Below are 72,089 nucleotides of genomic sequence, written 5' to 3' on the forward strand. Positions count from 1 at the left end.
TCCTCCTCACTTTGATGAGAATAATTATGCTTACTGGAAAGTAAGGATGAAAGCCTTCCTGAAATCCATTGATGAGAGAGTGTGGAACTTCGTTGAATACGGATGGGAGAAGCCCACTACTCCTGTTAGTGAGTGGCAAACCTCTCAGAAAGAAGCAGCTTCGTTTAATAGCAAGGCTATGAATGTGATTTTTAATACTGTTTCTATGGAGGAATTTAAGAGAATCTCGAATGTTGAGATCGCTCATACTGCTTGGAATATCCTCCAAACTGTGCGTGAAGGTACAAAGGCTGTCAAAATAAATAAATTGCAGCAATTGACTTCTAAATTTGAAAGCATTAGGATGTCTGATAATGAATCTTTTGATGAATTCTATGCTAAACTGAATGATATTGTTAATTCTGCTTTTAACTTGGGTGAAATCTATGATCAACCTAAAATTGTTAGGAAGATTCTTAGATCTTTGACTGAAGACTTTAGACCCAAGGTGACTGCCATTACTGAAAGCAAGGATGTGGACTCCATCCCTGTTGATGAGCTTGTAGGATCTCTTCAATCCTATGAGTTGGATCTACCCAAAACTACCAAATTCAAATCAATGGCTCTTAAGTCAGTTGATGATGTTGATAGTGGTGGATTTGATGATGAGCTCTCTGCTACAGAGATTTCCTATCTTGCCAAGAACTTTAAAAACTTTCTCAGGAATAACAATAGAAAGGCAAGAGGCACAAACACTGCTGAACCTAAAAATTTTAGGAAGCATGATCCCACTAAGGTTAATAACAATGATAAACCTAGAGAAAGAGTAGGTCAATCTTCCAATAATTCTTTGGGCTCTCAATGTTTTGGATATCAAGGGTATGGACATTTGAAATCTGAATGTCCAACCTATTTGAAGTCTATGGATAAGGCTATAGTTGTAACCCTTAGTGATGGTGAAGTTTCTGATCATGATTCTGATTGTGATGAGGATGGAAACTTCATTACTTTCACTGCTACTGCTGTAGTTGATGAGAGCATATCTGTTGAAGAGAACCCTTCTGATGGGGAACTCTCTGAAGATGCAGATCTTCAAGAGGCCTATAACAAATTTTGCAAAGTTGCTGCAAAGGATGCTATGAATGTTGAACTTGGCCTAAAGAAAATTGAATCTCTTGAGCTTGAAAAAAAAAAATTTGCTTGTTAAATTGTTTGATGCTAATGATCTTTTAAACAATGTGAAAACTGAAAACATGTTGTTGCTTGATAAAGTTAAATCTTTGGAACTTGATTTATCTGTTGCTAGATCTGCTAGTTCTAAACTTGATCAAATGCTGAGTGTTCAAAAGTCATCTTCTGACAAAACTGGTTTAGGTTATGTTGATAGCATCTGTGTGTTCGCTCCCCATTCTACTAAGTTTGTTCCTTCATCTTCTTCTTCTGAACCTTCAGTGAGTGAGATAGTGAGTGAAATTGTCAAACCCCCTATGAGTGAGGTTGCTAAACCCTTAGAAGGTTCATCATCTAGGAAGATTAGGGTTGATCTGAAAGAATCTAAGCCTAAGAAGCCTACCCTATCTAATGACAAGACACATGATAAACCTGCATGAGTTTGTCATTTTTGTGGAAAGACTGGACACATACGTCCAAATTGCTACAAGCTGCAAGCTGCAAAGAGAGCAAACAAACCAAAAGTACCTGTGCCTCAAGCACTTGATCCTATGGTACTTATTGGTGATTTGGTAAAGGTTTTAAACTTTTATTCCAATCCTGAGTTGGTAATCATTCTCAAGTGAATAAGAACTCCAATGCTCGTAGTGCATCTAAAAAGTTTTGGATGCAAAAGACTCGACCTAACTGAGTCTTTCTGATATGGTCCTTGTGCTTCATTGCTCTACCCTTTGTGACCATTGTTCTCTGGTTTTGTTTTTTTTTGTCTCTAGGATTTGCATAGCATAACATTCATGCATTTCATTCTAGGTGTTTTTATTTTTAATAAAATAAAATAATAAAAAAAGGGGGAAAAAGGAAGCACATTTTGTTTTTGCACTATTCTTCTTGGTTTTTGAGAATAAGGTTGGTCAATTTATTTTCACATAACATGTCTATTGTACCTTGTTTAGCTTTGATGAGCTTATTTATTGCACTTTACTAGTTGAAGATTTGTAGTGCATGTTGTGTGGAAAAGATGTGTATGGTTTTTAATTACTATGTCTTAATCTTGAATTCACTTGTTTTTAAATATTGGACTTGAACTTTTAGAGAAAGACATAAATAACCATCTCACCACTGTTCACTAGCCAATCATGAACACTTTAGTGCATATCATAAGATTTTGTGCTCGAGAAAGTGTAGCACATGCACAAAAAGAACATAAGGTGAAGCCTCAGTAAAAGTGCTTAATTCTTAAAATCTAATTAGTGTGTACTATTAGGCTTGATGCCAAACTCACATAAACTTAAAATTAGTATGTATATTATGAGGCATAAATACAAGAAACTTACATGATTGCAAGCTTATGATCTAGGAGATGTGAGAGTTATATGATGTAACTCTTTAGGTGATAGTCTCTTTTAAATTCTTTGTGATGAATTTTGTAGATTTTGTGATTGATTGCTATTCACATATCACCTCACATGTATCTCATGTCTTTGCTAGTCACACACACTACACGAGTTACTCTTTGCTAAACATTGTACATGTTATTGTGTGTGTTTATGGTCTGACCAACCAAGTTTTTGCAATCACTTTGAATTATGTGCAAACTAAATTTGTTACTTGAAAATTTGTGAAGAATGCAAAATTTTGTTTTTGAGAATATTGGGCTTAAAATTCTTGTTTGGAAAATCATATCATCTCATACTCATGCATTTTTTATCTTAATTTTTAATGTTTTGAGCTAAATCAACTTGTTTTTCAAAAATTGTGTTTTTCCTGAAAAATTTGGTGAGCCTCTGCCTGATTCGATCGGTCCATTCTGTTTTTCGACCGATCGAAATTTTTAAAATTTTAAAATTTTTGAGAGAGGGAGTCTCTGTCTGTTTCGACCGGTCGAGGTTGATTTTCGACCGATCGAAACTCGTGTATCAAGTTTTTTAAAAGGCAGAATTGGACTTTTTCAAAGTCACTATTTAAACTTTTTCTTTTCTTTCTCTCTCTCCGCGTTGGCTCTTGGCTCCACCATCAATTTTTTGTCGTTTTCCTTCAAGATTTTTGCAAGGTTTTTGTCCTTAGAAGCCGGTAAGACCTTTTTGCCCTTCTTTTTCAAGTTTATTTCTTGATTTCATGCATTTTTCATGCATTCTCATGGGTATTTTCGACATCTTCAAAATTTTTGGGGTTTTTGATGATTCAAGCCAATTCTTGTGTAATTGATCAATGGGTTTTTATGACATGATGTTATATTGATGTTCCCTATAATTTAATTTGATCAATTTTGTGGTTTTTGAAAAATTGGAAATTCTAGGGTTTGAATTTGATCCGAATTGGGGATTTTGTTAAATTGGCTTAAATTGATAAAATTGGCTTCTCCAATTGATGTAATTGGTCATTATTGTTGTTATTATATCATGTGTAATGATCAATTCATCAATTTTTAAAAAATTGATCAAGTGGTTTCTTTATTTTGGGTTTTTTGTGTTAAAAACCTTAATGTGCAAGCCAATTTTGTAATTTGAATCTTTTTGACTGAATTCACTGCATTAGCACATGCATCATGACATTTAAACTTGTTCATGCATCATATAGATTTTAATTCTATTTTTTGTTTTTGTGCTAACTTGCAGTCTGCCTTTGGTTTTGGTTTGTGGTTTTTGTTCTTTCGCTCTGTGTTTTGATCCTTATCTTAGCACCATGCCTAGGAAAACTAGAGCTCATAGGACCACTTCCATTTCCTCTGAGTCTTCACCTAGAGTTGAGCTGTTTAAGAATGATAAGTGTAGAGAAGCCTATGACACCTTGAACTGTAGGCGTAAGATCTGGTCTGAGCGAGCTGTTGTGTTAGATGCGCTTGATCCAGCCATTAAGGCCAATTTTGAGTCTAGGGGTTGGTTGCCTCTCGTAGAGATAGATCATCCACCTCCGACCGCCCTAATTAGAGAGTTCTACTCGAATCTCTCTTGCCACGTCTATGATTCCAACACCCTTGTTAGGAGTTGGATACGAGGTGTAGAGTTCACCATTACCCCTTGGGTAGTGGCTGAGGCTCCTGGGGTGCCGGTTGTTCGTGATGCTGACTATCCCTATGATAAGTCACCCTCTTTAGATGTTGTCATGTCTTACATCACTGGGTCATCTATCCAGTGGAGTTCTGATCCTCGGATCACGTCCGCTGAGCTTACCGAGACTGCCTATCTCTTCTTTAGGATTGCGTGTCATTCCTTGTGGCCTATATCTCACTTCCACACCATCCCTTTAAAGCGATGTGTGTTTTTGTACGCCTTTGCTTCTGGAGCGTCCATCAGTTTTCCTCACTTGTTCCTTCGTTGATTTGATCTTTATTATTGTGATAACCTAGACTTGTTTAATTGGACTAAGTAACAACTTGGCTAATTACCTAGGTTTAATCAATTGTTTAAGGGGTCTAAAAACTGTCATACCCGATCCATACCCTACCCATGGCCATCCCCAGCATGAACATGTTTCTAAATACATGAAATCAAGAAAATGATATGAGAATGCATAGACATGTGAGAATATCAATATTATCAAGAAAATAACTACAGTTGACATACATGGACAATCTTTGAGAGGGTTTTTTTTTTTTTTTTTTTTTTTTTTTTTGGAGAAACGAAAACCTCTGAGAGTTAATAAGCAAATTTTGTTTGGTTACGTGACAAACAAGCTATTTATTACCCACTGACTTTTTTTTTCAACCTTAAATATTATATTTGAAAATATTAAAAGATGTTAATCACTTAAATTAGACAATTAACTTACGCTCTGTTTGTTTCAATAATGATATTTTTTAGAAAATGAGTCATTTTTCAAAAATCATTTTCTATAAAACTATCTCATTTTTCAATGTTTGGTAGCAACTTTAAATAAGTTGAAAAACAATTTCTTAACTTCCCTTATTTAGCTTGCTGTGACATAGAATTGTTTTCCAAAAAAATTTAATGGAAAACAATGTCTAAAAATAAGTCATGCTTTTTATATTGACCAAAGATAGTTTTCTTTTAACTCATCTTTTTTTTATACTACCAAACACTGGAAAACATGGAAAACTATTTTTACACAAAATTTTCCATTGAAACAAACAGAGCGTTAATTATCATTTTTTGAGAACTTGGATTTTGTTTAAAATTTTATAAATATGAAAGACGCCAATTCAGGTATCCTTCTACCCATTTTTTTTTTTTTTGTTTATAAAAAAAAATTGTAAAAATGAGTATTAAACAGGATCCAAGGCCCTTCCCATGCCATGGGTAATCAAATACCAAGCAATAATATCTAATATAAATAGCATCCGAAATTAAGAAAATTAAGAATATATATTATTATTAATAATCTCTAAAATACCAAAACATGATAGGTCTAAGTATCATACAGCCAACAAAATGTACTCTAATCTAACCCTTTTTTTTTCTATTTTTAATTCTTTTAAAAGAAGAAAATGTATATCTTAACATGCTTAATAAATTAAACGAAATAAATCCTAATTGCTAAGGGGTTTGAATATACTGATGGGTATGAAAAATTGATGGTCACAACACAAGTGGATTCTTGATCCTTCCATACAATTCTATGATCGTCTTTGAATTGTCATTGTCTTGTCTCCTCTAAATAAATCTCTAGATTCTAAAACTATCTTGTCAAACCGGCTGATCCTAGAATTTTCGGGACATCAATATTCTCACCAACCCATTCGGCCTCGACCACTAGTATTGTGCCACCACTTCTTCCCCTTTTGGTACACTCTGAGTATGTTTGACATAAGCTTATAAATCTTTTATGTACAGTTTTTTAAAACTTCATTTTTTCTCACATTTCCAAAAAAAAAATTTAAAATACAAGCATACATTAGCACATTTTCAACAAAAAATTTTCAATTTCACCAACAAAAAAGGCATTTGGGAATTTTCAAAGCATAGATTTTATAAATTTAGCATAGATTAGGCTAGATTTCTAGCAGGGTGCTACACAACATTTTTACAGTGAATTATAAATAATTAAATATAAATTGTTACTAGTTTTAATTTGAATTTAATATTAAAATTATTTCTTTATCTATCAATAACAGTTAATAACAACTTGCCATTTATTTTTATTTTTAATTTTTAACAAATAAGGTATTCAGACCTCTTTAAGTAAATAATTAATCTCTCGGGTAAATGCAATCCCCCCATTCTACTTTTACCCAACTTGTCTCTTATAATTTGTTGTGAAAGTATTTAAAAATTGTAATGGATATAACATTTCTTATTTTTAACTAGTTTAAGAAAATAAATTAATTAAAAAATTAAATTGCACCTGATTGTTCTAAAAAGAAATAAAAAATAATAAGACACTATTTTTTTTGAAACTATTATTAGATACTAGTATATATTAGGAGAGGAGGGAGGGGGGAAGTGGGTAGTGTTCATTGTGAATTGCTATTAGCTTTATTCTTTTATTCTTTTTTTTTTTTTTTAAATGAGAGAGAGAGAGAGAGGGTTTCATATGAGTATTTTTTTTTGCCTATCTGGTAAAATTTTCCACACTTTCCTTGATCTGAGGAAATAAATTGAACAATGTTTGTGAGTGTATTTAGATTTCTTGTGTAAAATTAAACAGAATGGAATGAGAGTTATTATTGTCATGATAATGAATGTGTAGGCTTTAAATTGTATGTTTAGAAAACCAATGAGTCTTTTTTTTTTGGTTAGAATGTGTACGAATTGTCGTAAATATAAAACTTAATAATTTTCCCCCTACATTAAGAGCCCCACTATGGAGGTTTGAATCCTAAATGTCTCATTTAGGAGATATCAGGTGATACCACTCGACCACTAATGTCATTGGCATAAATCTTAATAGGCAACTATCAATATTAAATTATGGGGACATTATAAATATGTGCCTTAAATTGTATAAGTTTTTAGGACTGTTATTAATTGACTAGAAGGTAATAGACGATGAAGACGCAATAATCTTCATTTTCTTCTTTGCGTCTGATCTGGTTTCCTAGGTAAGAATACCACTACCATCTCTTAGATCTAGCCCTCTCTTTCCTGCTGAAACTAGATGTGCGCCTAGTGCTTTCGTTCCCTTCTTCTCTTTTCTATCTTTTCTTCCAAACACACTAGTAGGCTGCTCAGTCAGCAATCTCAATTGCTTTTTGTGATTCATTTCAATTGAAATTCCCCATCTTTGGTGGGCTTCCGATGGACCTAAAAAGGTAACAAACCTGATCTTTCAATTTCATAATTTAATGCTAATAAGTTATTTTTATAATGAATAATAGTATAGTAATCAATATATATATATATATATATATATAAAACCGAAACTTTTAAAGCTCTCACAATTTTCCACATCAGCACAATATTTATAAAAAAAAAAACCCATAAACCCAAAAAAATAAATATAAATTCTAAAACCAAAAATAAAAACATAAACGCAAAATACTTTTCTAAAACCCTATAAACTGCTCTGCCATTCCCCCACACGCAACCTTTTCCTTCCTCTGCCTTCTCCTTCCTCCAAAACGCAGACTGCCGTTCCCCCACACGCAAAACGCAGCTCAACGGCTCCACCTTCAGTCCAAAACGCAGGCCACCATCAGCCCTTCTCTCCCACAACTCAACGGTTCCACCTTCTCCGGCACCACCCTCCTCCAGCTCTACATTTGTCAGTGCTACCCATCTCTCACCCTCAGTTCTTCTCTCTCACAACACTGTCGACACTTGGGTTTCTACCACCAGGTTTGTTGTTGGGTTCTACCCCTATCGAATTTTTATTTTTATTTTTGGTATCTAATTTGAGTTTGGGGTGAGTTTGTAGAGAAAATCTAATTTGAGTTTGGGGTGAGTTTGTAGAGAAATTCGAGTTTGGTTTTGAGAATATATGCTTATACATGACTGTATTTTTGTTGAAATCAAAGAAGCCCCAACACCCCGAGGCAGAACAACCCCACTTGAGGGTGTGGCTGAAGAGAATAGAATCCCAACCCTTCAACCTCGAAGTGTTTGACAAAATTCCTGAGCCAAACTGAAAAAAGGGCTTTGGCTTGGAGGCATGACGCTTCCTTTCCTCTTTCTCTTTTGTCTTAATTTAAGTTTTTTTTTTTTAGAGCTTCCACGTCTTCTTCTTCTTCCTCTGGATTGGATTTCTGGTATTGGTCTTCACTACTCATTTGATCTGTAGAGTTGATTTTGCTTTTGATTCTGTTTGATCTGTATGTATATTTGTGTTCTGTTTGTGTGTATATGTGTACATAATATGTATGTATTTAAGCTTCGCTGAAATTAATGCTACGTGTTTCATATTATTCTGTCGGTTTTGTATTCTGTGACTAGGTTTCTGTGTTTGTGTGGTTGGCTTCAATGTTTTGCTTAATGAAATGATTTCATTGATTTGGGACATGAAATTTTATGAACTCTGTTTTTAGTTTTTAATTGCCTTGATTTAAAGCTTTGAGAACTTCTTATTTGTTCACTTGATTGTGGTTTACTTTTATGCCAAAATGAGTTGTGCTTAGAAAAAATGTATTTTCTTTTGGGGAAAACAGAGATTCTAATGTAAAGTTCACATTGTTTGTAAATCACTGTAAGCTGACATATGTTTTGTGAAAGTCCCCTATTTTGGATTGGTAAAAATTAGATGTGAAGAATAAAGGGGTTTTTGCTGAATTTGTTTATATTTGTTTGTGTTGTTAGGAAGTGGAAGGATATTGTGGATGAATCAACCTGGAGAACACACATCCTCTACTTTAATGGGTAACACTGATTGTACTATTTGGAATGAATTTAATTTCAGTTTCTCTTTTGAGTAAGTAACTGAGTGCAGATTACATTATAGAAAGTAAGTTAAAATTGGTAATTGTTGTTGTTGGCAGCTGATGGAGACTCACCTCAGCAGAAAGTTACTCAAAATGGTTATAAGTTGCTATAAGTTGATTTTTTTTGGGTTATCTTTGAATTACAGCAAGTACTGTTAGTGAGAATTTGTATTGCAACTCCCAACTAAAACTGTGAGTTATAATTTTGTTAATAGAGAACTATAAGCGTTTAGAATTTTGGTTAAGAGTAATGATTTTTACTGATAAGTTCTTTGGAATTTTGGTTTTCTTTTTAAAATTTTCTTATTGAATAGATGTAAGCCTCAAAAGTTTGATTCCCTTGCTCTTTCTTATTTCACTTTTATGCTATTGGTTAAAAGATTTGTGAAGCTTTCTTTAATTTACAACCTCTCTCTTTTAGTTTATTTGATTGCAACTCAGAAAAGGGAAGAAAGAGAGAGAGAGAGAGCGAGTGGCAGCAGCCCAAGGAAAGAGAAAGAAAGAGATACGAAGAGTATGTTGGGATAGGAGCGTTGAAGAAGAAGAATGAAGAAAAATTGAGAGAGGGAAGGGAAAATGCAAGAAGCATAACAGAAAGTCAAAAACATAAAATTTAGTGCTATATACAAAGACAAAAGAACACCTCAATCAGAATGAGAAAGGGTTTGTTCCTTATTTCACTTATTTTTTTATTCATTTAGTATTTTGGATTTTTCAAATTTAAATTTTGAATGTTTTTTTTTTTCCTTTATGATTTAATTTTGGAATTTCGTACTTTCAAATATTTATTTAACTAGCTTTTTCTTTTAATGTGAGGTTGATTAATTAAATATGTATTTAACTATCCCGTGCATCGCACGGGTTAGCGACTAGTTATAGTTATAAATTGGAACATTTGTTTATTTATTAATTTATTCGATTCTTTTTATATTTGTATTCGAATTTAAATCTAGATTCTAATATATATATATATATATATATATATATATATATATATATATATATATGAATTTTGAATAATTGTTCTATTATTATTATTATTATTATTAGCTATTCGAAACTATTATTTATTATTATAATTATAATGAATAATTTTTATGGACTCATCATAATCACAATAATGCGTATTAACCCTTAAAAGCTTGATGTGACTTGATCTTGCAATCCGATCATTTGATTTATCCACATGAGATGTCATTTTTTATAATTTAGGACTTTTAAATATGTTTTCAATCAAGTATTTAAAACCCAACAAGAAAAATTGTAATTTTTGTCTTACATAATAAAATGATTGCTTTACTCTTAAAGCACGGTTAAATGAAGGTTACAAAATGAGGTGCCTAAAATAACATACCATCCATATGTTGGTATGATCAAGACAAGTGTCTTTTCTCCATGGTATGCATGAAGACCATTTATGGAGGGTTTCATGAAGGTAAGGTCCTTTCCCCATAGTAGTGTGCATCAATACCAATTCACATTTCCCTTTCTCCTTGTATGATTTTGGGTAGCCTAGAGGTTCACTCATAAAGCGCGTGAAGATTGCCTATGGGCTATGGATGAGCCCTCTCGTGTAACGCCAACATAAAAATGATAATGTGCCTGAAGTCTAAAGACCACCTAGAACGAAAACGCAAACCAAACATTCTTGCTAAAATGATGCACATGCTATGCATGCACATCCTTCATGCCCTTGCCTAAACCCACACAAAAAATTTTTGATTTTCTACTTTTCATCACAAAAGTTTCTAAACTTTTTTCACAAACAAAATACAATCATGTTGGTGAATGTGAGCATAATTAATGTGCCCCTATGTGTGAATCTACCGATGGACTACATCATTCACAACTAAATGATGGGATCCAAATGATGGCTATGTCAAAACCAAAACTTGAGTGCACTAAGCTACATCACCAATTGATGCGAACCTCAATAGACATGCTTTGAGACCCAACAAAAATATTGGAATATGTTGCGAACCTCAATCGACATGCTTTGAGATCCAACAAAAATATTGGAATACTTGCCCAAGAAAGCTAAAATTCAGATATTGATAGAAAACCCTGACCCACCATTTATAAGTGAAACGCGAACCAAAGGTATAAGTAACACCTTAACCCAATGATTATAATTGAATCACGAACCAAAGGTATAAAGTTTGAACGCCACAAGGAAGAATCCCTAATAAGTTCACAGTTCTTGAAGAACCAAAAGAAGAGCAAAGCCTCACCTTTTCTGATTTTTATTCAATAATATATATCTCAAAAACCTTTACAGACTTAGATGACTATTTATGGGCTCCATAAAACTTGACAGACAAGAAAATATATTCTAAAATAACTCTTAATTGATACATAACCATATCAGGAATAAAGTTTGACCTAAAATGCACCTAAAAACAAGGAAATAAATCACTTAAACCTAAAATAACGTTTTTTACTTAAAAATACCAAAAATAATAAATTACAATAATTAAATAGTAAATTGTGTCCTACATCACCAATATTTCAAGTGTACCTTTTTATTAGCACTTTTTCTACTCACATATTTTCAAAATGTTTCATAACCCACAGTTGTTTTGTTTTCTTTGAAGCCAAAACCGTTGATATCATTCTAGAATCAAGTTTAGTATTTTATTACATTGTATTACTTAACTCTCGGAATGGATAACCAAAACGATGTCAAACTTTTTGTGCAGCATTATGGAGTGTCCATGAGCGGTTTAATGTATTTGGGGCCTAAAACAAAAATTAAAATTAAGGCATTTTATATATTAAAAAATGATTTTAAAAAATTAAATATTACTTAAATTCTATTATGTTGTTTTAGATGCAAAATTACTACTAATTAACATGAACCACGTAAAATTTTTTTTTTGAAAGTATATAAATAAAAATTTGACAAAACTTTTCACATATGTTAATGTAACAGATTGATAGTGGTAAGTAAAAAAATAATGTTAGTGGTGGATTTAGATAAAAACTAGTAAAAGTTTGTTAACTTAACTAGTGAAAAATGTTGTGAATTTTTTTTTTTTTTTTTATTGCTTTTTTTTTTTTTTTAGAAGTATTACATTCATAATATTTTCACAACAAATCATAGGTGTTAATTGTTACTGGTTCTAATTTAAACTTATTACTGAAATTAATTTTTTGTCATCAATAATACCCGTAACAACCTATTGTTAGGGTTTTTTTTTTTTTTTTTACACCTAATTTTATTTGGTACCACCTATTTATTTTCAAACACCACTAATAAGTTATTGGGTTTTCCCAAATATTTTTTGCTCTATTATTATGTTAATCACAAATGTTTCATATCTCATTATCTAAATTGGGTTATGATATAAAATATTACCAAAAAAAAAAAAAAAAACCCCCGAAAACTCATATTTTATCCAATTTTATTATCATATTCTATTTAAAGCCCAAAAATACTTATGTTTGGCAATATTTGAGAAGTCCATGATTCAAGTCCATGGCAAAACAATTTTATCAATGGAATTCAAATCCATGATCAAAGCCCATGATCTAAACCCATGGCAATATATTTATCCAAAATCCATTTTTCATTGGCAATATCAAAACCCAATTTTCATTAGCAACATTAAACCCCAATTCTCATTGGCAATATCAAAAGCCCAACTTATGTTGGCACTATTTAAAACTCAATTCTCATTGGCAATATCAAAATCCCAACTCACGTTGGCACTATTTAAATCCCAATTCTCATTGACAATATTAAAGTCTAATTCTCATTGGTAATATCAAAAACCCAACTTGCGTTGACACTATTAAAAGCCCAAGCTAACTACTTGGTACTATTCTATCAAAAGCCCAAGGTTATTAATACTTGGCAAAATACTATATCATAATTATTTCACTTAAAAGTCCGATAATGAACAATACTTTAAATTCTTAAACATATTCTTATAAGCTCATGGAATTTATGAATTATCTATTCTCAAAACTCATGGCAATCATCTTGTAAAAGCTCATGGAAAGTTATGATTGTTAGACTCATGCCATATATTTATTTCATGTTATAAACCCATGAAATACATGGACATCATTTGCATCGCGACATCCATAATATATGCCTTTGACACTCATGGTAAACATTCAAACCCACAAGATCATCATTTAAGTTATGATGCGATTATTAGAAACCATGAACATTATTGCAACATGGAATTCATCAAAGTAAATATTATTTACAAAAGTATTTTGAAACTTGTCCTATTGTTTCAAACATTACAACTAATTGCCCAAAGGCCCATTGCAAATATTTATGAAAAACCCCAAAATATTTACTAATAAAAGTCCATGAGGAATGAAAGCTCATGGCAACATGTCACACAACCCAGCCCATGTGAGCAATCCTAAGCAAAAAAAACCAGCAAAAGGCAAAGGAAAGTGGGCAAACAGCCCTTGTTCATTCTTAACCAAAAAGAGCAACTAGGTACTCATATAAGGGAACCAAACCTTTGAGAATGGACTAAAGGCTATCCCATTAGTTTTCTACCACTCTCTGCTTGATGTGAACAGTGCCCAAGGGTTGTCATATCAGCTGAAATCAAAAGGATGAAGGGACTCCATCATCTTTCCTCAAGCCTGCACCTCCAGCGAAAGGGGAGCTGAAACCAAACTTTAACAAATTGATACTATAAATGTTAAAAACATTCAAGACGTGATTCATGTGCCAAGCTCATAAATCCTAAAGGGGAAAAATTGGGAACATGTGGTTCAGAAGGTATAAAGGAACCTCCAGCAGAACCCCCTGAAGTGGATTTAGAGTTTGACACCTGGCTTAGGGCGTTGAATCTTACTTCTTGGAGGACCAAATTTTAGTTTACACCATTAGGATTCGTTCTTGATACACGCCATAATCATATTGATTTAGCTCAGCCTCAGAAATCTGGCATTAAATGCAAAGCACTCTAAAATCCCATCATTACCCAAAGAAGCAAGGCAGGCTCTAAAGTGAATCTCTTACTTCTGACCAAAAATTTTCAAGAAGCTTAACCTTGATTCATCACCACTGAGTAGTCATTTTTTTGGATTCTTGTCAATCAATGCTTCACTCAAACTCCATTATAAAAACATACACACCTCAGCTCACAAGAGTGGAGGAGGCCTCTTTAAAAGTTTCTGTTATTGACTACACTCTGTAGAAATTCAATCCCTATTTGCTTTCTTTAAGCTTCTCCAAGCTCTCTTAAGCTCACTCACAACCTGTCTCAGCCTATAGTCACCATAACACCAACATTCACCACTTTGCTTACACCTTCCTACTCCATAAACGTCCCATAACTGACCAAGACAGTCACTCCCTGAAACCTAGCTACCATCCTCTGAGACTTTGGATTCGTTGGCCATTTTTGTTGGTGATTCAGCTCTCCTTAAGCTTACCACTCATCATTTTCAGCCTACACTCATCTAATCCCAGATATTCTTCTCACCCCTCTACACAACCACAGCTCAAAAATGTCCTCCAACTAGACAAAAACAACCCATTACTTTCAAAAAGCTTCAATCTCAATATTAATTTTATCCCACTCACTCAAAACAATCCACATTCACTTCGTTCACGCCTTATAAACACATACCAACAAAAATCTTAGCTTAATACTTGCTGCGCTGAGCTGGAGATCTTTCTCTCCCTTCATTCCATCCTTTTTTTCCTCTTTTATTTGTAATTATGGAGCCTTTAATCCTTATTTAGTATTATTATGATGAAGACCATAATGTTCTACAAACTATCTCTTCCCGTAGAACCTTTAATTTTTACTTTTTATTTTACGGTTAAAGGATATAATGTATATGTAACAATTGAACTTTTCTCTCACATTAATGTAATGATGGCTGAAAGTATAATGAACTCCCCTAACCAAGACATGCAAGGACCCCCAGGAGTTAACACATTCCTAAACTTATTTAATCATTGACCATTGGACTGTTTAAATCTGTTTTTTCTAGACTAAGTGTAATTTTATCCTTACCACCGAAAGACTGATTTGAACTATGATGTTGTAAAAAGACTAATAATATAACAAACTAATAACACTAACGTGTTTATTGAGCTTTATTGTTGTCTTCTTGTCAGGGTTCAGCCTTTATCTTTTGCTTGGGCAGACTTACACCACACCGATAGCCTTTGGGCTTTATTTCAAGGGCCTATCATCGAATTTCAGCTTGGCTACCCCATATTCTATTTGGGAATATCAAAATTTTCCCCTCAACACCTATCATTTAGAATTTATTCTGAAAGTGTTGTAGACGTAACATTTTTTTTTCTTGTTTTTCATTTGATAAAAAAATATTATTTTATTTATTGGCTAATATTTGGACTTAATTAATACTATTATAATATTTTAAAAACCCTAATGGTTAAAATTTGAGGGCCTTTTTTCTACTTGGGGCTTTAGGTGGCCACATCAGTTGCTTCACATATAGAGCCAGCACTAGGGGTGCCTAACATCTTCCTCACATGTAATCGAACTCATAAATCTATGTTTTTGGTTTGAGATATAGCGTGATCTACTTTAGGTTAGATGACTCTAGGATCCTTAGAAGTTATAACTGAACTTTAGGTAAAACCAACAGAATTTAGGTGACCAATACTCTATGAATTCTTAATGATTGGTGGTGACTCCATACAATTTACACACTCCCCACACATGGTCATAGCCTTGTAAGAACAACTAGTGCAAGTTGTAGACATTGTATTTTGTAGTTGCCATTTAACCTTACATTAAGGGCAAAAACATAATTTTATAACATTAGAGCAAAATTGTCATTTTGACTATTGGATAAAAAATTGCTTTAAAAAACAAAAAAAAAAAACAAAAACAAAAACAAAAACAAAAACCACAAGTCTCAAATGATATTTTACACCTCGAGTGAACAAATTGGACCCCCCAAATTGCAAGATCAAGACATATTAAGTTTCAATCAATAATACGCATCTTAAAATTAAGGATAGTCATGTGTGATTATGAGTGATTAATTATGATTGGTTCTTAAAGAATTAATTATAATTAATCACTAGTGCTATACCCGAGCGATACACGGCTTAATAGAAAAGTATATGTAAATTAAACAATTAATTTCAATAATATAATTAAATTACTTATCTTAAAAAATTAAATTAAAAGTTTTGAACTTATAAAGGAGATTTTAACTCTCTGATAGTAGTAACTCTACACACAATTAAGGATAAATTTAATACATTGAGATGATGATTATATGAGAATAAAAATGATTACTTTAAGAAAGAAAAAAGGTTAGAATGGAATAACTAATCATATAATGAATATACGACAATTTTCATTAAAGAAAAAATTATTTAAAATTATTTAAGTAGAGTTAATAGAGAAAAAAATTATTTAAATGAAACTGAATGGTTGTCCTTAAGAGTGAGAATTATACCTAAATTTACCTTATTTTTCCAAGAGGGTAATTGGAAGTTAAGAACCAAAATAATAATAATAATAATAATAATAATAATAATAACCAACAAAAAAAAAAAAAAAAAAAAAAGAGTTTGACAACATACATAACATTTAGAAAAAGAAAAGGAAAATAAGCACAATTGAAACTAACTTGGGATTCATGCTGAAAGTCAATAGAGGCTTTGGCCTGAGATTTATTCCTTGTACTACCCTTAATCTCCTCTTGGCTTATGTTAAACAAAATAGCATCATAAACACATAAGCTCTTGTTGTGTCTTATTGCATGATGGCACATCTTGTAAAGTTGCTTGATTGCATCCTATGAAGTTTTTTATTTTTTATTAGCTTATATATATAGTAGATAAATATACATTATAGATTACCCATTTATGCTAATTAGGAATTACTATTATATTATAACTCATTCACAATGAAGATTGGTTTTATCTCAATAATCAACTAGATGTAAATATATAACTCTCCAACTCATGCACATGTCTAACTCTTCCTAACTATGCACGTTGTTGTTGTTGTTGTTGTTGTTGTTGTTGTTTTTTTTTTTTTTTTTTTTTTTTTTTTTTTTTTAACTTTAAAATTTTGTGAGATAGCATTAGCATGCATCTAAAAAATTGTTGTTATTTTTATTTAAAAATTAGTGATAAAGCAATAGTTGATAATAACAAATAAGAAGTTGTTTTTATCTATAAATCTGTGTAAGTGTGAAGCTAAAATCTAAATCTAAAAAATACGTAGCATGTGAAGAGGAAATCCAAATAAATAAATAAAGTAACCATGTGTGAAGAGGGAATCCAGAGATTTAAAAAAAAAAAAAGTGACGTTACTGTTTATTTTTACATGTAGTAATATAATTTAAGTAAAAAAATATATTAATAATAAAAGGATTAGAATTCTAAATTCGTATGATAGTTTTAAATTTTCATTTCTATAATACCATCAACTTTGTAACATTTGACTTGTTTTGTCTGTAGCTTAATAAGATTGCCATCATTTTTAATAATAAAATAAGTATATATCTATTAGTAACCTTATATATAGCGTTTAGGTTATAGAGCTATAGAAGTCTAATGTTATATGAAGTATTGGTTAAAAAAATAGTAAAAAATAGATTAATAAATTAAGTAAAAAAATATTTTAAAAAAATTAATAATAAAAGGATTAGAATTTGAATTGTAATCTAATTAAGATTTTTATCAACTTAGAAATTATAGGAAAAGAAGATAAGAAAAAAAAATCTATTTTTTAAAAAATATAAAAAATTTTCTATAATTTGGTGAAGCCATTTGACACAATCACGATTTCTAAGCTCAACTTTTATTATAAAGTATATGATGTGCCATAATTCTATTAGTTTGATCTTGAGACAAGAATTGGACATTAGCATGCACTAGATTACTATAATAGATGATTAGTTTTTTAGATAATTAATTAATTATTTTAGGAAATAATTTAATCAATTAAAAATTAAAATTCCTAATTATCCCTTAGCATAATTTGATATTAATGTGGTTGAAAACAAGTTTAAAACTCGTAATTATCACAACACTTATCAAAAAATTTAAAAAAAAAATCATGAAAAGCTGAAAGTTGGAAGCACTAAAGTGTCTGTTTGAGAACAACTTATTTAGCTTTTTGCTGAAAACTTTTTGTTGAAAGTGTGTCAAAGTATACTTGTATTTTGAAAAAAATGAGAAAATGTAAAAAGAAGTAAAATTTTAAAAAGTTGTACATAAAAATTAAAAATTAAAATTGATGTCAAACAGACTCTTAAGTCAAAATGACCAAAATTGCCAATCCACACTATGACTAAAAATCACGTACGAGTGCCTATCATCACTCAATGTTAGCTTTTTTTTTTTGAGAAACATCACTTAATGTTAGCTGGTTGCCTCTTTGTGTTTTTTATTCGAATTTTCGGTTCCTGCTTCATTTTTTCTATTATGCATCAATATTCTATACTTTTGGGCTTAACTAGTCGCTAACCCGTGCGATGCACGGGAAAACTATTTTATATAAAGATGAAACATTAAATTACTTAATGAAAAATAGAAATCAAACTTAAGTTTAAAATAAAATGAAGAATTAAATCTTAAGAATTAATCAATATTTCCAATAAATTGAAAAAAAAAAAAAAACTTTAAAAAGTGTTTTTTGGTAAGCCTGGCAATAGAACAGGTTGATAACGAAAACAACAATAAATGAAATTTTCCGATAGTTAGAAGCACCAACAACAAACAGGCAAAAAAATTTCAAAATTTCAATTTCATACTCTAATTGAAAAGAATTATAAGAATTGTCGTAGCAGCATAATTATTTTGACTCTAATCATCTCTCTGCAATAAATTTTTCCACAATACAATTAAGGACCAAAATGGGTTATGTATGAACTCCATATCCTATTCCAAACCCAAAGACTCATCTAAACTACAATGCAATCAAATATAGAATACAAAACAGACACAAGTACCCTCTAATATAATTATTTACATAAAAAGAATTGGGTCGAAAAAAAAATCAGCACAATCTATTAAACAATAAAATTTCAATATAATCTTTGGAAAATATCTCTCCCATTGTCATCTTCATTGTTGTACATGATATGACATGGCTTCAAACTGTTGGCAGGAGGAGTCAGATGTTCCAAAAGAAACTCATTTGTTGACTATGGTAAAACTCATTCGATTGTGAACTATAGTAATTCTCATTTTGCATGCAGCAAGTACTGTCAACAAACCACAAATTTACTCTATCTTAGCAAATAGAAAAAGAGGCTAAAGCAAGGAAAAAAGAAGAATGATTCATGTAAAGCTTTACGTAGGCATTTGAATTGATGTAAGTGCTATATAATGTCTCAATTGTAACCTTAATAGAGGACAACTCATTCAGCCCTGGAAAAACTTTTTCAAAATAAAAAGAGAGCAAAGAACGAAGCATTGAAATTATCAGTTTGAATACCAAGCTACTGTATTATTTGGAAAAAGAAAATAAGAAAAAAGACTATTCAATGCATTGAATTAAATACCTTAGAAACAAAGTTCTACCAAGCACCTATCTAAATTTGAATGCTTGAAAGTTGAAAGTAACGTTGACAAATTGCACTTTGACCATAAGGCTTTCATTATAAAAAAAATTTGAAAAGAACAACAATCCATCCTTCCATTATTTCTATATCAATTGAAAATCTGGCAATTGAAATCAAATCTATTGATTAAGTACATTGGCTATTTAGCAGAACCATAAAGTGGCTACAAACTAATGCAAGAGTAAGCAAGGCATTTTCTCAAACACATGGTGTGCACAAAATATTTCAATGCCTTAGTTATAAATGTTTGTTATTATAAAAATTAAAAATTAAAAACAGAAAACAATAGCATGATTGTGAAGAAAAGAATTACCAATAGCAAATCACCAAAAAGATACAATTGTTTAGTATTTTAATAACTCATATCTGTGTCCATTACTCATAGCTTTCTTTTCCCTGCAACCCATACCAACAATTTGCATTAAATAATCACAACAGAAAATCTTCTATCATTAGTAAAATTTTCTCATAATTTCTATCTTAAATAGCTCTACCTTTTCACTTTGCTATTGCTGGAATTTGCAGACAGCTTCTAAACTATATAGATTTGGTCTTTCGCTGTGCATAACAGAAAGCAGAAAATAATCCATGGGTTACTGAAGGAGGAAATTGGAAAAGAAGCTGGGGTCTGCAACCAAACAAAGAATCAAATAAAACCCCTCAAAAATCAAGATGCTACTATTAAAGAAGATTCGGTCAAACTAAAATACAAAATAAATAGAGACTAAACATGAAACCAAAGCTTGAGATAACCTAGAAACTTTAATTAAATCCCCAAAAAAATAAAATAATAATAATAATAAGGGTCTCATGTTAATACAAATAGAGCATAAAGTGAGAATTCTTATGGTGGAGGACATCAAATACCGAAACTACACAATTAAAAATTTGCTAAAAACCCCTTTTTAAGGGCGTTGAACCAAAGGCCAACCATTCAACCATAACAACCCAAAAAACCAAAAGTAGATCAAACCGACAGAATTCCTCAATTTCACTCCCCTTTACAAATAACAGAACAGATAAGAGGGAAAACAAAACTTGAAAATTAAAGTGACATGATTAAGTTTAAAAGAACTAAAATTCACCTGCGATGAAAAAGGGATAAGTATAACAATGTAGAGTATGACAGAATTTTTAAAAGAAAAAATTCTTTAAATTTTAGTTCATACCCCTTTTAAATTTCAAAAGTGGTGTTTCCCTAACTGCCCAACACTATCATTACATCCCACGGGGAATTCCATTAAGTTAAAGACATATTTTTGCAATCCTTCCAAGAAAATCAAAGTGCTACTCATCAGCAGAACAATTAACAACAATAAGAATCCAAGTTTCAACCAACATAAATTTTAGGAAACTTGGATCAAATTCCAATAAGTGTATTATTCTAACAAAAAGTCACATATCCAAGTCCAAGAATTTATTATAGCCATCAGTAGCAACCCAAAGATAAGAAAAGAGACACCTATTAAATTGGGCTATAAAAAAAACATTTGATGATTGCTACAAAAATCATGAGCTAAAGCTGAAAGTTCAATCCAAAAGTCCTAAACTTTAGGAAACTTGCATCAAATACCAATAAGTGTATTATTCTAACAAAAAGTCACATATCCAAGTCCAAAAATTTATTATAGCCGTCAGTAGCAACCCAAAGATAAGAAAAGAGACACCTATTAAATTGGGCTATAAAAAAAACATTTGATGATTGCTACAAAAATCATGAGCTAAAGCTGAAAGTTCAATCCAAAAATCCTCCATAAAACAGGAATAGAGTATGGAAAAAACAAATAGATGAAGTCTGACTTATCTCTAATTCAAACAATACGGTAACAATGCCATACAAACATATTTTGCAGCAACTTTAAATGAGAATGAATTTCATTGTTACAACATGGTAAGAAAAAAAAAGATTTCAATTTCATTGAGACATTCTGTCAAACACTTAGGGTGATGGGGAGGATTTTAACAAAACAGACATAAAATTTTTACCAAACCTTTAATTTTCATTGATTCTAATTTCTCTGGGTCATTTTGTCAAACACTTAGGGTTGGCTTATTTTCACAAAGGATACCAATTCTTACATCATTCTCTCAGCCATTATACCAGCAAAAACATGAGAAAGAGAGAATTACAGAGAGAAAAAGCAAGAAAGCTGGTGAATTTTTCAAACAAAATTGGATTTTGAATAACATATGGAAGACTTTGTATGTTTTGAATAAAAGGAAGATCGATTTGTTCCAGAAGACGATTTGCGATGTCGTTGGGTTCTTTGGATTATGCCCGTTTAGAGAGGAAAAGGGGTATGAACTAAAATTCCTAAATTGACAACAAACCATAATTGAAGAGAATATTAGAAAAAGAAATTAATACCTTTGCTGTGATGAAATTAGAGTATTCCACTTCATCTCTACAAAGAAATTGAATGATTTAAATCCAAAGAGATGAATTAAAATATATATATATATATATATATATAAAAGAAAATATTTAATCAGTCACATCAGAATCCTATTTTCTAAGCCCTAATTTCTGAATTTAAATCTAGAACCAAAGCCAACTGAAATTGTAAAATTTGAAAACGTATAACAAATCTAATTTACCTTTTAGATTTGTTTTTTTTTTTTTAAAAAAAATCAGAGAAAGAATGGGAACCCATTGGTGGAGGAATTTTTTTATCAGAGAAAGAGTAGGAACCCATTAGCAGCGGTGTTTATGGGCGGAGGAGAATTACTTTTTGAGAGGAAGTAGGCCACAACCCGAAAATCAAAGAGAATGGTGAAGGACCCTCAAAATCAAATTGCTATCTCTGTCTCGGCGTTTCGCGGTTCTGTGTTTTTCTTTCTGGATGCGGCGGTTCTGTTTTTTTTGTAGAATAGAATCTGTCTGTGGTAGCAGAGCCACAGGTAGAAGAGGAGTGGGGGGAACGACAGAGAGAGATACATTTGCGTTTGAGGGAGAGACAGAGACTGAGAAATAGGTTTTATGGGGTTTGTTTTGGGAGAAATAGTTATTGGGTCAGAAAAGGGTTTTAACAAACAAAAATATGTTTTAAGAAAAGGGTCAGGAAAACAGATTTTTTTTTTAATAATTTTATTTTTTTAAATAATGCTGATGTGGAAAAATGTGGAAGCTCCAAAAGTTTCGGTTTTATATATATACGAGAGTTCTACTGATCCATGTTTCCTACGGATGTCTCATAATGAGGTATGTACAAACTTTTTTTTTGATTGGAAGTAAACTTAATGATGAATGCTGACTATTTTGAAGTATAAAATGTTATACATAACAGTCGGAAGCAAAACTGATTTAGTGATTGTGAAAATTTTGCAGATATTTGACATATTCACCAATAACTTATAAATCATTCCTTGGAAGTTGACTGTATGAGCAGCATGTGTGCTTAGTCCTTTGTTGTAACAATATTTAAAGAGAAGGCCAATAATATTTGATTGAAAAAGTTCCATCTTTTTTCAATAATTTTGACAGAGATTCATAGACCCAATAGTGAAACCCTTTTTGGAAAACCTTCAAGAAGGTTTCGTGATGGTCAACTATCATATATTTTATACATAAGTAGGCTAGAAAAATTTTTAAAAAAAATTAGAGGAAAGTAGCAAACCTTGGTGGTGGCGTCGATAAAAGGCAAAGATTGAGGGGGTGGACTATAGCGCGTGATTGAGAGAGAATGAGTAGCGATCAATCTGACAATCTGTATGAATTTCAAGCAATATATTTATTCAGCAATCTAGCCATAGGAATCCAATTTTCAGCCAACATTCAAGAAACATTAATAGAAGAAACCATTATGTTCAAAACTCTAATCATTAAAAAATCAAACCTACTTATCAATATCCCTTAAACTTTCAAATTGATAAGCTTAGAGACCATTATGATTCAATTAATCTCCTTTCTACTATATAAACCTATCTCACCATCAATACCAATCTCAATTTCTAACATATGAATCATAAAAAATTCAAACCCATAGCTCAATTTCCACTAAAAATATTCAAATTGATTAAAGCTTTTCTTTCATGAGACAACTGATGACAACCAAAACAACAATAAATGAAATTTTCTGGTGGTTAGAATCATCAACAACAAACAGGCAAAAAACTTTCAAAGTTTCAATTTCATACTCTTATTCAAAAGAATTATAAGAATTGCAGCAGCAACATTATTGCTTTGACTCTAATTATCTCTCTGCAATAGATTCTTCCACAATCTAAGAAGCTTTAATCTATATTTTATGCAAAGAAGTGACTCTTTGCACAAACTATTGGGGACCAGCAGTTTTAGTTGACTGCTAGTGCCATGTCAAACTAAAGTAGAATGATCAATAATTGCAGAAATTTTGGTTCTAGAAAGCAATAAATTTCCTACAATTTTATTTTGATAAGTGAGTTAAACATGTGGAGCTAAAGCCAAAATGAAGATCTGTCCAGTTGTTTAGTCTCTAATAACTCATGATCTTTGAAAGAATTTATTTTTATTTTTTGGAAGAGGAGGGGAGCATTCTACATGGTATTCATGTTAAACAAAACATCAATCTATAAGAAAAATAATTTTAAGAATTGTTTACAGGAAAATAAAATTTATGCAAACAGCCTAAACATTTAGAAAATATAAAGATCAAACGTTACAGCCCAACTTACTTGTCACCAATAAATTTTGCCTGAGTGAAGTAGCCAAGAGAGAGCACCTCCATAAGATTATGTTGCTTATCAAGACCCTATTGCCCAGCGAAATGCATAAGCCTGTGGTTGTCTAGAGTATTTCCCCTGTGTACATTTAAGACAATGTTAGTGGAATCTCCAATAGATTAAGGTTGCTTCATAGCTTCCTCACCTATATAAAGTTATCCATATATTTAAAACTGTTTTTATGCTTACGTGAGTCCTGAAAGGTTATATTCCAATCCATGGCCCCTAAAAACCTGAAAATTTGCAAAGCAGTCATAATTATTTATTGCATACAATGACCAGCCAAATCAAACTTAATGCAAACTTGTTCCTGTAATACTCTTTCCTATCGATGCCTTCTTTTGGGGCAGAAGGATTAAGTTGAAATGGATGCCATCTAATCTACAAATGTAGTTGATAAAAGATAAGAGTGGGAATACAAACATGCGTGCACACACACACACAAACACAGAGAGAGAGAGAGAGAGAGAGAGAGAGAGCAAACCTTAAAGTCATAGTGATCCTTAGATGCAGCTATAGCTTTGTCAAGATTTTTTTTGCCCACAAAGCACCATGGACACACAGTGTCTAAACTGATAACTATTTTTATAAGCTTTTTCTGAGTGTTGTTTCCAATTGACTCGGGCGCAGACATGATGCCTTTGTAGCTGCAAGTTTTCTGAAATATATTGATTCAGTTTTGAATGCAGTGAAGTACAGTGGTTTTTCTTCTTCACATGTTATAACTCAAGATAACATTTTCTACCAAAGAACTATTAACTTAACAGATTACAAACACATGTACTCTTGACTTGAAAAGCTGTATTATTCAAAATTAATATAATTTTCTGCAATGACATTTGTGGCTTCATTAGAATAATCATTATTGATCTCCATCACATGAAATAGTATCTACACAGGGACAGAGCAGAAGCACTGCCACTCAAGTAAGCAATGCCACCCCCATGTCGCCTAAGCTGTCAACAGAAAAACCTATCTGTCTTAGCCTAATTACATCCATCAAGTAATACAAACCAACATGCAAAACCTAGAAATATCCCTAAAAAATCACAAACTTGGTCATCCATAAAAAATAAAAACAAATCTGGGTATCCATAAACTTGGTCATCAAAAACACAAAATTTAAACTCTAATCAACCTCTAATCTATCCAAACCTACTGTATTTGAAATTTCAACTAAAAATTTTCTCAAATTTGAATCACATACACGGACCAAAATTCAACAAAATCAATCAGAAAAATCAATTGGTACATACAATTCAAAAGAAACCAATACTGTTTAATTTCAACAACCTATGCAAACAGATTAAATGTTTAGGACTACCCATCGATTAATCATAAAAATAAACTAATCAAGAAACTCAAAAACCTAAAACCAAAACCCTAAGTAGGAGTGGAAAATTTTAATTAAAACCCTAAGTGGGTTTGAAAGAAAACAGAGGCGGATGCTAACAGATGTTTAATTTCAACAACCTATGTAAACAGATTAAATGGTTAGGACTACCCATCGATTAATCATAAAAATAAACTAATCAAGAAATTCAAAAACCTAAAACCAAAACCCTAAGTAGGAGTGGAAAATTTTAAGAAGCAATTTGAATCAATATATCTACCAAAATTGAAAACCCAAAGAGTGAGAGAGAAAAACCTGAATTACCAGTGTTCCAAAGACAGAGAGAAAAGCTTCAAGCAAACCCATCCGTGCAAATGGGTGGAAGTGGAGAGTTGTCTCTTGGGTCAATCCACCACAGATCTCCATGGTGCTGTGGAGCCTCTCTGCCGAGTGCATTGTGTAGTCGTTGTTCTCATGTTTGTGAAACAATGGAGAAGAAAGTCATTATCGGGTTTTTTGTTTTGAAGAGAAACAGAGGTTTTTTATGACAGAGAAGTGGAACAGGGAAGGAGAAGGGGAACGGGAGGAAAAAAACATCAGAATTTAGGTTTTTTTGTATTATTGGGTTTTATGTGTTATCGGGTTTTAAAAAAAAAATCAGAATTTTTGTTTTTTTTTTTTTTAAATAATGCTGACGTGGAAAATTGTGGGAGCTTCAAAAGTTTCGGTTTTATATATATATATATATAGATTAGTCAAGAAAGCACTAAAAAGGAAAATATTGAGTTTTTTTTAATAATTTTTTACGGATACAAGCTCTTTGGGAAATTTTAAGTTTGAAGTTTGAACTCTAATACTTTGACCATGGTATACAACATAAAGAGAGGCATTAATTAACTAGTATTATTTTTGAAGAGATATATTTGGTTGTCCGCATAACATTTAAGTGAGCAACACTACTCTCTATATAATCCACAATTTATTTTATGTTCCACACTCACTCCAAGTTATACCCAGCACGCTCCATATTACAAACACAAAACTCCATTAATTCATATAGGATTTCTAGACTGACACTCAAACCTTTATCCGATAAAAAACATGAAACAAAACACAATTATTCTTAAAGTTCCAAGGAAAGAAACTGTGGAGTACTTTGAAGCTCATTGGGCTAAAAGAGAGGATTGTAAGAGCATTATTGAGGCCTCTTGGGGTTTTGGTATGGATTTGAGTACACCGGAAGGCATAGCAGAAAATCTTAGAATTTGTGCTACTGAACTTTCCAGATGGAATTCAGAGGTATATGGGCAGATCCCAAAGAAAATACAGGATAAAAGAAATAGGCTGGAGGCCCTTGCCATGTGGGAAAAAGATGAGGAACTGAGCTTGGAGATTAACAGACTAAGGGGAGAGATCAATGATCTTCTTGATGACGAGGAAATGTATTGGGGGCAAAGGGCAAAAGCCCACTGGCTTAAGGAGGGAGACAAAAATACTAAGTTTTTCCATGCGCAAGCATCGGAAAGGAGAAAACAAAATACTATTGTGGGCATTTGGGATGAGCAGGGGCGATGGTGTGATGATGAAGAAAGCATTGCCCAAGCTACTATCTCTTACTTTGATAACATATACAGCTCCTCCCACCCAAGCCGAATTGAGGAAGTAACTGATGCTATTCCTTCTAAGGTGACAAATGAAATGAATGTGAGCCTAATAAGGGAATTCACTAGAGAAGAAGTGGTTGTGGCTCTAAAACAAATCCATCCTAATTAGGCCCCTGGACCAAATGGCATGTCCGCTGTGTTTTTTCAAAAATATTGGAGTATTGTTGGCAACAACATTACTGATATGGTCCTAAGATTCCTCAACCACAACATACCCATACCGGAGCTCAACAAAACCAACATCTCCCTAATCCCGAAAATAAATAACCCCAAAAAAATGACGGACTTTCGTCCCATTAGCCTCTGTAATGTTGTTTATAAGCTCATTTCAAAAATTCTTGCCAACAGTCTAAAAACTCTTCTACCCCATATTATATCCGAAAATCAAAGCGCCTTCACCTCTGACAGGCTCATCAAAGATAATGTGATAGTGGCTTTTGAGTTGATGCACTACTTAGATCACAAAACAGCGGGGAAAGAGGGCTTTATGGTCGTTAAACTTGACATCAGCAAGGCGTTTGATAGGGTTGAGTGGGGTTTCATTTCAAAAGTCATGGAAAAAATGGGGTTTTATAACAGATGGAGAGACTTGGTTATGCAATGCATTACATCAGTATCATACTCAATTCTTATTAATGGGGTAGCTCATGGAAACATCCATCCTTCGAAGGGCCTCCGCCAAGGTGACCCTCTTTCCCCGAGCCTTTTCCTTCTTTGTGCTGAAGGTCTCTCAGCTCTTTTTTACCAGGCTACTAGGAATAAGCTCATCACAAGCAAAGGTGACCTACCTTTTCTTTGTCGATGACAGCATACTCTTTTGTAAAGCAACGTTGGAAGAATGTCACTTGCTAAGATCAACTTTGATGGAATATGAAGAAGTTTCGGGACAGAAAGTAAACATGGACAAATCCTCTATCTTCTTTAGTCCTAACACAGCCCAAGAAACTAGAGATGAGATTTTTAATATCCTTGGCCCTATGCAGAATTCGAGACATACTAAATATCTTGGTCTCCCCTCTCTTATTGGCAGGTCAAAAAAGCAAGTCTTTGCAATCTTAAAGGAGAGGGTTGGTCAAAAACTTGCGGGTTGGAAAATTAAGCTTCTTTCTATGGGTGGGAAAGAAATTCTTATCAAAGCAGTGGCACAAGCTATTCCAACATATATTATGAGTTGCTTTCTACTTCCTTAAGGCCTATGTGATGATATGGAAAGAATGATGAAAAACTTCTGGTGGGGCCAAAAGCAGCAAGAAACAAAATTGGGTTGGGTTAGTTGGAAGAGGATGTGCAATCCTAAGGCAAGTGGTGGGTTGGGGTTCAGGAATTTGAAAGCCTTTAATCTGGCCATGCTGGCCAAGTAGGCTTAGAGAATTCTCAATAATCCGAGCTCGTTGGTTGCAAGAGTGCTTAAAGCCAGATACTTCCCCACAGGTAATCTATTAAATGCTAAGCTTGGTTCTTCCCCTTCTTATTCCTGGAGGAGCATTCACAGTTGTTTAGAAGTTATAAGGCAGGGAACTCGGTGGAGAGTTGGTAATGGGAAGCAAATCCATATATGGGGGGATAGATGGCTCCCAATGCCTTCCACCTATAAAGTTATCTCTCCCTAGATCCAAAATTTTGAATTTCCCATGGTTTCCTCTCTCATTGATCCGAACACTAGATGGTGGAAAGCAGAAGATCTTCATGCCACTTTTCTTCCATTTAAGGTGGATACCATTTTAAGGATTCCGCTAAGTTATAATTTGCCAGAAGATAAGCTTATATGGATTGGAAATAGGAAAGACGAATTTTCAGTGAAAAGTGCTTATCATGTTGCCCATAGCTTGGTTGATGCTTCTGAAAAGGGTGAAAGCTCTTCTGGGGATCCTTATAGACAGCTTTGGCGGAATTTATGGCATCTAAACCTCCCGGCAAAAATTAAAATCTTTGCCTGGAGGGCTTGTGTCAATGGTTTGCCCACCTATGATAATATAAGCAAAAGAGGGATCAATTGTAGTACTGCTTGCCCCGTTTGTGGTTTGGAACCTGAGGATATAAATCATGCTCTCCTCCATTGTGAGGCGGCCTCCTTAGTATGGAGCTTATGGCACCCCCTCAAGGTCACCATTGGTCATTTTTAGACATGGCCTTATATTTAAACCATTCTAATGCCTCACAATACCTGGACTTGTTTTTTGCACTATCATGGGCCATTTGGTCTAACAGAAACAAATTAGTGCATAATGATTCTCCTCTTTCCCCTCCTTAGGTTTGACCTTTGGCAAACAATTCCTTGGAGGATTTCAAAAATGCTACTGCTTCCTTAGACATCCTTCCCCCAAGGCATTCTCAAAACATATGGGAGGCTCCTCCTCAGGGTGTTTTCAAAGTTAATGTTGATGGGGCTACATCTAACCAAGGAAGAAATTCCAGCATTGGAGTGATCATTAGGGATTGCTTTGGTCATGTTGTAGCAGCTCTTAGTAAATACCTTCCAGGCTAGTTTGCTGTTGACCAAGTGGAAGCTTTAGCTATGGAGCAGGGTATTTTACTTACTCAGGAGTTGCATTTGCCTCGGGTCATTTTGGAGAGTGATGCCCTCACTATGATCCAAGCCTTGAATGATAACTCTATCGGAAGTGAGATAGGCCATATTTTAAAAGGAATTCAGCTTGTGTGTGACTCCTTTGAGTTTTGCATTTTTAAGCATGTAAGTAGAGACTTTAATGTAGTTGCACATGAGTTGGCTCAGCTGGCTCGAAGTGAGGAATCTAGTTGCTTGTGGAATGGAGTTCCTCCCCTTGCTGTTTCTATGCTTGTCCATAGTGACTCCTTGTATCTGGCCTAGAGGCCTTTTGTTTTTATGATATATATCTCCCTTTTCAAAAAAAAGAAACTGTGGAGTACGTAAAGGAAAGAGGTTGATTTGATGTGCTTAAACAGTAAGATTTTAAGGGACAAACAACAAGGCACCGTTCCTTTTCATCCCTAAAGTTTATTGTTAGTCATTTTAGTTTTTGAACTTAAACATTTCTATTATTCGGTTCCTCCAAAAAAAAAAAAAAAAAAAAAAACCATTTCTATTATTCTTATATAAAAGTACCTTAGATTTTTACTTTTTAACAAACTTACTATTTTCACTTTTTAACTTTTTCTCACTTTATTTATTTATAGGTTAAGATAAAAAGTTGTTTTTTTCAATTTTCAATTTCAACCATTGAGAGCTATTGCATCAACTGCAATACTCACTTGATTTTAATCCAGTATAGTAAAATGTGTACAATGGTAATTTCATTGATGAAAATACATGAAAGGGTAACTTAACTTTTTTTTTTTTTTTTTTTGGAGATAGTAATAGTATACTCAACCCTTTCCCTCCTAAGGCCCTTGGCAAATAGAAAAAAAAGGAAACTTAACATGAATGTTAAATTCCAGTAAAAAATGGGTAATTATACTCTATTCCTTTGAGATTTGTGGAAATGATATTACACCCTAAACTTGAAGGTCAAAAACACTTTCCTCTACTTGACATTCGATTAACCAAACTTTGTTAAATTAATATTAAAAATGTTGTGTTGTAACATGCCAAGCTTAAGGGTAAGTTTTGAAAATTATCTTATTTCATAATTAAAATTCATTTAAAAAAAATAATTAAAGTGTATTTTAAAATATTAAGTATAATTTTTTTTTAATGGGTTATGGAAAAATTTGTCGTTGCAAGTGATTTGGTGTTTGATAAATTTATATTTTTATTCTAAATTTATTAGTTATTTTTTTAGTAACCATACTTAAACTTTTGTAAAGAAATTCTTATAAAAATTTAGAATATTTCTTAATATAAACAAAAGTGGATGAGTGTTAATTTTTTTAAACCTCAAACAAAGAGAGTGTTTTTTTTATTCAAGTTTTGGAGTAAGGTGTCGTTTTTCCAAACATTAAAGGAGGGGAGTGTAATTAGCAGGAAAAAAAAAAGATTTTTTTTTTTTAAGAAACCAAAAAACATGAACGGACAGACAGTGACAAAAAAATTCAATTTAATGGACAAACAATTCACCAAAATTTTAGGATTTAGTAGTAATTGGGACACGGCACAGACACCTTCTTCGAGACACGGCTCACAAGTGCAACAAAGGCCTGGTGTTTAAGCTCGGCCGAACAGAGACAGCTTTTAGAAAGAGAGTCAACTGCAACCACAAGTCTCAAAAACAAAACCCCTAAACCTCTGCTTCTGATTTCTGCTCCTCACAGTCGCCCCAGGTCTCTCTCTCTCTCTCTCTCTCTCTCTCTCTATGTATATATACATATGTATATAAATGTATGTATGTATGTATGTATGTATGTTTGAATGTAATGATTCGATAATTGAGGATAAAAATTGTTACAGAAGCTATTGTAGTTTGTGCATGATTGTTGAGATTTTTTAGGAGCAAGAAAGAAAGCCCATGTTCTAGTTTTCAATTATGTTGTTCCTTGTTGGTTCAAATCTCTAACTTTGTGTGTTTTCTATTCTGGGTGGCACTCGTTATTTTATTTTATTTTATTTGAGCAGGTATACTTTGTTTAATTCACAAAATAAACATCCACGTTTGTGTGCTTTGTGCCTTTCAAGAACTGTTTTTTGTAATTGGAATTGGTTAAAACTAGCAGTTGTGGCCTGGTAGTTTCTAAAAACACTTTTGTTTATGTGGGTTCAAACTATTTTCAAAAAACTAAAGTAAATATATCTTTTTAAATGATACCAAACCCAACTGCATTTATTTTAGATAACTCAATAATTAGATGTATCGAAATAGGTTCGGGGCTTTAATGATAAACTGTGATTTAGCAATATGAATTTTGATTTGATGTTACTTATTAAAAGGAAAAAAAAAAAAAAATTAAAATTCATTTGATGTTGGTTGAGTTTTTTTATTTTTGGAACATTGATATCTAATTCTTGAGAAGTGCCAGTGAAAGGAACTAGTTCCTCATTAAATTCTTTTGAACCCAAAAATGAAAATCGTGGATTGTAATATGGGCAGGAGACATTTTCAGATATAAAAGTGGCTTTTATGATTAGTCTTAGGTCTGTAGCATCTGAATAGGCTTGTTAGTTGCTAAATAGGCTTGTATTGCTAGATGTTGGGCTCAAGACATGCATGGCTTGGCTCAATTGCTCATGGGAAAGATTTCTCCAAGGATGGTTTCACAGTTTCTTAGCGATGTGTCTGAATCACAGGTTGAGAAATTGAAACAGGAAATGTGTTACATTTTACATTGAAATAATTGAAGCTGATCAGAGTCATTTTTTGGGTGTATTGCGGTTAATGGTTAGACTGTTGATGGAAAAGTACTAGATGTTAATGTGAGCTTAGTCTTTTAACTTAATATGATTGTAATATTATTTTGGACTTGTTAGGCTCCGTCTTGTCTATTAATTTCCCCAAACTCAAAACAGTTTTTAAAATTGAATTGTAGCTAAACTTGCTATCAGTATAATGTTTCAAAGATTTGTGTATAGTTTTATTCAGTGTTATTATTTATGAGAGTTCTTTGTTTTTATCATCATTCCTTGTCCATGTGTAAATTTATCTGTTTTTTTTTCTGACAGACTTTTGTTAGTGGAAGATATTTAAATTTTTGTTATGGACCTGAATTACAGGGTTTTCCTGGTATTATTTTAAAGATGAAGAAGATGATAGCACTAGGCTTTGAGGGTTCAGCCAACAAAATTGCCGTTGGGGTTGTAACTTTAGATGGCACCATTCTATCAAACCCACGACACACCTACATTACCCCTCCTGGCCAAGGATTCCTTCCCCGCGAAACTGCTCAGCACCATCTCCAACACATTCTTCCATTAATCAAATCTGCTTTGAAGACTGCCCAAATAACCCCAGATGAAATAGATTGCCTCTGTTACACCAAGGGTCCTGGCATGGGAGCACCACTACAAGTTTCTGCTATTGTTGTACGGATTCTTTCACAGCTGTGGAAGAAGCCCATTGTTGCGGTTAATCACTGTGTGGCACATATTGAGATGGGGAGGATTGTGACTGGGGCAGATGATCCTGTTGTATTGTATGTTAGTGGTGGGAATACACAGGTAGTAGCATATAGCGAAGGGCGTTACAGGATCTTTGGGGAAACCATTGATATTGCTGTAGGAAATTGCTTGGATCGATTTGCTAGGGTGTTGGCACTCTCCAATGATCCAAGCCCTGGATATAACATTGAGCAGGTATGTATGTGAACATGGGTGGATTTTTTATTTTTATTTTTTATACTTTATGTAGCAGACATTATGTATAAATATATTTTGCAATGCTTCCGGGGCTTTTTTTGGGTTGCTTTTGTTGGTTTATTTATTGAATATTTTGATAAGTGCTTTATTTGTTGAATATTACTAAGAAAAAAAAAATCCTTTTCTTCATGAGAACTACTAAGATTAATATATGCATGTTTGTTGAATGTGGTCAATGAGCTGTGGTTCAAATAGCACCTCCTTCCCTTGTAAGAGTAAGGTGGAGGGTGAGGTCATGGATTCAAGACTCACGGTGCATATGTAACTTACTAATAAAAAAAGAAAAGAAAATGTGTGTGTTGAATGTGTGTAGACATGTATTTATATCTTTATTTGCTTTAGAAAGCCCTCAGACTTTGTGCAAGTTATTGTCTAAGGAGAAGAGTGAAAACTATGATGATTCATGATATCCTGTATTTCTATTGACAATCTATTAATCCTTTTTCGGGGTTTCTCTTCTTTTTACTTTGAAGATTTACCATTAGCGCCTTCATTCCATAATAGCCATAACATATTTGCTCTCTGGGGTTTCTAATTGATTACCGGCACAATGTGTAGCTATGCATTATTGAACTGGTTAAATTACTTCTGTTTTAACCAATTGGTGTAGCTATATCTGTATTGTACTTAGGAGAAATTGTCCTGTGTTTTGCTCTGTATTGAGAAATTTACCTGTGAATCATTCAAGGTAGTCAAAGGCTAAAAGCGACCTTAAGATGCCAAGGATTTGTATGGTCCAAGGTGTGAGGCGAGAAAAAGGAGCTAACCCAATAAAAGTGAGGCGGCAAATTCTAAATATAGTTATTATACATATAGAACTTAAATCATGTGTGTCTAATGTATTGAAATAGTCTCTCAAAGACGGATGTCTAGGTTGTGCCCGGATCATTTCCCAATTGTCCTTGAGGGTGGATCTTTTCAGAGAGGGAGTAGGCCGTTTAGATTTGAGAATATGTGGCTCAAGGATGAGGGTTTTGTGGATAGGGTTCGGTCTTGGTGGGAATCCTATCAGCTTCAAGGTGCACCAAGTTTTGTTTTAGCCAATAAATTAAAGCTCTTAAAAAATGATTTGAAAAGATGGAATGTGGAGGTGTTTGGTCATGTTGAAGTTCGGATAAAAAAATTGTGGAAGGACTTGAGTGTTCTTGAGAATATGGAGGATAGTCAGGGTTTATCAGCAGAGGAAATAGTAGTAGTGCGAAGAATTCGTGATGAGTTAGAAAAAGCTACTCTGTTGGCAGAAATATGTTGGAGGTAGAAATTTAGGGTTCTCTGTGTTAGGGAAGGAGACAGGAATACTAAATTTTTCTACCGTATAGCTAACTCTCACAGGAGGGTTAATTCTATTGATAGGCTTATGGTGAATAAGAAGTTGTCTTCGGACCCGGCAGCTATAGCAAATTGTATCTCTCAGTTTTATAAGCAGCTCTATTTTGAGGATGTGGCTCATAGACCTATCTTAGATGATGTGGACTTTTCTAGTATCTCGGTGGAAGATGCAAATTGGCTAGATAGGCCTTTTGAGGAGGAAGAGGTGTTTGGGGTGATCAATGATTTTAATGGTGATAAGGCACCTGGCCCAGATGGTTTTTCCATGGCATTCTTCCAGTCTTGTTGGTGTGTTTTGAAAACAAATATTATGGCTGTATTCCATAATTTTCATACTCAGGCGGTGTTTGAGAAGAGTCTTAATGCTTCGTTCCTTGCCCTTATTCCCAAGAAAGTGGATGCTGTGGAGGTAAAGGACTTTTGGCCTATTAGCTTAGTTGGTGGGATTTATAAGATTATTTCTAAGGTGTTGGCTAATCGGCTTCGTAGGGTGGCACATGGGCTTATTTCGGATTCACAAAATGCCTTTGTGAAGGGCAGACAAATTTTGGACTCCGTCTTGATTGCTTCTAAATGTATTGATAGTAGAGTGAAGTTAGGAGTTCCAGGGATGTTGTGTAAATTGGATGTGGAGAAGGCGTATGATCATTTGAGTTGGGATTTTTTAATGTATATGCTCTAACGGTGTGGTTTCTCAGAGAAATGGAGAAGATGGATAAGGTATTGCATTTCCACTGTAAAGTTTTCCATTTTGATCAATGGTAGTCCATCTGATTTCTTTGGAAGTTCTAGGGGGGCTTCGGCAAGGGGACCCATTATCTCCATTGTTGTTTGATATTGTGATGGAGGCATTAAGTCGTATGTTGGATGTGGCTGCCTCCACTGGGCAATTCTCGGGCTTTTCTGTGGGAAGTACGGCTGGTCCATCAGTGATGGTATCTCACCTTTTATTTGTAGATGACACTATGATTTTTTGTGATATTGAACCTTCTCAGATTGCTAATTTGAGGGCGAATCTTGCTAGATTTGAGGAGGTGTCAGGGCTTTGTATTAATTTGGGGAAATCTGAGTTGGTACCTGTTGGTGGGGTGCACAATTTGGAGGCTTTGGTGGGTTTGTTAGGGTGTGGGCAGTCTTCTCTGTTCTTGAAATATTTGGGCCTTCCATTAGGTGCTTGAAATATTTGGGCCTTCCATTAGGTGCTAAGTTTAAGGATTTATCTGTTTGGAATCCTATCCTAGAGAGAATGGAGAGGAGATTAGCAGGTTTGAAGAGACTGTATTTATCTAAAGGGGGTATGACACTCATTAAAAGCTCACTCTCGTCTTTACCTACATACTTCCTTTCCCTTCTTCCTTTACCAGGTAAGGTGGCAAAGCGTATGGAGAAATTACAGAGAGATTTTTTGTGGAATGGGATTGGTGGTGAACCTAAAATACATTTAGTTCATTGGGCCAAGGTCTGTAAGCCTTTGCAGGTTAGGGGGTTGGGTATAAGACGTTTGGGAAGCTTTAATTCTGCCTTGCTAGGAAAATGGTTATGGAGGTATGGCATGGAGACTGATGCTTTATGGAGGAGGGTTATAGAGGCCAAATATGGGAATATTTGGGGTGGTTGGTGTACAAAATAGGTGACAAGTCTTTATGGGGTCAGCCTATGGAGGTACATTAGAAGTGGCTGGTTGAATCTCTCTAAACTCCTTGTATATGATGTGGGGGATGGTACTAGAGTGAAATTTTGGAAGCATGTGTGGTGTGGGGATTGTACTTTCCAAGAGGTCTTTTCGGAGCTTTATTGTCTTAGTAGGTCAAAGGATTTCTCGGTGGCTGAAGTTATGGGTTGGTCTGCTGGGAGGTTTCATTGGAATGTGCAATTTCATTGTCCATCACAAGATTGGGAAGAAGAAGCCTTTGATCGGTTTATGGGGTTGGTCTATTCTTCGACAGTGCGGGAGTTTGGCCCAAATAAGGTTTGTTGGAAGCCTGTAAGGAATAAAGGTTTTGAGGTTAGAGGATATTATAGTTCCTTCTACCCTCCTACTCTTGTTTCCTTCCCATGAAGAATGATATGGCAATCGAAGGTTCCTCCAAGGGTGGCTTTCTTTTCTTGGTCTGCTTCCTTAGGTAGGATCTTAACAACAGACAACCTCCGTAGAAGACGTGTGTTAGTGCTTGATTGGTGCTATATGTGTAAGAGATGTGGGGAGTCGATGGATCATCTTCTACTTCATTGCCTCATAGCTTGAGAGTTGTGGTCTATGGTTTTCTGCTTGTTTGGTATTCAATGGGTTATACCTCATAATGTTCTCAGGTTATTTGAGGCTTGGCAAGGGAAGTTTGCGCGACATCGTCACATTGATGTTTGGAGATTAGTGCCTCATTGCTTAATGTGGTGCATTTGGCGTGAAAGGAATGCGAGCAGCTTTGAGGATTGTGAACGTTCTCTAATAGAGATTAAGTCTTTTTTCTTGCACACTCTTTTTGAATGGAGTGTGGTCTTTTCTCATTTTTCTTGTTCTTCTTTTCCTATTTTTCTTGATCGTTGTACTCTTGTCTTTTGATTTGTGCCCCCATAGTACATCCCCAATGTACTCGGCTTGACACTTTTTCTATTATAAATAATATCCTTATGTTACTTATAAAAAAAAAAGTGTATTGAAATATTATGATCAATTGTTTTTGAAATGTGTTATATGAAGAAATTAAGTCTATTAATTGATTTCAAAATAGCCTTACCTCAGTTTATGCTCTATTAATGATTCTAAAAATAATTTATACAACAAGTTTTTATAAATTAATTAGTCTAACAAAAATTTTTTACAACAAGCTTTTGTAAATTAATAATTTAACAAAAGGATTTACATTAAGCTTCTTAAGTAAAAAGAAAAATTAAATTAAATTAAATTATATAAATAAAATAAATAAAAGCTGTGGCTCTAGCCTTAGTGCCCTTTTAATGATTTAATGCGCTTGCCTTTCTTGCCTAGGCTTAAAAGGCGAGTGCCTGAGTAATGGCACCTTGCCTTAGAGCCTTTGAGGCACTCACCCGGGTGCCTAGGAAAACGCCTAGCTTGCATTTGACTTCCATGGAATCATTAGGAGACTTGCAATAAAATTCTGGTCTCTTTTATTCAATGCAATGATACTTCATTGCTAATAGCTTCCTGATGTGAATGCAATCAAGACCCAATGAGAGGGATATTTTTGAATTTGAAGATGATGTGGGAGTTAAGTATGATTTTCGGTAGGTTGGTTAGTGTATAGAAGTGGTTGTTAGTCTGAATAGGTATAGGGTTAGTGCAGGAAGAGTTTGTTGGATAGTGATGGATGGTTATGCTAGGGCCTTATTCATTTATATTGGGTTACGAGGTAAGTTTTTTTCTGGCAGTTACAATTTGTTTTTTGAAATTGCACTTTGGATTTTCTTTTTCTAATTCTATTTGGATAGAAACTATTAATTTTGAGGGTTATTTTGGTTTTGTTTGTCTGGGTTATCAACTGGTGCCCCCAAGTATATGGAGGCATTGAGGAGAGGAATTTTACTTGGTGGTAATGTTCTTTGATCTTTCATTGGTGCAAAGTTTGGTGGTTTAGGTGATCAAGTGATACAGTGCAAAATATTGCTTCTCAGATATGCAGCTGAATGGACGTAAGGTAGCTTGGGGTGGCTTTGGCTTAGGTTTAAAGTTTAGAAAAGGTTATATTGCAGTTGGGCTTGCTGGGCTTTGGCTTTGGCTTTGGTTTCTGATTCATTCAAAATGCTTGAATAGTGTTGTGGAGATACTTCTTTCTTGACATGCCTGATATTATTATTTTTTCTTCACCAGCTTGCAAAGAAAGGGGAACAATTCATTGACCTTCCCTATGTTGTCAAAGGGATGGATGTATCTTTCAGTGGAATATTGAGCTATATTGAAGCCACTGCTGTGGAGAAGCTAAAAAATAATGAGTGCACCCCTGCAGACTTGTGTTACTCCTTGCAGGTAAATTGTCGTGGTAAATTATTTGTATTTGAACTTTGCCATTCTTCATATACCAATTGTTAGGTGTTGTATCATCATGCATGTCAATTCTCTGTCTTCATTCTCTTCGTCTCAAGAGCTAACTCACCCTCTGTGGTAGGGACTTTTCTAAAAATTCCCATGTACTTCTCTCTTGTATTTTTACTTATGCATTCCAAAAAAAAAGGTATATTAATGCTGATATAGTGTGGGTTTGGATACACTTATTCTGCGTCCACGTCTGCATTTCTCTTCTTTTTTTTTTTTTGGCACGCGTTTCAGGAGCTTCATGCACTGTTATGGCTACTGTTCATGAACAGTAGCCGTAACTTTTGACTATTCTCCCGTGAACAGTGCACCCGTGCACTGCACGGAATGCACAAATTTCACTTTTCAGCAACTTTTTCATTAAAAATGGGTCTCACGGTACTATTCACATATTTAAAAATTATTTTACTACAGTATTTTCAGTTTCAGCAAAATAAGTTCTATCTAAATAGACCTATAACATATAATTGAACTTATTAATAAAATTGAAAACTGTTTGCAGGAAACTGTATATGCAATGCTTGTGAACGCAGGTTTCAGCTGAAACCAAACGCTCACATAATATATTAATACGTTGCAGGAAACTGTATATGCAATGCTTGTGGAGATTACAGAACGGGCAATGGCACACTGTGACACGAAAGATGTTCTTATTGTTGGTGGTGTTGGTTGCAATGAGCGCTTGCAGGAGATGATGAGAACAATGTGCTCAGAGCGTGGTGGAAGGTTGTTTGCTACTGATGACAGGTATTGCATTGATAATGGAGCAATGATTGCATATACTGGTCTTCTTGCTTATGCTCATGGTACGGTAACTCCAATGGAGGAATCAATCATCACCCAGCGTTTCCGGACTGATGAAGTACATGCAATCTGGAGAGAGAAAAAGGAGCCTTCTAACATGAATGGTCTCATTCAGGAAAGCAGCTAAATCTAGAAGATTTCAAGGTATGGTCTTTGTCTTTCTAATGCTGCCAGAAGAATTAAGATCAATAATTATTTAATTCTTTATTTGCATATTAGTATGAAAATATTGTAATATATGAAGCAAAAAAATGACTAAGCTATGCTGCCTTGGAATTTCAAATAGTATTTGATGCCAAACAAGAAACATACATTCTGGAATTGTACTTGTAAAAAGTACTATGTATTTCTTATTGAGTGGCTATATGTTAGTTTACAGTGATTGTATGAGTTATCCTAAGGAAATTTTGTTTTGTACTGGTAGACAAATCTTGGTTGGATATATTTTACCCAGTGATTGAAGGACTTGGAAAGATGCGTAGGCTTAACTATCCTAACCTTTCAGGATAGGGCTAATGATATTGTGGAATCAAGTATTATGCTGATAGATTCTACCATGGTAGTTACTAGGTGAGAACATAGTAGAAGAACTTGCCAACCAGCTTGAGTTTTGTGGAAACAGAGTATATGATTCTCCAAATTCTGATAGTTAATGGAATTTGCAAATTATGAAAACCCAGGCCAACTACCTACTGGTTCTTTTATTTTATTGACACAGAAAATGACCTACTCAAATTAAAGGAACTGAGACAAGAGCCTGTTTGTTTTAATGTCTCTGATTTAACTTTCAAGTCTTAGAGAATTCCCTGTTTCAGTTAATTCTTCTGTTCTACATGGCTAGTATGCATTCCATTCAAACTAGTTGGTCAGGTTTGCAGGTGGGGTAGGTATTAGTGTGTCATATACTTGATATTTATCGTTGACTTTCCTCTATTAGAACTTGGGGTCTGCAAGAATTGAAGCAAGTACCTAATACAATGTATGGGAACCATAAATCCTAGGCCGTTTTACACTTTTAGAGGTCAAATTACACCTTACTATCCTAAACTATTTGAATGCATAATTTGTACCCTAAACTATGATCCTTGTTACACTTTGCACCCTGATGTTAGTTTCACGGTTAAGTTGGATGAAAATATGAAGCATGTGACTTGCACGTGTGTATTGCTTAAGTGGCACAAACTTAAAAGACCAAAATCCCCCCTCTTCCCAATCATTTACAAACCCTTTTCTTCTTCTTTTTTTCTTCTTTTTCTTTTTTCAGATCTCTCTCAAATGCGTATCAGCCCCTTTCTACAAATCATAATCCTTGCAATCCTAAAATCCCCAAATCAAAATCATCTTTGGCACCACCACTGCTCCACCACCGTTATTCCTGGAAGCACATCAAATGATGATAGAGAAATTCAGTTGAAAAGCATTGTACATAATCCATTTATTAATACCCTAAAAATTGAATTCAAGTGCCCTTGTTACACACTGCAAGAGCACGAATTGCAAATTACGTTCATGAAAGTGAACATTATTTACTTATTTTACTTCGCAGATTGGAGTTTATGACTTTGTTCTAGAAATTGTTCAAACACGGAGGCCTCCATCAATCTGAAGAGTGAACATTGTCCTATATTGTATTATCAAATAGTTTAAATTGGAAGAAGTGGAGTGGAGCAATTGAAACTATTTTCACGTACAGGTAAGCAAAGTCCTTCCCTAGGTATCAGGAAGAATGTCAGTTGTCATCCATATCTGCACAACTCCCATCCTTGAAGCACACCAAAGAGACCACGATACCAATTATAAAAATATGAATGGAAAAAAAAAATACTAGGTGGTAGAGCAATAGTGCCATGGTGGTAGAGCAGTGGTGGTGCCGAAGATGACTTTGATTTGGGAATTTAGGGTTGCAGGGATTTTGATTTGAAGAGAGGGGCTAAATGGAGAAAAAAAAATTTTAATTTTTTTTAATTGATTGGGAAGAGTGGGTTTTCAGTCTTTTAAGTTTGTGTCACTTAAGCAATACACATATGCAAGTCATGTGCTTCATATTTCCGTCCAACTTAACAGTAAAACTAACTCCAGGGTGCAAAGTGTAACAATGGTCATAGTTTAGGGTGTAAACTGTGCATTCAAATAGTTTATGGTGCAAAGTGTAATTTAAGGCATAGTTTAGGGTGGAAAAATGTAATTTTCCCCACTTTTAGAACATGGACCAATAACATATAGCAAACATACCACACACCAATAGTTATTTTATTTACTGTGAGTCAGACAGGTTATGTCATTGACAAATTCATTTTCCTAGTGGGATGTGCAACTACAAAACATAGCCACTTTCAATTAGTGAAAATTGATAATAGACATGAAGAAAAATAGGAGAAAACATTTTTCTATCTCCTTATTTAAGTAAGATTTCACTCAGATTACTTACCCAAAAATGATTTGGCTCAGATTGAATTGATCCAAACAGACACAAATGTTAGTGTATTTGTATACTTTAAGCTTCCACCTTCAACAACAACTGCTGCATTTGTGTTGACTCCATCAACCACCAGCATCATCTGTTAAGCTGTAACATGAACCAACATAAGACTTTTTAAATGTTTTGCTATAATTTTTCTTTTCATTAGGCCTTGAAATGAATTGGCAGAAGGTTATGTAAATAAAATATTCATTTATGTAAGATTTTCATTTCTATTTCAATGTTCCCATGGTAACTAATGGATCTTGTGTTTACAGGTTTTGACTATTTATGATGGCTTGGGAGAACAAATCTCATTGTGTGCCAGACTTGAAGGACCTCAGATGGCATAGTATATTGTACCATCAGGTTCATCAATTAAATATGAAATTAATTTGTCAAAAAACTTATTTTTATTTCAACAATGACACTTATTTACACAATCTCCCTCTCTGTGTGTCCTACACACCCCCCCCCCCCCAAAAAAAAAAAAAAAAAAAAACTCCATTATCAGAGGATTTCATCAAACTTTGACTGATACTTTTTCCTTTTGAAATGGAAAGATTGTGAGAAATTATTTGTTGAACTTGTTGGTACATGAGTTTTTCTTGTAAGATTGTTCGTTGCATAACTTTTAGGGATTCTGGTTTGAGGTTTGAAGAGTAATCTGTATCACTCCTCTAGTAGCATATGTTTTTCAAACCTTTTTAGAAAACCTAGATATCTTTTTTCCCAAAAATATAATCCGGATGTCTTTGGAATAACCATTAATGTCTATTGAGACTTTTTGAGACCATTCTTTCCTGCCCTAATTTCAAGTGAGCGTTTCACAAACTCTAAGCAGGTGCAATTCTATCATTAGTCATGCAGAAATGAACTTCACGAGTGCAAGAGAATTTGTAAACCAAAGGAGACGGATTTCCAAAGTGTATTCTGTCTGATGGAAAGTAAAGGTTCCTCAACAATGCTCTTGGGGTTGGAGAAAAATCCTAAAAATTAGATAGATAGTGAGATTAATTATCAAACTCCAGGTTGGTGATGTTTCTATGATCTTTTCATGGAATGACAACTGGCATCTGGATGACCATTTGTACTCAAGTATGGACATGGAGAAGTGTATGATGCTGGTAGTTCTGCCACTGCCAAACTGTCAGCTATTATTAGTCATCAAACATGGTCATGGTTTGCCTGCTAGATCTGAAAATCTTTCAAGTATGCAGATCATGCTGCCAAAGGTTGTTATTGGTGAATTGGATTGGTGACTTGGGTTCATACAAAATCAGGTTGTTTTACATGTGCTTCATCTTGGGAACACATCAGTTGTAAGTCTCCTATTCTCTGTGGTGAATTGGTAGAAATTGATTTGGTTTCCACAATTAACTACTAGGCATGCTTTCATCTGTTGCTTGCAATTGAGGACATGTTTCTTACAAGAGATAGATTGGCTTAAGAAGGGGGGGGGGGGGGGGGGGTGGGGTGGTGGTTTAGTGTGTTGTGCCCACTGTGCAGAGAGGCCATTTTTTCTTTGAGCGCCCTGCTTCAAAACGAATTCAGAGAATGATCATGGGTTTCAGTTTACAAGATAACCCAGAGATAAATTGGCAAAAGATAGTTGGGTGGGCTGGAGACAGTTGGAAGAGGAAGAGTTAAAAAAAGTTCTGACTTTTAAGCTTGGACTTGGTGCTACTGTTTACCATATTTGGAAGCTGAGAAATCCTGTTCTGCATAAGGGCTGCATTAATTATGAGGAACAGGTAATTTCTGCCATTTGGAAGCTAGTGAAAGCTAGAATTGAGTTTAAAAATTCATTTCATCCTACAGATCAGATCAGAGAGATATGTTGTAGGTGGGGTTTCACTGTAAGTTTACTTTTAGGCATGCCTCCTGTTAGCCATTCTGTTTAGGTGAGGAGTTTGTGGTGTATTGTGTCTGCTGATTATCAGCTTGCTCTGTATTGTATTTTTTATCAGCTTTATTCAGTGAAATTCACTTGATTATCCATAAGCAAAAAACAATCTAACTGCTGAATCAGGCTTTGGTTTCACATGACTGGGTTTTGGGTTTGGTATTAACAAGCTTTCAAACCTCTTTCATTCCGGATATTCTCTGGAATCCTGATTTTTTATTTTTTTTTGTATTGACTTGACTAATCTTAGTATCTACACATCTTCATCAAAACCATTTTTTTTTTTTTTTTTTTGTTATAATTTCTGGAGATATTGAAACCGGTAGGTTATGGAATGAAACGTCACTCTGAAGGTATAACAATAAGAGTCAGCAAAATTTAGACAGAATAAACTATTCTGCCATGGAGATTTGATGGTATTTTTTTTTTTAAATTTCCACATGTCATGAAAACCCACGTGCTCTGTGACTGGAGCAAAGAGAAGCCCAGTGATTAAGATTAAGATTTGGTTTAAGTTAGTGTAATGTTTGTTGCACACACTGATGTTTTCAGATATATTTAGGGAGTGTAAATGCATGTGTGCAATAGAATTTTACCTTAGTTTAAACCACTATAAAATGTCATTATTGCAACACTTGATAACTAGACCACTGCCACTATAAAATGTCAAACTCATGTCATGTTACAATTATAGGCAACGATTAATTCAGATACCCCTGGATAATTCAAATACCCCCTGATTAAGATCCGGTGTCTCTGATGCAATAACAATAAATTGTTGACTTAAGATTGAAAGTTAGAAAAAACAATTTTCAATCTCAACCATTAAATAAAAAAATATTAAAAAGAAGTAAAAAGTTAAAGTTAAAAATGTAAAAAAAATTTGTGAAAGAAATGGGGTAATTGCAGGTGTAATTGCATTTAGGAATTGCACCTAATCTCAGTCCATCCCCTATTTAGTAATTTACTCTTTTTTCCTTGCAAATACCTGTTGACAACTGTTCAATGTTTCTGCATTAAATTAATTTTATTATTTGTCATGATCAATGGAGGTGAAGGGTAGGAATGGAGGTGACATGTAGATAATTCTAATTTCCAAGCATTTAACACCTGAAATTTTTAGTCTCTATAAATTGAATTTTAAAAGGACTAATAAACAACCGTTGTCACTAGTCAAAAGTTTTTTTCGCTTAACTAGCATGTTTTGGTGTTTCAAATTGAGACATCCAAATTTCAAATGTATATGGTAGCCATCTAAAAAAAACCGTTGTCACTATCAATAGTTTTCCCTCATTATAGTCCTCAAGACCAATGGGCAAAGTCCATGAATTATATAATATATAATGGGTTTATATTGTAGTATTATAGAATTTAACAGTGATGATGCAATTAGTTTTATTTATCACCTTTTTAACAATTCAACGAATCTTCATAGCTATAGTGGCTTTTAGTTTCTCAAGACTAATTAAAATTTTGAGCAACCCTAATCACCTAGAATTTAACGTAGTGATTATCCGTTAGCATTTCCCTTTTATTTATCACCGTTTTCACAATTCAACGAATCTTCATAACTATTGCCTTACATAATGGGGCTAACACAGTCTGTATGTTCATTGTCCAAATTTTTAAGCAGATAACCTCAGAATTAAAAGTACTTTAGCACACAATTCTCCATGGAAAACATGTTGTCCTCATTATGGGACGTACTTGCAGATGGTAAATTCTATGATTGGCTGAAATCCATGATAGAAACAGGTTTGAAGAAATTGTCTGTCAAGATCAATGATTGGCTTGCTAGAGCAAGACGCTTTTGGGACAACTTCGCTGAAAATTTAAAGGAAATAATTATTAAAGCAAAGTTAGCATTTGATATGGAAATCAGGAAGGTTTCGGAAAAAATGAGCTCAGTGAAGACTGAAGAGGGCCTTATGCTCTTCGGCACTATCACTGAAGGAAAACTCATTCAATTGAAACATTTGGTGGGTTCAATGGTCAAATGCATGCTTAAGCTGGTTGAAATTTCTTTGAAGAACTTCTTTTACATAATGAAAGAAGTTGCAAAGGTCACTTTAAAGCGGTGCAAAGAGATTAATGACAATGGCAATAAGGTTCTTAAAATTTGTGAACTTCTAATTGGTTTCTTTGAACTGCTCGTAATATTGGGGCTGGCTTAAGAATTTGAGAGAATGCGGAAAGAAGGCAGCCCACTTTGTCTATGTTGTGCTAGTTCATTTGTTGAATGCCATTTTCTAATCTTGGCACGGTCCATGTTCGTCTATGGTTTTATTAGGCCATGTGTGATGAATGTCTCAAGGCATTTCTGAAATCGTATGCTACTGTCTTTTATGTTACAATTTTCTTGTCAAAGTTATCTTTTAGATTGAAGAAATCTTTTATTTAGAAACCATGTTTTTTTTTAGAATCATTTGAATCCACATTATTTTATGTTCTGAAAATTCTATGAGATTTCAATAATTTGAAGATCCTTAATTGTTGTCTTGGGATACTTGAAATACTCAACTTAATTTCAATATGAAACCCAGTTAAAGGGGTGAACTAAAGTAGTCATATAGTGGCCAAAATTATTTCATAATCCAACATATTTTAAATGTATTCTTGCATCAGATGTATCAAGAAGTAGCCAATGGTTTTGTAATTGAATTGACACATTCTCATGTACAAAGTGCTTAGAGTCAAAGGAGAAAAGGCTTGAGCTGCAGGGTTATCAATATGTTGTAATTATCTCTTTCAAAAAAAAAAAATGTATCTCTTTTAACAACAATGACTCATTAAGTTTTTACTAGTTTTTATTTGGGTCTATCATTAACATTATTATTATTTTTTATTTACCATTAAAAACTAGCTATCTGGGTATGTTCTTAATTTTTTTTATTATTATTAGAATTATCATAAACCAAAAGGCCACTTGGTATTAAAAACTGTGGCAAGTGCATGTTGTTCAATTAGTTGATAAACCAAAAGGCCACTTGGTATTAAAAACTATGGCAAGTGCATGTTGCTCAATTAGTTGACACATTTTGATGTCTTTAATATTTTTTATTTAAATTTCCTACCCTAAACTATCAAATTATCAAAAAAAAAAAAAAAAAAAAAAAAAAAAAGGACATGCACCTTCATAGAGTTATAACCGGGGCAAAATGTACAAATGCCCTTTTCGCACAAATTATATAGTCTTCTGCCTCTTTCCTAAATTAATTAGGGAAATACCTGTCTTTTGTAACTCGATTTTCTAAAAATTGAGTTTCAACTTAAAACTCAATTTTTGGACAATCAAGTTATAACAAAAAAAAAAAAAAAAAAAAAAAAAAAAAAAAAAAATCGTTGGAACTCAAGCTCCATGAACTCAAGTTCCATGCAATTTTTTAAAGCCCTATAGTGGTGTTTTAAAGTCCTATAGTGGCATTTTAAAGCCCTATAGTAGCGTTTTAAAACATGCAATTTTTTTTTTAAAAGTCTGATCGCTCCATAGAGAGCCCTATAATGGCGTTTTTAAGCCTTATAGTGGCGTTTTAACATGCAAGTTTTTTTCTTATGTCTGATTGCTCCATTAGGGAGCCCTATAGTGGCATTTTTTTATGGAACTCGAGCTCTATGAACTCGAGTTCCATGCAATTTTTTTTGTTTTTTTATATTAGGTTTTACCTATAGCAGCGTTTCATGGAGGCCTATAGTGGCGTTTTTTATGGAACTCGACTTCCATGCAATTTTTTTTTTCTTTTTTTTAAGTTTGATCGCCCCATACTCGACTTTCTACAAATTGAGTTACAAAAGAGAGGTATTTCTCTAATTAGTTTAGGAAAGAGGCAGAAGGCTATATAATTTGCATGAAAAGGGCATTTGAACCCCACTTGTACTTAAATAATAATAATAATAATAATAATAATAATAATATAGTAGATATCTTTACATGAACATGAATAGCAATCATTATAAATTTTGTTCCAATCCCATTCTAGTTTAGGAAAGGATTCTCCCAGTGCTAATCTAGTATGATGTCTTTGAAAATTTTTTAAGTACTAGAGTATGGAGAAATGGTCATCGCTTCTCTTACATTTATGGTGGACCTATCATAAATTTAATGAGTGGATCCCACCATGAATAGGGATGTCAATTGTTACTCGACCCACAGGTACGGGCCCAGCTTGACCTTAGTAGGTCGAGTTTTACCCGAGCTGATAAATAGTAGGGTTGGGTTTGGGATTTTAAAATAAAACCCGAAGCGAGTTTGGGTCAGGTCCGGGTTTTTGCAGTACTCATCCCGAACTTGAACCCAACTCGTTTAGAATAAAAGTAAAATTACAAAAAAAAAAAAAAAAAAAAAAAAAACCTATATATATAACTTATAACAAAACCTAACCCTAACCTCTCATTTTCTTTCAATTCTCTCTCATCACACTCAACCGCTACCTTTCACCTTTCTCACTCTCATTTTCTCTCAGCCGCCCCTCACCTAGTCACCCTCACCCTCACTCTCATCACGTGGTGGTTGCTGTTTGTCATGGTGGAGCACGAATCTTGTGGTGGTTGTTGTTTGTCACAGAGGAGCATGAGATTGTTAGATCGGAGAGAGATGTGATGATTGGAGGAGCTCTTGGTCGTGTTGAGGTTAGGCGAAGCCCAAAGGTGGGATTGATGGCTGAAACCACCACCGATGGAGCCTTGGTATTTTTTTTTTTTTGGGGGTCATTTCCTCTCTTAAAGCTGTGAATCTCGAGGTTTTTCTTTTTTTTTTTTTTAATAATTTCATTAATGAATGTTTATTATTTACAATTTATTTCTTTGTTAAATGTGAGTTTGTGTTGGTGATTTTCTGTGTTTGTGATAGGATTTGTGTTACTATTTTTTTTTTTTTAATAAATATTTTAAGATTGGGTTGGATTGAGCCACGGATTAAGGGCTTTAGATTAGGCCCAAAAGTGGTTGGATAGGGCCCGTAGGGGCCTAATGGGGCGAGTTTGGAGTTAAAAAAAAAATCGTTTATTAAACAAGCCAAGCTCGGGCAATGGAGGAGGGCGAGTAGGTCGAGTTCAAGCATAAAAAAAAACCTGCCTCAAATCCAATCCGTTGTCATTCCTAACCAAGAATGTGAGAGGAGAGAGCACAATTCTCCGTATTCCAGGAGTACCTAAGAATTACTTAATATCTCCAAACATGACAGCAAGATTCACTTCAAAGCTCATAAATAACCAATGGTCGTTACTCTAAAGAAAATAAGTCAATTTATCAATCTCAATCAAAGGTCAAAATTTCTAAATAGCTATTTATTTTATTAAATTATGTAGGAAAATATTGTATTAGATAGCCTTTTGCGTTACTTGAACATTGAATTCATAAATTTACTTCCAATAAAAGTTACACATTTTTAATTATTTAAGTTCATTTAGACTACAAATTATCCCTTAAGGAGTTGCAATCATCCATAGGTAACTCTAACAATATATGTTCTCTTATCATTAATTACTAGTAGGGTGATAAATACTTTTATTATACTTGTTCATCACAATTTTTATCCAGTAGTTTCTTTGAAAACCTTTAAAATAGGTTTTTATATTTAGTATATTGTGACTTTTGGATCATTTTTTTTACTGTATTCTTTTAAAACATATTGCATTGTTTAGAGTATACTTGACTTTTATGAAATGAAAAATGTTAACATAAAAACTATTAGGAATCCTTGTTCTAAATTCACCTTCAAAATAAGAAAATTTCTGAAGTGTATAATAATTGATGGCTAAGAAGTTTCTAAGAAAACTTATGGTGGTGATGATGGATTTGATCATCCTTATTCTCGGAGACGTGGGAGCTAATGACCTTACTCCACCTCTTTCCATTTCTCTTCACATCCAATCTTGACTCATCTTCCTTCTAAACTTGATAGCAATCAAGGACCAGTTTACGCTTGCCTTGAAAAGGGCATTGAATTGTGTATGAAGCGTAGACAAAAACCCTATTATGTCCGAGATGAAATGTGTATTACCAGGTGTTTTCTAATCTGCCTTCATAAATTCAGGAAGCTTAAAGACAAAGTGCATAAGAAGGCTTATGAAGGCTTTGACGTATGCGACAAACATAAGAATCACCTTGCACGCGAAGCTAGTATACAAGATTGGTATTACAACCATATCAACGATAAAGTTTGAAAGTATTGACTATTGAGACATTATTATACACAAAGTAAAAGATGGGTAAATACTCTCTCTCTCTGTGCGTCTGTGTGTGTATTTTTGGAATAACATCTGGTTTGCATCGCATACAAAACCAAAATTGTGGAAGGCTAAAAGGATTTACGTCTACAAAACAAGATAATATATGTACTTTGAGTTTTAGATTGATAGTTTGAAACACATACCTTGTTATAGTGAAAATCAGAACAAACTTGAGAAAGGATTTGGAGAAAACCTTCAAATTTTCATCTCAATTCCACAGTTGCCTTAGAGAGTGGGCACTAAAAAATAATTGTTTGTTTTTATTTTCGATAAGTTCTTCAAGAGAATAACTCCACTTTTCTGAAAACGAAAGTACGTGGATATAAATAAATAAATAATAAAGAAAAATAAAAAGACTGGCAGTTATTTTTATTTAAAATAAATAACTATTTTCCTTTCCTTTTTCTGACAAAATTATCTAATTAATAAATTAACTAGTTTTCTAGACTTTTGGTTTGTGCCTTCAGATAGGGTCAGAGGATGTACTAAAGCTCTAACCCAATGTGCTTTGAGCCTCTTGTTAACTCTTAATATACTCAAAATTACCATTAATTATATTAACAGTACTACGGAAATATAATTATACTCTAGGCTTTAGTCCCAAGACTCTATTATATTATCACTCGATCCCTCCACGAAATCATCCGTAGTGAAATAAATTCATAAAATGGCTATCACTTAATCACTATTTTATTCCTTAAGTCCACGGTTTAATATTTAATTATTCTTATGTTTTATGAAATATAATTTCATTAAATATAAATTTAGTTTAGTAATTATTTATTAAAGCGGTTGAGCCCAACACTTTGAATAACCAAATTCTCATTAATATCTCAATGAGATATGTGTTTCATGTATTTAGAAAGAGATTATAGATTTCGTCTTGAGAATAAGTGTTCCCTCAATAGTATTAAGATTTTTCCCAACATGTTAAGGTTTTACCGTTAGATTAAGATTTCATTTATTATATGTCAAAGCAGTAAACAATTCAAGATCGGTGAGAGAATTGAGAGTATGAAAATAGAAGTAGTAAAATTTATTATTTAGGTGACAATACAAAGTGGCCCATTTCTATTTGTCTTACATACTTATGACACACCAACACATTAACTAAAAGTCTCTACTTCCATGATCAAAGACAAATTATCTTAGTTAATTTCTCATTGTAGTGCTAAATATCTTAGTTGAGTTCATCATTGACTAAAAATTAGGGTTTTGAGTTTATAAAGAACTTGTGATTTATATTTTCCATAATTAAATTATATAAATTGCAAACATTGCACCTAATAGACTATAAAATAATATTCGATTAGTTCTTGTACATACAACTCATATAATTAAACATTTAGTTAATCATGTTATGCCATATAAATTAAATTAGAGCACAACTCCTAACACGTGTGTGTATGCCTTTCTTTGTGGATAAGAAAACGCGCTTGCATGAGAAATAGAACCATGACCAACCAATACCATTTTGTTGGTTCAAGCCACTTACATTAAACCTTTACCAAACATGGGCAAGCCCTAATTGCTATTTTTTTTTTAAAAAAAAAAAAAAAAAAAAAACTTACTATGGATTTTGAAAATTTGTTTGGATTGGAGTGGAAGGTAAGAGTTTGAGTTATGTTGTACAAGAAAGTGGTCTTATTTTGTAGACAATGTTTTAGTGAGAGTTAGAGCTGTATTTTTACCAGATTGTCCTTTAGTTTGTTTCTACTTAAACATAGGGGTATACGGGTATTTTTGAACCAAAAAAATGAGGATCCCAAATAGGGGAAGCCCCTTAAATAGTAGTGTGTGTGTGTGTGTGTGTATATAGCCTCAGCACACGCGCTACCCACGTGCGATGAAGCTCTTTTTTTATTTTGAGTTTAATGTAATTTTTCAATTTAAATTTATCTATTGTTAGTAAGGTTACACAGGAAGAAATTTTTAAGAAACTAAAATTTAGGATTTGAAATGGAGTAAACTCAACTGCTGGTTTAGTGTTTGCTACTTTTTAGGAAAAAAAAATGTATCAAACATGCTTGAGATTTATTTAAATAGAGGGGTGCAAAGTTTTAGGAAAAAAGTTTATCTAGTAGTTTTTTTTTTTTTTTTTTTTTGAATTTTTTTTTTAATTTTGTTGAATTACAATTTTAACCCCATTTTTTATTTTTTAAAATAAAAATTATCTAATTAGATTAGGGATCCTCTTAATATATAACTAGCCTTATTACTTGCGCTCTGCACATGTGATAAGGCTTTATTTATTTATTTTGAGTTTAATGTAATTTTTCAATTTGAATTTATCTATCGTTAACGAGGTTACACGGGAATGAATTTTTAAGAAACAAAAATTTAGGCTTTGAAATGGAGTAAACTACTGATTTAATGTGTACTAGTTTTTAGGAAAAAAAAAAAAAAAAGTATCAAATGTGCATGAGATATATTTAAATAGAGTGTGCTAATTTTTAGGAAAAAGGTTTCTCTAGTGGCTTTTTTTTTTTTTTTTTCAATTTTGTTGAATTACAATTTTAACCTCATTTTTTATTTTTTAAGAATAAGGATTTTCTAATTAGATTAGGGGTATTTTTGACATTTTCTTAAGCTATAACTAACTTTTTGAATCCTTTTAATATATTGAAAAGATATACTACTATTTAAGGGGCTTGTTTGGAAATGACATTTTCTTGGTTTAGCCCTAAGTTTAGGTAGAGAAAAAAAATTAAAGGATAATTTCGTAAAAATACATATCTAACTCCTTCTAAAACTTTGCCTATAATACAGGATCACCTTTTAGTTTTCAAATTGCTTTTATTCACTTATAAAATAGTTAAAAAAAAAAAAAAAAAAAAAAAAAAAAGGCATAGACCCTTATCTTCAGTGAGAAACCCATCACTCCGTTTCTTTTCAATTTTCATTTTCTACTTTGAAGATTGAAAATTGGTTTTATTGTTTGAGAAAACCATCACTCCCATGGGTCAAGCTAGGGCCAACTTTGTGGTTGAGTGCACTATTTTTTTTACCAAAAGGAAAAGGTTGCTGCCCATTTGAAGGTTTGGCATTTCTCTTTTATTCAGTTTTAAGAAACTGTGTTATACATCAAAAAATGTGTTTGTGTTTTAATATCATATGGGGTTGTAAAAATCAGTGATTTTCTTAGTTTTTTAATAAAATTCAATTGGGTTTGTTTTCAAAATACTTTCTTGTAATTTGTTGATATTAATTGACTACACAAGAACAATAGTACACCTTCCTTTATTTGGAGATGATGGGAGGAAAAAACCAACACGAAACATAGTAACATTAAGAGACTACCAAACTGGTAAGAAAGCTTAAAAATTGAATTCTTCACAGTCATTCTTAGTCTCGAACAATGGAGAAAGTGGTTTGCAAGTAGTGTATCTCTCTCACTCTAAGTATGATTTTTTATTTTTTTTTTATTTTGTGTTATGGTAATGGGTTTTCATAGGTACATTTTGTGAACAGATATGTACATTTCTCATTTGTTTTTACTTTCATGTTATTATTGGCTCCTTAGATTACTACTTGCTATTTGTAATTAAGGAGGCCCGGAAGTTATTCAACAAAATATCCCATTGGATGAGTACTTTTTTTCCCCCTACTATCTTGTTTAGATTTCTATATCAATTATATTCATTGGTGAAGAGGATCAAATTAAGGTAGATGACTTGTCCAAAAGGCCTCCCATAGGCAACGGTACTAAGATAATAGATGATCAAAACTTAAGGACAAGACGACGGGTTAATACGCCGGACGAAGAATATACAAGACAGATGGATCTTTCATAGTGGACAGATTCTAGCTATACGGACAAAAAGGGGATGAATATCAAGGCCATGCGGCACCTACATGGCTTAAGTGGTTTCCAAGGAACCCCAAATGGAAATGTCTTGCACCCTACGATTATCCCTAGTCAATGGAATCCTTGTATGAGAAGAATCCCGCAAAATACGTACATTTATGAGGATCTTCCCCACAAGCAAACATCTTCTTAGTCAAGAAACGAAGGTCGATTCTATACTACTATAAAAACCCAAAACTCTCAAAAAACAAGGTATGTATAATTTACCTCAACTCTGGCACTCTAGAGTTGTGAAAGTTCTCTAATTTAACTTTCGGAGGATCTTTGGCCGGTACCACACCGGTACTCTCTATAGGGTTTTTCTTCTTCTTATTTGTTGTGCAAATTTTGTCCAGGGCACGTGAGGACCGTGCAGCTTATTGATGATTTTCGACATCATCAGTTGGCGCCATCTATGAGAATGAACGTAGTAAAAGTCATACTACCACTTCCTGGACAAAGAGTTGTATGGTACTCGCTTGATGGCAACCAACAACAAAAACAAAGACGAACCATGCACTATTGCCCTTGAAAGACAAGTACAGACCTTAGCCGCTGCTGTGGAGCACCTTACTAGGCAAAATCACAACCTGGAGGAACAGCTACGCCAAAGGGATGCTGGGCCCAACTGTCACAGAGAGGAGCAAGAGGGCACCAGCGCTGAAAGGAGGGACCGAGAAGGACCAGAAGGTAGCAATGCCCCAAGCAAACAAAAATGACAAGATACTAGCCATCCATCCATCGCAGATACAGCACCACCATATATGAGATGCAGATGATGAAAGAGAGGATGGACTTTATGATGAACGCCCTTAAGAGGTGGGTGTCAAACGACCTTGACGAGCTGGTTCACCAGACGGACTTGCCATTCACAGCACCCGTCACTTCATTCCCCTTTCTTGCAAAGTTTCGTATGTCGCAGATAGAGGCCTACAACGGGTCTAAAGACCCCTTAGATCATTTGGAGTCTTTCAAAACCTTGATGCACCTGTAAGGCATGGTGGATGAGATCATGTGCCGAGCTTTTCCAACTACGCTGAAGGGTCTCGCAAGGGTATGGTTCAGCAAGTTGACACCAAACTCTATCAGTACTTTCAAGGAGTTGATAGCATAGTTTGCCTCACACTTTATCAAGGGGCACAGGTATAAAAAGTCCACTGCGTGCCTAATGAACATAAAGCAACGGGAGGATGAAACGCTGAAATCTTATATAACCCGCTTTAACAAGGAGGCCCTCTCGATTAATGAAGCTGACTACAAGATACTAGTGGCTGCATTTACCAATGGGTTACGGAAGGGGAAGTTTCTGTTTTCCTTATACAAAAATGACCCAAAAACCATGTTGGACATACTTTACAAGGCTACTAAGTACGTGAATGTGGACAACGCATTGTTGGCTCGAGAAGAGAAGCCCAAGAAGAGGGAAAGACAAGAAGATACACAGCAAAATAGGGGATGGAAGATGGTTAGGACCGGAGACCGACAGGAGGATAGGCACCCCAAACCCCCCACTGGGAGGTTCACAAGCTTCACCCCGCTGACTGCCACGATCAACCAAGTCTTGATGCAGATCAAGAACGAAGGAGCCTTCACATTTCCTAGCAAGCTAAAAAGAGATCCCAGTAAGAGGTCTAAAGATAAGTACTGTCGTTTTCACCGTGATCACAATCATGATACGTCCAATTGCTATGACTTAAAGCAGCAGATAGAAGCTCTTATCAAACAAGGAAAGCTGCAAATGTTTGTTAGCAAGGAAAGGATAGACCCACTGCAAAAGCATGCTGCTTGGAGGGAAAACAAGCGTCCTAGGCCCCCCTAGGAGACATAAGGATGATCGTAGGGGGAACCACAGCTTCCAGTTCATCTAGGAAGGCATGAAAACCTACCTACGGATGATTCAAAATGTCTAGTTGACGAGCTTTATCCGAAAGATGGCACGGATTAACAACCCTGTAATTGGGTTCATAGAAGAAGATGCTTGGTGTCTCCACCATCCACATGACGATGCACTCGTGGTTAGCATACGGGTAGGGAACTACAACACCCATTGGGTCCTTGTAGATAATGGGAGCTCTACTGATATCCTCTACTACTTGGCGTTCCAGGAAATGAGAATTGAGAGAGAACAGTTGGTTCCAACCAATGCATTGCTCGTTCGATTCAGAGGGACAACAGTATACCCCTTTGGTGCAGTCACTTTGCCTGTAAAAGTCAGTGATTACCCTCAATAGATCACCAGAGATGTTACGTTCCTGGTTGTTGACTATTCATCTTCCTACAATACCATCTTGGGCCATCCTACCATAAATTCATGGAAGGCTGTAACTTCAACTTACCACCTAATGATCAAGTTTCCAACCGAGTATGGAGTGAAAGAGGTACGAGGAGACCAGGTAGTAGCATGTGAGTGCTACATTGCCATGTTAGAGATGGACGATCATCTACAAACCATGTGTGTAGAAAAGCAACGGATGGTGGTAAAGCCAATAGAAAGGTTGGAAGAGGTACCTCTCAACAACTCTAGGCTTGAGCGAACGACCATGATCGGCACTCTTGCCAGCCCACCAATCCACCAGGTGCTCACAACATTTCTAAGGGAGAACCAAGACATCTTTGCCTGGGGCCACGAGGACATGCTCGAAATTGATCCTTCAATCATAATCCACAAGTTAAATGTATCATTCACTTTTACTCCTATCTGTCAGAAGGAACGGGTGTTCGCGCAAGAATGAGACAATGCTATAGCAGAAGAGGTTCAAAAGCTGCAAGAAGCAGAATTCATATGAGAAGTGTACTACCCCAACTGGTTGGCCAATGTAGTGATGGTAAAAAAGACCAACAGAAAGTAAAGGATGTGTGTAGACTTCATAGACTTGAATAAAGCATGCCCTAAGGACAGCTACCCACTCCTACAGATCGACATCCTCATGGACTCAATGTTGAGACACCAGTTATTGAGTTTCATTGATGCATTTTCTGGATATAACCAAATCAAGTTGGACGAAGCCAATTAGGAAAGGACGTCATTCATAACCAGTCAAGGCCTCTTTTGTTGCAAGGTGATGCCTTTTGGACTCAAGAATGCAGGCGTCACATATCAAAGGCTAATAAATAGATGTTTGCACATCAGATAGGGAGGAATGTGCAAGTCTACGTGGATGACATGATGGTAAAAAGCATATAGGAAGACGACCACTTAGACAACCTCAAGGAAACCTTCAATACCCTCCGTTCTTATAATATGAAGTTGAATCCAAACAAGTGTGCATTCGGAGTGACAACAGGAAAATTCTTAGGATTCATGGTGCCCCAAAGAGGTATTGAGGTCAACCCAGATAAGATATGAGCCATAATGGAGTTAACTCCGCCCAAAAACATCAAGGAAGTATAGAGTCTCAATGGCAAGGTAGCTGCACTAAACAGGTTTGTCTTAAGAGCAAGGGATAAATGCCTACCTTTCTTCTGCACACTGAAAAAGTCCTTTGAGTGGACGGTCAAGTGTCAGCAAGCATTTGAAGATCTAAAAGCATATCTTTCTTCCCCATCGTTGCTGAGCCCATCCAAACCAGGAGAAGAATTGTTTCTCTACCTAATCGTCTCCCCCGTTGCTGTCAGTGCAACCTTAGTAAGAGAGGAGGACGAGGTACAGAAACCTGTATACTTCACGAGCTGAATGCTTCAAGGCGCGGAAAAGAGGTACCCTCCAATGGAAAAGCTAGCCTTTGCCCTAGTGACCGCAGCCCTCAAACTCAAACCATACTTTCAGGCACACCCAGTGATTGTTCTAACAAATAAGCCTCTACGAAGAGCAACGAGCAACCCTAAAGCCGCGGGATGGATGGCGCTATGGGTGATCGAGTTGAGCGAGTTCGACATACAGTATCGCCTATGAGTTTCCATGAAGGGGCAGGTAGTCACTGACTTCATTGCAGAATTCACCAACATAAAAGGCCAGGGGGCAAGGGAGTGTCCTCAATGGAGTATCCACACAAATGGGTCATCCAATAGACAGACAAGCAAAGTTGGTGTGGTACTCCATTCCCCAGAAGGGGATGAGATTGAATGCATGGTCTAACTCGATTTCCCTACTACCAATAATGAAGCGGAGTACAAAGCTTTAGTAGTAGGGTTGGATCTCATCAAAGCAGTAGAAGCCGCAACTGTGGTTGTATATTGCTACTCTCAGGTAGTCACAAGTCAAGTAAATGGCAACTACGAGTGCAAGGGTGAACAGATGAAGAAGCGAATGAACAACCTCCAAGCCAAGTTTGTTCAAATCCTAAGGGAGGAGAATGAGTAGGCAAACCATCTTGCCAATGCTGCATCAGCAAAACATATGCTCATCCTCAATCAGGTAATATCCTTTGTTTAAGTCTCACCATTGATAGACGACGTTAGTGTGCATGAGATAGGTTTCGAGAGCAACTAGACCATACCAATAACCTCCTACCTAAAGGACGACATGCTACCTGACGAAAATAGGTTATTAGGAAGTTAAAGGTTCAGGCAGCACGATTCATGCTAATTAAATACATTCTATACAAAAGAGGCTTCTCCCGCTCATACCTAAGGTGTCTTAGCTCTGAGGAGGCAAATTATGTCATGAAAGAAGTCCACGAAGGAATCTGCGGAAACCATTTCGATCGCGGTCTCTAGTGCACAAACTGATTTAGGCGGGATACTATTGACCAACCATGCAGAAGGATGCCTACACATATGTCAAAGCTTGCGACAAGTGTCAGAGGTTTAGCAACCTCATCAGACAACCAACAGAGGAGCTCACTCTAATGACGGCCCCATGGCCTTTTGCTCAATAAGGATTGGACATCATGGGCCCGTTTCCAACAACAATTGGACAATTGAAGTTCCTAGTGGTTAGCATAGATTACTTCACCAAGTGGGTGGAAGCCGAAGCCCTGGCCGCCATCATGGAGCAAAATGTACGAAGCTTTGTATGGAGGAACATCATTTGCAAGTACGACATACCTAGAGTATTGATCTCAGAAAACAGGAAGCAATTCGACAATGACTCGTTCAGAGATTTTTGCTCATAGTTAGGGATTAAGAATCACTACTCATTACCCATCCACCCTTAAGCCAATGAACAAGTTGAGGTCACGAACCGATCTTTGCTCAAAATCATCAAGACTTAGCTCGAGGGGGCAAAGGGTATATGGCCGAAAGAGTTGCCAAGCATTTTATGGGCATATAGGACGACGACAAGGATGCTTACAAGAGAAATATCGTTTCGACTAGCATATGGAAGTGAGGCTGTCATCCTGGCTGAAGTTAAAATCACAAGCTACAGAGTGGGAAACCACAACGAGAGTAGGAATGATAAAGCTATGCACTTGTAGCTTGATTTAGTGGACAAGGTCAGGGCAACTGATGAACAAAGGTTAACGCAGTACCAAGACCTCATGGCAAAGCACTACAACTTCAAAACTAGGCACAGGGACTTCCAAGTTGGAGATCTCATCTTAAGGAAAGTGGCAGGCGCCACAAGAGATCCCTCCTAAGGAAAGCTAGAACCTAATTAGGAAGGACCCTACAGGATCGCGTCATGGCATAGGAAAGGCACCTACCACCTAGAGATGCTAGAAAGGCAAAAGTTGCACCACCCATGGAACACGGAGCACTTGAAGAAATACTATCAATAATAGACAACAGACAACAACACTCCTCATTTCCAGTTTATTTTCTTTCAGTTAATTTTTACTATCTACAGTACTCTTTAAGCCCAAATGGCAGTTTTTTTTTTTTTTTTTTTTTTTCAAGAACAATTTCTATATGTGCATGTTTATCACAATAAGAGGAGTTATTCAGAAATGACATGTGTACTGCCTACATTTCTACAAAATTAGTAAGTCCAATAGTGGATGGGTTCATCCCAAAGGGGTGAGTAAAAATTATTAAGTCCAATAAGTGGACGAGTTCATCCCAAAGGGGTGATTTGGAATTATAAAGTCCAATAGTAGACGAGTTCATCCCAAAGGGGTGAGTTGAAATTATTAAGTCCAATAGTGGATAGGTTCATCCCAAATGGGTGAGTAAAAATTATTAAGTTCAATAAGTGGATGGGTTCACCCCAAGTGATGATCCAAAATTATCAAGTCCAATGAAGGATGGGCTCACCCCAAGGATAATTTAAAATAATTAAGCCCATAAGTGGCAATGGGTGATTTGGGGTTACTAAGTCCCTAGGTGGATGGGGTCATCCCAAAGAATGGTATGAACTTATCAAGTCCTTGAAGGGACAGATCCATTATTAAGTCCTCAGAAAGGATGAATCAGGAAAAAAGGATACTGTCAAAATGCCCAAGAACATCAAGAGAATAGGTGGATGCGCAAACATATATCCAGACATACAATCAGAATACAAAGCAACGGATATCAAAACATTATAAAGGCCCCTATAGGGAAAATGTCTACATGCAAGGCCTAAAAAACAATAGGCAACAATTAAATTAACAAGAACATTTTCATCCCAAAAAGATCTTTACATTCAAAAAAGAAAAGTAATAACAATCTACTACTAATCCATTGGGTTCTCTACATCTTTCTCTCCAACCAAATGGTTCCCTATAGGTGGACGGGACTCATCCTCGACGAGATTGGCCTGGTCCTCATGAGCAGTCTCTTCGCCGCCTTAAGGGTCGGGAGTGGAGTCTTCGGCGAATAACTCATCGGTGCCTTTAAAGTGGAAGGGATGGGATGGAGTCTGGGCCTAGGCATCAATGGAAATGTGGGAAAGGTCCAGGCTTGAGAAAGAGGCCTTGACTTGAAGAAAGCAATCGTCAAAGATATCGGCGAAGGAACCATCAAGCTCCTTATATTCCTTTATTGCATCCTCCTTAGCCTGACGAAGCTGACACTTTACCTCCAAGATCTCTCCCTTGTCCTTCAGTATTTTCTTTAGCACCCCGGCTTGCGCCTTTAACTCCTCTAAGAGCTTTCTTGTCAAGTCAAACTTGTTAACCTGGACCTCCTTCTAGGCCGTCAACTCCCGATTTCCCGTTTCCTTGGCCTCCACCTTCTCTCTCAGACGGCTCACCACCGTCTCATGGGATGCACAACGATCCATTAGACTCTTCATCATAAGCACCCCCCACAAGAATAAAAAACAAATGTTAGAGTGAGACAAAAATAGGATGGAATAGAAAAAGGGGAAGAATAAGCATACCTGTGCCAAATTGAAGAGGCTTGTCTCCCCTATGGCCTTAGTAGCATAATTTTCTAAGTCCTCATAGTCGTCGTCCTTGATATGGACAAGAGTTGCTTAAGCGCATACTGTGAGTCTTCACGGAGGAGGATAGGGTGCTTTTTAGTGACGAGATCCTGACCCATCATTAGGCCTTTCCCCTTCCCCGGACTAAGCTTAGAGGGCAACTTGCTGGAATCAGAAATCTCATGCATGACTGACCCCATCGCCACCTTAGGTTTCTTAGATTGACTGTCTACTTTTTTAGACGGCTTCCTTTTTGTAGATGGGTTAGCCAAACCCATCACCTTAAGAGGCAGGCTTCCCTCCAGTTTCTTCTTTGCAGCAGCCTGCTGCTTAATATAAGCTCTTCTCCTTCTATCTTCCATTTCTTCATAAAGATGGACGAATAGAAGGAGTTATGTTAGGAACATATGTCACTATTTTATGTAATTGGCTAATCATTTGACAAAATGCACTTTACTTGTAATTTGGTAGATCTAGGATATGTTCAATACTTCAAGAAATAAGGTTTCAAGTTCAAGTGTTAACGCCATACAAGTCTGTCCAAGAATCAAATCAGAAAGTGCAGGATTTTAAAGCTCGATAGCTAGCATCTATCCAGGTTTAAAGAGAGCTGTTTCAGCCTGAGGCTCGACAGCTGCTAGACAGATAGGGTATCTATCAAGACTTATGAAGTTCTGATTTTCAGTTTTAATTTTCATCCAATCAGTGAATATATGTTTGGGTTTTCTTTTCTCACAACCCTAAATATATATAAGGATTATTTTAAGGGTCGTAAAAGGTGACACAAGTTGCACAAGAGCACAATTCCATAGTGTGAAGAAAAGTGTGACCGGAAACCCAGTTTTCCTTAGTTCTTGAAGAAGCTACTGTGTTTGTACACTATAGGGTTTTATGATCAAGCAACTTCATGATCTTCATCGTGTTATGAACTGAAGAACTTTGCAGCCGACATCCTTCTCAAGTTGGTAATCAAGTTGTTTACTAGGATCCATGCAATTAGTTAGTCACGTACTGGGAGCCGTGCATTGAAAATGAGAGATTGTCACTACAGAACAAGTCTAATTGGGTATTGGGGTAAGGGTTCAACTGTAGGTTGGTATAAGGTACTGGGATTCCTTTACTTGTAACCACTTGTTTTGATAATATTGGATTCTCGGGAGTGGTGACCTTAAGATCACCCAGTGGGGATTTTACCGTGTAGGTTTTCCCCATTCGTAAACAAATCACTGTGTCAATTTATTTTCGACTGCATACTTTACTTAATTGGTGAATTGTTTGTGCTGCCATGTACAATTGCATGTTAATTGGATTAATTAATAAACTTGGCTAATTAATCAATTAATTCATCACATGGGGTCAATACGTTTTTAGCCTATGAAGTTATATAAGCTACCAAAAGTTAGAAAGGAAAGCAAGTAATGGGCAACGGACTTACGTTTGCGCACTTGGCTGTTGTAGCATGATAAACTCCCCAAATGTTGTCCGTAATGGAACATAATTGAATTCGTTTATCGTCCACAACAAAAGCATGATAAACTCCCTGAGACTATCAGGACCTATGACTAATTGAATGGGGGGTTCAGCACTGCCTATATCTTCTTCATCATTGGAATCACCCTCTGACCCGTCCACATCCAGGTCCTCATCCTCCTAACCTGACGGAAACACCTTATTGTAGCACATTACTTCGCGGACACACGATTGTTCACTCGATGCCTCACTAGACATCTGTCACCTACATGTGACGGGTAAACCCCTAAGACTCTACAGGTCTACATAGGCGACGGGCATGTGATATTTAAATAAATAACAAAAAAAGGGAGAGTTTAGTATAAGGTGAAGGATACTTACAGGTGAACGGTGCGAAGAAAGAGACAGAGAAAGCGTAGCGGACGATCACACCAAGTAGACGGTATAACAGTTTGTTGAAAAGGATGGTACCACTCTGATTGGAAATTCATTGTGAAAAGTAAAAATGAAAGGGAAAAGAAACATATATATAAAGGGAACGACATGGAAGATGAAGGGACGTTTCGGTCTGAATGATTAACCACTAAAAACATGCCACATGCCCCTACTGCATTAATGACTCTAGGCTAACTTGTCAATCAAAGCGCATTTTCCAAAGGTTGAGTTAAACCGTCACTCCACAGGTTCGTCCATAAGATAAGACGACGAACCCATAGAGTGAAGGGGCAACTGAAGAGGATTAAATTAAGGTAGACGGACTTGTCCAAAAAGCCTCCTATAGGCGACGGTATTGAGATAGTGGATGATCAAAACTTAAGGACAAGACGACGGGTTAATACACCAGACGGAGAATATACAAGACTAATGGATTTTCCATAATGGATGAATTCTAGCTATATGGACAAAAGGGGAATGGATATCAAGGCCACGCGGCACCTATGTGGCTTAAGTGGTCTCCAAGGAACCTTAAATGGAAATGTCTTGCACCCTACGATTAACCCTAGTCAATGGAATCCTTATATGGGAAGAATCTGGCAAAATACGTACATTTATGAGAATCTTCCCCACAAGTAAACATCTTCTTAGTCAAGAAACGAATGTCGATTCTATACTACTATAAAACCCAAAACCCTCAGAAAAAAAGGTATGCATAATTTACCTTAGCTGTGACATTCTAGAGTTATGAAAGTTCTCTAACTTAACCTTCGGAGGGTCTTTGGCCTATACCACACCAGTACTCTTTGTAGAGTTTTTCTTCTTCTTCTTTGTTGTGCAGATTTTGTCCAGGGCATGTGAGGACCGTGTAGCTTACTGACGATTTTCGGCATCATTAATTGGATTTCGTAATTTACATTTTTTGTTTGAATGGGTGGGAATTTGTGGAGCAAAGTGTTTTGTCAACATAGTTTTTGTTTGATTATTCCTATTTTCTTTCATGACTTTGTTTACTCTAACTATAATCTATTGATTTTTATAATCTATTAAATTTTGGTTTAAACATTTGGAAGTTTTGTTGTGAGTGAAATAATGTTTTGCTATGAATATCATCACACCTCCTTGATATTTCATGATTGGAAAATGTCTTTGAATTAAGATGAATGAACACTATTAACCTTGACACAAAAAATAGAAGTAGAAGAGCCTCTGAGGCTCTTCTATTTTTTTGGGTAAAGGTTAATAATTTGTATCATCATAATTTGAGATTACTACATTTTTCAATTATAAAAAATTCTAGGGGTGTGATGAGTATTATGCGTTTATGGGTAAAATAATTTTTTCATCACACCCCTAGTTTTTTTTTTTTTTTGTGATTAAAAAAATACTAATCTCAAATTTTAATTGATAAAAATTACTAACCTTTACCCAAAAAAATAGAAGAGCCTCTTAGCACGCATTAATCGCCAAGTAAATTATTATTCTTTATTTATAATAGTATATATAGGAGATTCTAGCCTTTTGCCCTTAATTTTTTAAAAATTTAGCAATATGCCCCTATTTCGAAACTATATAGGGATATGCCCCTGTTTCGATACTCGATTAACTTAAAATCGAGTTTCAATGAAATACTCGATTCATAGAAAATCGAGTTACGTCGAATAAAACTAAAAAAAAAAAAAAAAAAAAAAAAAAAAAAAAAAAAAAAAGGAACTCGATTTTAGGGAAGTCGAGTTCCAAAACGTCACTATAGGGCTTAAAAACGTCACTATAGGGCCCTTTGAACCTGGTATGGGGACTTATAAAAAAAATTTGCAAGAAAACGCCGCTATAGGGCCCTAAAACGTCACTATAGGGCTTAAAAACGCCACTATATGGCTCCCAGAATAGAGTGATTACACTTCTAAAAATTTTTTGCAGGAAAACACCGCTATAGGGTTTTAAAACGTCACTACAGGGCTTAAAAACGCCATTATAGGGCACCCTGAATATGGGCCAATCACACTTTTAAAAAAATTTGCAGGAAAACGCTGCTATAGGACTTTAAAACGTCACTATAGGGCTTAAAAACGCCACTATAGGGCTCCCTGAATATGCGGCGATCACACTTATGAAATTTTTTTTTGCATGGAACTCGATTTCTTGAAACTCGAGTTCCATGCAATTTTTTTTTTTTTTTTTTTTTTTTTTTTTTTTTTTTTTTAAGTTTGATCGGGCATAACTCGATTTTCTACAAAGCGGAACTCGATTTTAGGATAATCGAGTATCGAAACAGGGGCACGCTCCTATATAGTTTGCAGACAGGAGCATATTGCCAATTTTTTAAAAAATTAAGGGTAAAAGGCCAGAATCTCCAGTATATATATACACTATCTATAAGAGGATTCATATATTTGAACTAGACTTTTATGCAGTTTAAAAATACAATCATTAATGAATGATAACTTTTCTTAGAAATAAGGTTTAAATGTCAAATAACAAATTTCATTTTAAATTCAAAAAGAGAAATCCTAAGATTTAGGATTTTTTTCCCCTTCACCCTCATATTTTTATTTCCTAAAATTTATCTTTACTTATTCCTTTTTCATCTTAATAAAAGTAAAAGTCCCCCAATTTAAAAAATAAAAATAAAAAACTAAGAGAACCCCTAAAATTTAGCCTTCTTTCTCCTCAAGTTCATCTTATTTTTCCTACCCAAACTTTTCTCTATATCACAACAACACTTTCAAACACATGTTCAAAAAATAAATTATAATTTCTATTTATCTCTAAAGTTTATCATTTTTATTTGTTTGAAAAATAAAAAATATATATATTTCTAAATTATAATAGATGCAAATTATTAACTTTTACCTAAAAAAATAGAAGAGTCTCTGAGCATGCGCATCATGCGTGACTTAGAAGCTAGTATATACATAAGGTCTTAACTCTTGAGTGTGTGGGCCGTGGAATTATTTAAGAAAGATTTAGATACCAAATAAAAAAGGAGGCGATCTAGTGCTTGAAAGGAGTTTCTTCTTGAAAGTTGAATTAACGGAAACTACTACAGCAAATAAGAAAACAAAAATGAAACTAAACAACTAATAATAACATCCCGAGCTCTTCATGGAGGTAGGCAGGAATCCTAGGAGGAACATGTTGTATATAATAAGAGGGATTTCAATGCATATAGCTAATCGGCTAGTTCAATGTTTCTACTTTAAATTCATTTGAATTAATTATTGGTCATCCTCAGGGGAGATGATAGGTAGGTGTGGATACTCTGGATGGATACTCCCTTTTTTCTTTTTTTTGAGGAATGGTGAATACTCCTATTTGCAAAGCATTTAACACCTGGAATTTTTAGTTTCTCTATAGAAATCGAAATTTTGAACGACCCTAATCACCAGGAACTCATCATATCGGGATGTTGCAATTAATCTTGGGAAACGTATTGCAACTCCAAAGAGTCATGACTTATTAATCATGGTTGTCACACTATTCATGAGTTTTTCATGACTATTATAGTCCTTATGGACAAAATTGGCCTTTGCCCTTTTCGCACAAATTATATAGCATTTGTCCCATTTCCCAAACTAATTAGGGAAATGCTCCTCTTTTGAAACTCGATTTTCTCGAAATCGAGTTTAAAAAAAAAAAAAAAAATCTAGAGCCCTATAGTGGCGTTTTAAGGAGCCTATAATAACGTTTTAAGGACCTATAATGGCGTTTTGGAACTTGAGCCCCATGAACTCAAGTTATAGGTAAAATAAAACAAAAACTTGCATGGAACTTAAGTTCATGGAGCTCGAGTTCCAAAACGCCATTATAGGTTCTTAAAACATGACTATAGGGCTCCTTAAAATGCCACTATAGGGCTTAACTCGATTTTGCTTAACTCAATTTTGAGAAAATCGAGTTTCAAAAGAGGGACATGTCCCTAATTAGTTTGGGAAAATGGGCAAAATGCTATATAATTTGTGCGAAAAGGGCAAAGGTCAATTTTGTCCTAGTCCTCATCATATAAAGAGTTACCATATGCCATTTGACATTTACATTTGTGCAAAGTCCTTACGAATTATAGTATTATATAAAGTGTTTACATCATTATACAATGGGTTACAACATCTTTCTATTTTTAGTTTCTCAAGAGTAATTTAAATTTTGAGCGATCCTAATCACCTAGAATCTATATCATATACTATATATAATAGTAAAAGTTGAGAGAAAATTGATTCCTACAATTAAGGTTGTCCTGCCACATAGGAAAATTGATCGCTAAAACTTCTGCCACATTTACTTATTAAAAAAGAAAAATCAGTGTGTTTTGCATCTGTGATAATGTTTCGCACGTCTAAAAACTTAAACCCAAACACTACACTAGTTTGGTATTGTTTAATTTAAATTGTTTACTTACCACCATTTCACTAAGCATAAAACTAAGGCAGTCTGTTAAACAAAGAACTAGAGAAGGCACAGATTTGGGAGAGAGAAAATTCTGAGAAATCTATCTGCCAAGCCATAAGAGAATCCTCTATTTTTTTAGATTTACTCTATACGAATAACATATCCCCCTCTCTTACCCGTCTCTCTTCACCCTACCCCTTTTTCATGCACTGACCCAATACCCTGCAAGGGCATGACCATGGCTACCATCTCCAACCCGGCTTTAGTATCAGACCACTCTCTTTTGGTAATTTTCAAATAATCTACAACAAATTTCTTTTCCTATTGTTTTTAATTAGGTTTGCTATCAATTTAGGGATTTTGACTCCTAACCCTTTCTCCTCTTTATTTATTATTATTTTTTTTTTATTTTTTTGGTTGAAGTTAGGGAAGCACCTTAGAAGTTCAAATACTATCACCTAAGCTGTTTTTAGGGTTTTTCAGTTTATGGGTTTTGTTTTATAGTTCTCAAGTTCCCTTTGTGTCAGAAGGAAAAGGTAGTTAAAGTTGTATCCATTACAACAAAAGTAGACTATGGTGACAAAACTTTTCATCACAATATGTCCTTATTTCATTGCCTAATACATATGGTGATGAAACAACATTAGTCACCTAATCTTAGTCACCGAATGTCCTGGTGACAAATATTTTTGTCACTAACATGTCTAATTTTGTTTTTTTTTTTTTAATATAAAAAATGATAGGTGACAAAATATTTTCGTCACCTTATATTTTCATCACTAAATTTGTAAAAAATTTTATTTGACCATATAAGGTGACAAAATATTTCGTCATTTTATTTTTTAATTTCAATAGAATAGGTGATGAATTATTTTGTCACCAATTTCAACTTATATTCAGAGTTCAACCTATTGGTGACAAAAAATTTCGTCACTACTTTTTAAAATTTATTAGTGTTCTTTACATTTACTTGCCATTACGTTAACTTTTTCATTTCCAACCACATCCATAAACAAATCGTCCATACAATCTAAAAAGTAAATAAGGAACCATTATACTATTAAAACCATTGAAGTAAGTTGTTCAAAAAGTAATTACAACAATATATAGATGAATGATGTCTTCCATATATTAAAAAAATGAAAATGAGTTCAAGTAGCACCACAAAAAATGTCTTTTTGCCGCCAATCTTATGTCTACACAAGTATAAAGAAAAATACATCAATACCATATCTACTGGAAGAAACAACTACTTGTACAACTAATCACAAGATTGTCCAAATTTCAGCTAAATTTTAATACATTGATATTACTAACATGGATCCAGATTAAGATCTGAATAAAGGTAAAAAGCAAAGTTTGATACAAGCACATCTTATGCCCTTTGATACTTAGATCATTAACATAACATACCAAAAATGTCAAGATTACAACATGATAACTTGAACATCATCACCACCTGATTATCATGGGCAAGGGAATGATCAAGATAGTGACATTGGACTTCTATTTGCAATTCAAAGAGAATGCTTTACATGGCGGCAAAGCTTGTTATAACATTGTTGGGGAGGTTCACTTTAATTCAAAATGACCCAAGAACAAATATCAGACATGAAATTAACACGACTCTAGAGAATGAAATGGACAAAAAACACTGAAAAATCCAGCACAGGGAAAATTATCAAGATTTACTTTCATACTTTCACTTCCATGTCTAATATAGCACCAACAATTATCTAGAATCTTATTAAACGAGTCACATCGAAATCATACAAAAATAAGGCTTTGAAAATTTGAATCATGGAGAACTACATTTTCCAAGGAGCTCTCTCTCTCTCTCTCTCTCTCTCTCTCTCTCTCTCTCTTTCTCTCTCAGCAATAATTACAATAAGGAAAGAAAAAGAAGGGACTTTGCTAAAGGTAGTGTACTTTTGGTCCCCTTAAGAACTACAAGTTAACCTATAAAGAATAAAAAAAAATTAATAACAAGAAAGAGGAAGCTTTTGTTTTTGTTTTTTATAAATAAACAATTCTAGTATATCAACAGAGAAACCCAAATCATATAACAAAATGTAACAAGAACTAACTGCACTGCATAAACAAGACCCAAACAACTAGAATCAAATAGAGATAGAGACAAAGAAATATAGTACCTCAACAATCCGAATAAAGAAATTGTTGAGGTTCAAGATATATCAATGAGCCAAGCCCATAAAAGCAAGAAGGACCCAGCCCACAGAAGTGAGAAAAAGAAAGAAGGCTTGGGCCTTAAGATGGAAGAGGAAGGCTGGGTCTGTAAGATGAAGAAAAAAAGCCTTGGGCCTTAGAGAAGGAGGAATAAAGAAGGCTTAGCCCAAGGGTGAAAGGAAACCATGACACATAAGAAAGTCTAAAGGGGCAGGTAAGATTTGGGTTGAAGTTGCACAGGATCCTGTAGGAGCAGATCCTTGAGAAAAGGCTAGCAAAGGACATTCAAGACATGAACAGCTCTAGACAGCATACTCATGTAAAAAAGGGGGCATGAAGAGCAAATGAGGTCCTGTTGAAATCACTTACTTACGGCCTAGAAGGGAGTGATAGGGACAGATGGTGGTTTTGGGACCAACACCTAATGAAGGAACCTAGGACTTCAGGCAGAGCAGAGAAGATGAACCAAGAAGGAAGGCAGCCAAGAGCCTTTTTGGCTACACCATCAGCAAGAAGGAATCTGTCCCATTTAAGGGAAAGAGACAAGTTATGAGGAGTCAACACCAAAACCTTAGAACTTTAAGGTGTCCTTTTAAAAACTTGGGGAAAGAATAAGAAGCCTTGACCTTGGAAAAGAATTTGGACTTGTTTAGAAAGGATCTCCCATAAGAGGAAAGTCAGCTAATGGGCTTTTGGCTATAGTCTTCGAGAAAGTGAAGCAAGAGCAAAAAGAGGAAAGGACCGGCCACCAATGTTTCAGACACAACATTGGTTCTGGTACCTAGAGCACAATGGGAATGAGTTGTTAACATGGAAGAACCCCAAAAGAACATCACTATAAAAGGGACCAAGCCTCAACGAAGAGGGGTATTCAGGAAGAAGCATTCAAGATACAAGAAAAGAATACCAAAAAGAGAGCTGAGGGTCTAAAAATAGAGTGAAGAGTAAAGACATTGTAAGGGATCCTAGGGTGAATGTTGGAGGATACACTTGGATTCAAGGAGATTCAAACTTCACAAGTCTTGGAACCCTAAAGAGAGCTATCTAAGCCTGTGATTTTTGAACTTTATTGAGCCTTGTGACATATCCTAGCAAAGTAGGATCCAATGTACTCAAGTACTTAATGTAATAAAGCATAATCTCACTCTATTTAAGGATCTTTGACATTCTATTTGCACTTCTTTTATTTTATTTGTTGTTCCTTGAATATTCACTCAACCAATATATATATATATATATATATATATGTATGTATGTATGTATATGTGTGTTTGTGTTGTAGGGTTCATGTCATGTGCATAGATTGGCTCATAAAATAACCTAACAAGGTTGCGATGAGTCAAGCCCAGTCCAACTAACAATCAAACACCCATCTTTGGAAGTCCAGGATCCTTCCTCAACATTAGGCTTGGGTACCATCCAAAATAGGAACCCATAGAAATCAAAAGGCTCAAGTAGCTGTTCTTTACTCATCTCCCATATCAATCCCCCAAAAAGAGTACCTAAACCATTTGCAACCAAACAAAGTCTTTAAGACCTCAAGATTCCACAAAATATTTCCTCTTTGGTCCACAATAGTCATTGCAAAAGTAACAAATGAATTCACTACATCAATATATTGTTGACTTAGTCTGCCTTTAGGTGTCTTACCTAGTGTCATCCAACTATTATCCATGTTTGATCACACATGCAAGGTGAATGTTTAGTCATCAAGATAATGAAATGTCAAGCATAATGTTTTCTAACATCTAAACCTCCAATATATCATAAGCACTATTTCATACTTACAATCTTTTAGAAGTTTGAACACGAATGAGAAAGAGACTACCTTCAAACCAACAAGGATATGAAGATCAATCTAATACTCAGTCCCTTTGCCCTTCTAGCCTTAAAACTCTAGTTCTAAGTATTTTGAGGGAATTTTTGCAGAGTTTTGGTAAGGCTTGATTTTCTAACTATTTTTGTTGAAAATGGGGGTATTTATATGGGAAATGTGTAGTTAGGGTTTGATGACATGTTTGGGCAGCTAGTTGATCAGGCCGGTTGTCCTAGAATCTCATCAAAATGTGAATTGAGTAATTTTAGGCTTTTTGTCTAGAGAATGCGTACGCCATAGATTGGGTGCATATGCATCATATACCCAACATACGCACTTTTCGTATGCCGGGTTTGGCTTACCTCTAGTACTTTTTTAACTGGACATGTCCTTTTATTTTAAATATACAATGGCAAGTGGGAGTTGCTTTTAATTTCCACATTTTATTTAGTTAGTGGATGATATGACAATT

General features: G+C 34.7%; 3 protein-coding genes across 8 annotated transcripts; 2 read left to right on the forward strand and 1 right to left on the reverse strand.

Annotated features, from left to right (window-relative positions):
• Nucleotides 1–18,725: 18,725 nt before the first annotated feature.
• Nucleotides 18,726–26,143, reverse strand: LOC115963161. Of its 6 annotated transcripts, none has more exons than XR_004085726.1 (9): nt 25,872–26,143; nt 24,699–24,872; nt 24,404–24,447; nt 24,167–24,292; nt 23,131–23,220; nt 21,882–21,918; nt 20,008–20,071; nt 19,827–19,909; nt 18,726–19,153 (listed from the first exon to the last, which is right to left on the reverse strand). XR_004085726.1 is itself a non-coding variant. In XM_031082058.1 (7 exons), the coding sequence occupies exons 1-5, from the start codon at nt 26,001–26,003 to the stop codon at nt 24,279–24,281; spliced, it is 435 nt and encodes a 144-aa protein (XP_030937918.1). In that variant the 5' UTR covers nt 26,004–26,143; the 3' UTR covers nt 18,726–19,153; nt 23,131–23,220; nt 24,167–24,278. The 6 variants fall into 6 exon arrangements, 1 of the variants encoding a protein (XP_030937918.1); XR_004085725.1 differs by having other exon boundaries at nt 20,008–20,141; XR_004085728.1 differs by lacking the exon at nt 21,882–21,918.
• Nucleotides 26,144–31,244: 5,101 nt separating this feature from the next.
• LOC115963810 (probable tRNA N6-adenosine threonylcarbamoyltransferase) lies at nt 31,245–42,859 on the forward strand. The gene is made up of 5 exons (XM_031082978.1): nt 31,245–31,450; nt 32,835–33,413; nt 38,632–38,787; nt 39,434–39,801; nt 42,394–42,859. The coding sequence occupies exons 2-4, from the start codon at nt 32,859–32,861 to the stop codon at nt 39,782–39,784; spliced, it is 1,062 nt and encodes a 353-aa protein (XP_030938838.1). The 5' UTR covers nt 31,245–31,450; nt 32,835–32,858; the 3' UTR covers nt 39,785–39,801; nt 42,394–42,859.
• A 12,404-nt stretch (nt 42,860–55,263) lies between these two features.
• Nucleotides 55,264–55,914, forward strand: LOC115964893. Its single transcript, XM_031084123.1, has one exon. It carries the CDS (start codon nt 55,264–55,266, stop codon nt 55,912–55,914), a length of 651 nt encoding a protein of 216 aa, XP_030939983.1.
• Nucleotides 55,915–72,089: the final 16,175 nt, after the last annotated feature.

The sequence above is a fragment of the Quercus lobata genome, chromosome 10, assembly GCF_001633185.2.
Source record: "Quercus lobata isolate SW786 chromosome 10, ValleyOak3.0 Primary Assembly, whole genome shotgun sequence".
NCBI lineage: Eukaryota > Viridiplantae > Streptophyta > Magnoliopsida > Fagales > Fagaceae > Quercus > Quercus lobata.

Coding starts and splice junctions, on each gene's coding strand:
- LOC115963810 (XM_031082978.1), top strand. CDS start 32,859: ATGAAGAAGATGATAGCACTAGGCTTTGAGGGTTCAGCCAACAAAATT. Junction 33,414..38,631: donor CTGGATATAACATTGAGCAG/GTATGTATGTGA, acceptor TTTCTTCACCAG/CTTGCAAAGAAAGGGGAACA. Junction 38,788..39,433: donor ACTTGTGTTACTCCTTGCAG/GTAAATTGTCGT, acceptor AATACGTTGCAG/GAAACTGTATATGCAATGCT.
- LOC115964893 (XM_031084123.1), top strand. CDS start 55,264: ATGAACATAAAGCAACGGGAGGATGAAACGCTGAAATCTTATATAACC.
- LOC115963161 (XM_031082058.1), bottom strand. CDS start 26,003: ATGCACTCGGCAGAGAGGCTCCACAGCACCATGGAGATCTGTGGTGGA. Junction 24,873..25,862: donor TTGGAACACTGGTAATTCAG/GTTTTTCTCTCT, acceptor AATATATTTCAG/AAAACTTGCAGCTACAAAGG. Junction 24,596..24,698: donor AGGATCACTATGACTTTAAG/GTTTGCTCTCTC, acceptor CTACATTTGTAG/ATTAGATGGCATCCATTTCA.